Here is a 72,089-nt window from a genome sequence, read left to right on the forward strand (position 1 = left end):
ATGCTCCAGGTATTTCACCGTTTTGAGCACTGCGTGATCTAGTCCTGCCACTGACTGATCTATCACAAGCAGATCGTCTAGATAGGCTGTCCTGAGCCCTCAGGTTTGCTAACAGTGGGGCCAGAACTTTTGTAAACCCCCAGGGTGCAGTGGCCAAACCAAAAGGTAGAGCCACAAACTGAAAGTGGCGATGCTCCATCACGAATCTTAGGAACCTTTGGTGAGTGCGATAAATAGGCACATGTAAATAGGTGTCCTTGATGTCTATGGACACCAAATACTCCCCGCCTTGTAGGGTGGGTCTGACATCTCCATTTGGTTTTGGAACCACAAAGAGGTTTGAATAGAACCCTGCACCTCTCTCTCTTAGAGGGACTTCCTTGATTACCCCCTGAGACTGCAAGTGATCTAAACCTCGAAAGAAAGAATCTCTTTTTGTTAGATCTTTGGAGACCCCTAAACTTCTGAACCGATCAGGTGGGGTCTCTTGAAATTCCAGCTTGTACCCCAGGGATACAGCCGAACCCACCCATTTGTCCTGGATCTATGTCTGCCAAGCCGCTGAAAACTGCCGATGCCGTCCCCCCACTCGGCTGAGCAGGGGCGCCTCTTCATGAGGAAAATTTGCGACTTTTCTTGTTAGCTTTTTGTCCCCATTGCTTCCTGTTTTTCTGAGCCTGGCCCTGGTCTTTAGCCTTTGAGGCTGACTGAGACTGCTGTCGCCACTGCTTAGCGGCAGATGTTCGAGGAGCTGGGGAGAGAGAACGTTTAAAACAAGGACGCCTGTTTTTCTTCTTCTCCGGCAACAGAGTAGTCTTGCCACTTGATATCTTTTGGATATATTTTTCCAAATCCCCCCCAAAAAGGTGTTCACCATGGAAGGGAAAGATGGTCAACAGTTTTTTGCATGGGGCTTCTGCTGACCAGTGCTTCCGCCAAAGAATTCTGCGCATGTGCACCAGCTGGAGTGTAAGGCGAGATGCTTGTTGAATAGAATCCCGAATGGCATCTATTGTGAAACATAAGGCCCTGGGCATATTCTCCCAAAATTGTATCTGCTCTGGAGGCAGGTTTTTTTGCCCTTGTTTCACCTGATCCTTTAAGACCTGACACATACCCACTTCTGCCACGGCAGGTTGAGTTACTGCGCCTGCCAAAGAGAAAGGAAGACTTCAGTAAAGATTCCAACTTTTTCTCAGAAGGATCTTTAAATACCTGAGCATTGTCCACAGGACAGGTTACGCTTTTATTTACACAAGAAATAGCCGCATCTACTGAAGGCAGACTCCACTTCTTGGTAAATTTTCTCCTCCATTGGGTAGAGAACTTCATACTTCCTAGGAGGAGAAAAACGCCTATCTGGATGCTTCTAGTCTGCGTATATCAGATTCTCCAATATAGAATGAACCGGAAAGGAACATGCAGCCTGTGGGGATTTCAATGAACCCAGAGAGGAGACAGGTGAATCAGATAACTCTGAAGAAGGTAATTTAGACGCAGAGCGTACTGTTTCAGTATAATATTGCACCTGCATTTTTAGAACCTGGGAGGCAGAGGAAGGTTCTTCTGAAATCCCAGCACCTTCTGACTCCTCATCCTTATCTGATGGTGCTATGTCCTCCTCATCATTTTCAGACCTGTCTGAAGGGAGATCTGAAGTAACAGAAAGAGCTCTGCTTCGCTTTTTGTCCTTTTGTGAAGACTTTGCGATTAACAAAGCGATTATTCCTTCTAAACTGTTAAGGGCTACTGCCAAAGAGTCCTCAGTGAAATATGCAGGCCCAGGCACTACAGGAGAGGCTGTTGCTCCTGAAGGAGTCAATGGCTCATCCTGCACAGGTGCATCATATATTACTGGAGAGGAAAGTACCAAGCAGGCCCGGCTTGAGGCTCTCGTCTCAGCTGGCGATGCTTTCTTGTCTTTAACCTCTGTATTTTTTCTTTGGGAAGACATATTACCAAGCAACAAAACCAAGGTACTAACAGCATATACTCCTGTGCTAGTTAAGCCTTTTACATACAGTATGCAACTAAACACACAGTTTCATGCCCGATGGGTGTCCTCTCAAGGGGGTGCCAACTAACCAACCACATAGAGACCTTACGTGCCCATTTGCAAGTCGCTGTGTCCCAGATCAGGGGAGAGCTGTAGGTTTTGAGAGGCTTTTATGTGCTTCTGCCTACATAATGCTCGACTCTTTACTCCCTCTAGTGGCGGAAATAGAGAAGACATCCACTTACAAGGAAAACTTTTTTACGGTAAATTCTTAACACCTTTTTTCCTGCTTATCTGATCCACACCGCAGGTTTGCTGAAAATCAGACAAAACCAATTTTCACCCATCATGGCGGGTACTGTGTGCCAACCTTCAGGGATATGGGTGCCTACTTAAAGGATGCCTCTTCCCTGGGCTTTGTAAAAGACTCTGCCAGGACTTTTAGCGTTTGTAAAAAAACAAAAGTGCTGGACCCTAGAGCCCAGTCCTCCAAAGAGAGACATTACAGGTGACACCTCGCGTGGGAGGCTTGTATACCATCCAATTGTGGCGTAATAATTTAAGCGTCTTGGATGGAACCGAAGTATAGCTCTTTTTCCCCAGGGGCCTCTATGGCAGAGCTTCCTTGGCACTATCCTCATCGCGTCCGAACTTCTTAGACACGGGCGAAAGAACTGATGTACTTCCTGTATGGTAGGGGTTATATGGAGGGGAACATATTCTCATTGGTTTTGCCAGTGTCCAATCACCTCTGGTCACCATACAACCCACTATGTAATGACTAAGGCTCCACGTCCCATGGTGTACGATAAAGAAATATAGTTTGTATATTTAAATATCTATATTTTTTATTGATACGTATATTATGTTTATGATTTTGAGCATATAGGAAGTTTTACAGATTGTAGGTGGAGCGATACTATTTCAAAATCTAACAAAGGAGTTATAAACTTTCTCCAGCCTGCAGCAGGGCAGGCCTGGCCCTAGGGTAGCACTTTCAGGCATTGCTTGTCCATGACTGTCAATGAGTTTGTCGGCACCATTTTGAAATCCAACAACCTCAGAAGTGAAGAAAGACCTAATAGATCACTAAGTGTCTAAGATAAACAAATGGCCCGAGCTTGCAGAACATACAATATTCTTACAAAAAAAGGTACAGTACAACTGGAGAGGTAAAGAGTGACAAACACATTTGCCCATCTACACGAATCTCAGTACTGACTACCTGAGCTTTATCAAAGTAATAGTTTTAATTTTACCCTTTTTTTATGTTTTACTGTGCTGCTGATGTGTACAAACAAAGGTATTTAAAAAATGTTGACATGTACAGCAAGGTATGCACTATCAGCATACAATGCCGCTGTTGAGAATCACAGAAATTAGCCTTAGTGATTCTGTAACAGAATGTACTACCCTGTCCGGGAAACAGGTGACATAGGGCTCCTGTGCCCCTAAGGCTTGAATTTCTGACACTCTGCATCCTGATGTGATGGCGATCAAAAAGACCATTTTGCAGGTGATATCTTCTAATGTACACTCCTCCGTAGGAGCAAAAAGAGGACGTGCTAAGACCTCAAGGACAATTGTCAGAAACCTGAGCTTTCAGCGTACTGTGACCTAATCCTAGGTCCAGACCAGACTGTAGAAACAGAAGGACATTATGGACCCCAGGAATTAGTGGGTCAAAGTGGTTGGTCTCTGCCAGGTCCGCAAACTTTCTCCATATCCTATAGTAGGTGACATTCGTAGATACTTTCTTGCCTGCAGTAGCGTCTGAATAACTTCTCTAGAGCATCCTAGGTTGCCCAGCCTCTTCCGCTCAATTTCCAGGCCTTCAAGTCTAGAATCTACAGGTGTGGGTGAAGGAAGTTGCCCTGGGTTAATAGGTTACTCTTCTGTGGAAGAGGTAGTGGGTTGCACAGTGTCAGGTTGACTAGGAGCGGAAACCATGGTCTCTTCGGCCAGTGTGGAATAATTGCCAGAATAGTGGTTTTCTCCATCGTCAGACGCTGGAGGAACCTCAATATCAGGGGAATCGGAGGGAATGCATAGCCTAACTGGAAGTCCCATGGCAGGACCAGGGCGTATGCTCCAGCTGATGTTGGAGATGGGGATCTCGTAAAGAAGAGCGGCGTCTTTGCGTTGAGTGGGGAAGCAAAGAGGTCTATCTGGGGAGTACCCCACTGCTGGTCTAGTGACCATTCATTGTTGGTCATAAAACATCTTGAGAGGTAATCGGCCAGCTGATTCTCGGTGGCTGGGATATAGGATGGCCGAAGATCGCGCAGATTCCTCTCGGCCCAGGATATGATTGGGGTAACTTCATTGGATAGTGACCTGCTGTGGGTACCCCCTTGGTTCTGTACATAGGCCACTGCTGATCTGTTTAGGCATGTGCAAAAGGGAAAATTTTGTTTTGTTTCGTTTCATTTTAATTCGTTATTTAATTAATTTCGTTAAGTTTGGTTTGTTACATGTGTTAAATTCGTTTTCGGAAATCGTTCGTTTTCGACCGAATTTCGAAAAATCCGGTCGAATTCGAAAATTCTCTCTTCGAATATAATTTCGAAATTCGATCGGAATTCGAAAAAAAAAAAAAAAAATCGAATTCCAAATCGAAAACCCGTGGACGAAATTCGATCGGAATTCCAAAAAAAAAAAAAAAAATTTTTTTTTTTCGAATTCCAAATTGAAAACCCGCGGACGAAATTCGATCGGAATTCCAAAAAAAAAAAATTCGAATTCCGATCGAATTTCGTCCGTGGGTTTTCGATTCGGAATCGAAAACGTTCGTTCGGATTCGGTAAATTCATTAATATTGCAATTCGGGAATTCGTATGCATCCGAATGTCCGAATAATGAAAAATTCGTCCGAATTTCGATTCGGAACGAAACGAAATGCACATGCCTAGATCTGTTGTCCATTTGGAGCAGAACAGATTTGCCTCTGAGAAGAGGTGCCAGATGCATGATTGCCATCCAAGTGGCCCTCAGTTCCAGGATATTGGATATTATCCCTTCTGCATTGAATCGCCACCTCCCTTGTACTAATTTGTTTTGGACGTGTGCTCCCCAACCAAGCTGACTTGCATCTGATGTGAGAACGGTCCAAGAGGTGGGCCCAGGAAGACGGGACACTAGAAGGTTGTGAGGTCTTGTCCACCACCAGAGACTTGATTTCATTGTAGAAGTGACGATTATCGTCTGTTTGAGGTGATTCTTTCTCCATTGTGCTAGAAATCCCAATTGGAAGTCTCTCAGGTGCCATCTGGCCCACTTCACCATTGGAATGCATGATAAGAGGGATCCTATGAGGCTCAGACAATCCCCCGCTGGCATGGTGCTCCCTAGTACTCGCTTCACTTTCTGTATTAAAGCAGGGATTTTTTCTGGTGGAAGAGACACGGCCCTTCCTGGAGTGTTGAACAAGGCTCCTAGATATGTAATTTTCTGCGTAGGCGTCAACTAGCTCTTTGAAAAATTGATAAGCCAGCCAAACTGGACCACTGTGTTCAGGACTATTTGCACATGCTCTCCCAGGGTGTCTCTGTGTTGGGATAGGATCAGTATGTCGTCTAGATAGTATAGGACCCGTATCCCTTTCTCTCAGAGAGGTGCCAGGGTTGCCCCTAGGACCTTGGTAAAGGTTCTGGGCGCTGATGAGATCCCAAATGGGAGGCACTGAAACTGAAGGTGTAGATTGCCTATCCTGAACCGAAGGAAGGGCTGGAACTGATTGTGGATGGGGATGTGGAGGTAGGCGTCTTGGAGGTCTATTGAGGCCATCCAATCTCCTGGTTGAACTGACAGAATTACCGTATTTAGGGATTCCATTTTGAAGTGTTCTACTCGAATATATCTGTTCAACCTCTTTAGGTCCAGCACGGGTCTCCATCCTACCATCTTCTTGGGGGCTAAAAAGACTGGAGAATAGAAACCTGAGTGTTTCTCCGAGTCTGGTACAGGCAGGACCGCCCTTTGCTGCAGGAGTATCTGAATCCACTGATCTGTGCAATTTCCCACCCAATCCTGGGCGAAAGACTTGAGTCTTGCTCAGGGGCGGACTGACAACTCATGGGACCCTGGGCAATAGAAGATTATGGGGCCCCTGGGCTTACAGATGGCCACCATGCCAGGAGGCAGTGCAGAGATGGGGCAGCTAAAATCTCAGGATTTTCACATCAAAAGCATGTCGGTTTCGGACATATCAGGGACAGATGTAAAAAAAAACATAGATTTTTACATACTGTCCCTGGTTTTACTGAGCCTGGCATCCCTGATGGGGCCCCCTAGTGGCATGGGGCCCTCGGGCAGTGCCCGGGTGACCCAATGGTCAGTCCGCCCCTGGTCTTGCTCCAACTGGACTGGTCTGGGTGGTAAGGGAGTCAAAAAGACTTCTGGCTTTCAATCGCTGGTGTTTAAGTGTTTGGGTTTCCTAGCCTGAGAAAGGAAGCTTGTGAACCTTTCCAGCCTCTCCTATATTCCTTTCCAGGACGGTATGATCTGGAATCTCTTCCTCTTTGCTGGGTGGCTGGCCTAGGAGCAAATCATTTCCTCCTATTTCTATCCTGAGGAATTACTGTAGGCTGCTTTTCCCCCCTTTTCGCCAAACAGAGCCTTTCCATCAGCTGCCCATGACTTCAGCCACAATGCTCTTCTGGCTGTGATGGAATATAACATGGCTCTGGAGGAACACCTTAATACATCGATGGCTGGTTCTGCCATGAAATCCGAGGCTAGCTTCAGCTCATCTAGCGCTTTAATGATTTCCTCTTAGTTTAGGCCTCCTCTGAGGGCTGTTTCAATATTATCCGACCATATCCTAGTGGCCCTGAAATTGGACGATAAGGCCACTGCTGGTTTGCACAATCCCCCAGTCGCCTGGTATACCTTCTTGAGGTCCGAATCGATTCTGCGATCTAGGACATCTCTAAAGGAGACTGCGTACTCCAGAGGAAGAGTTGTGTTTTTGGCTAATCTCATGACTGAGGCATCTACGGACGGAATGGATTCAAAGAGTTTGGCATCGGTCTCCGCTAGTGGGTATAATTTAAGAAACCGATTGCGACTGGTCTCGTATTCACTTTCTGCCACTCTCCCGTAACTACCCCCTTAATCTCGTCCATTAAAGGGAAGTTCGAGACTTTCTCTGTTAAATGAGGAAAATATTTATTTGTTTTGGACGGGGGTTCAGGGTCTTCCTCCCACTGAAACGCATCTTTAACTGCGGTCACAAAAGGCTCCACCAAGCCAAAATCAAAGGCCGTCAGATCTTCTTCGGTCATGACTGATTCGTCTTCCGAAATATTTCCCGCCCCAGATTGGGGGGTAGGTGCTTCTGTCACCTTCTGCTCTGCTGGCAGTATTGAAAGATCTTGTGATGAGGCCAGCTCCCTGATGGAATCTTTAATTAGATCCTTTATTGAGCTTGTAGGGCTTTTCTTATCCATTGTGGCTTCCAAAAAACATCTACCACAGGCCAATTTCCCCGGTAAGGCCTGTTTGCTGCATACCCAACAGTCTTCCTTCCCTGGCTTAGATGAGGTATGTCGGGGAGAGCTCTGCCTTTGATGCGAGGCATGTGCTGAGGAGTAATGAGAATGGCCCGAGCTCCTTTGATCTCTTGAATCCCTGTCGCAAGAACTCCGGTGGGAGGATCGGCGGGATGAGTCCCGATGCGGGCTGAGGAGACAGAACCAAAAAATGGTGTTCCCATGTGCCTGATCAAAGTGCTCTTTTGAATGTTCTTAAGAAACTTACCTGCCAGTTGCAGACCTTACCTAGTGGTATGTTGAGGATCTTTATGGTGCAGCATGGCAATATCCAGGTCAGCTAAGGACAGATTTACACAAAGTAAATACCATTATAGAAAAGCAACGCAACCATACATTTTTTTTTTAAACTTGCTAAGTATATATGTATATATTTGAATTAATTTAATTTAATTGAATTGAATTTACCTTGGCCAGGGTCCATTGTGTGGCTGCAATACACCAGATATCGATTGGGGTAGAGAGCAAGCGTCAAATGCTGCTGTTCCCCTGACAGCCTGACTCCTAATGAGCCATTAGGCTATTTAAATAGGTAGGGTGTACCAAGGTGGCCGCCGCTATGCTACTGCGCATGCACCCAGCGTGCCAACGCGACTTTTAATAGAGAGTTAAGTGGTCCTGTGGGTCGGTCGGGGCGGAGCCAGGACCATTGGTATGCTGCCATGGAGGCACCAGGAAAAAGATTTAACTATATATTAAGGAATACAGCACTGCAATAATTTGCATGTTTTATACCTGCACTTTCTGTACTTGCTGAAAATGTTTGTAAACTGAAAAGTGGAAAAAAATGCAGCCACCTTATTTAGAGACTGATAGGCTGTAATATATAACATTTTCTGTGTTTGGATTTAAAGTGTTATTAACCGAATGTAAATATGCGGCCTCTCGGCATGTGGCCGAGGGGGCGCATATTTGCCTGAATTTCCCCAATACACCTGTGCCAAGAGCATGCGCACTGTGCGTTCCTGGCACAGTTACCATCGCCTAACCAAACGCTTTTTAAAACATGTGACCACCATGACAACCAATCACAACAGTCATGTGATTTTAAACCCCACCCTGCCTCCTGACGTTATAAACCTCTGAAAGGGACGGGAGGCTCCGGTGCCAAGAGGATACCCCCACAACAGTAAACTCAGACTGTATATGCAGTAAAGCATGCTTGTTATACTCACTGTGGAACCTAAGGGGTTAATCCTCTGCATTGTATAAAAATGCTGTTTGATCCTGTCTTCTCTGATCCTCCCCTTCTTCGCCAATCTATTTACTGATTGATAGCCTTGGGGGGCAAGCTGCAAATGCTTAGTTTAGTGTGTATTGCTGGAGAGTGTTTTTTTTTCCAGGAGACAGTGCATGTGACCAGCACAGAGCCAATTAGCACTGGCCAGGGGTCCTGCAGCCTCATAGGATCAATCAATCCTTTAAAAAAAATGTTCTCCCAGCGTCTTCAATCCAGTACAGTAAAATCACAGGTTCTCTTCTTTTTTCCTCTGGCATTGAGCAGATCCTGAATCCTAAGTCATCATGGTGTGACACTGCTCTCTGCAGCAGTCTTCTGCAGAGGGGTCGTGGACATGATATTGGGACAATGAAGTTGGGCACTAATGATGAAGATCTCTTATTTAAACCATTTTGTTCTGTTGAATATACCATTTGAATGCATTTTGTTATATCTATTTGATAAGTTAAAAGAAAATATTTGTTGATTCTTACAGCAATCTTGGAAGCTGATAATGTCATGTGCTATTTTCTTATCCGTTGATTTCAGCTTTCTCCGAGGAGGACTACAAAACCCTTCTCCTTTGTTATGGAGAAGAGGAGGGGTGTCAGGGCCGATCCTAGGCAGGGTGCACGGGGTGCTCCACACCCAGGCGCCGCAGAGGTGGGGGCGCCAAAGCTCCAAAGTGCTCCCCTCCCTCCTCCTTGTCTGTGTTCAGAGGCAGAGCGCATGTACTGGGTGCTGCGGTTCCCCATCCCGTTTGCGCTCTCCACTGGCAACTGACAAGAGCGCATACCTCTTGCTGTCCCCGGTATCCAGGCTGGGTACCACAGCGAAGCCTATTACCAGAACACGTTCCGGCACTAAGCTCCACTAATTAATTCTGTCCAGTGTGCATGGAGCAGTCTCCTGTCTGCCCGCCCCCTCTGCATGTGTTGGCTCTTCTCCCATAGGTGGTGTGATGAGAGGCTTCTGGGTTGGCCGGAGCTGCTGCCAATCATCCTGTGCGCTCCCAGAAATGCTCTCTAAATGCCACCCTCCAAGTAACCAAAGATGCCACGTATGCCCTGCCCCCTGTAATGTGCTTCTGCTCCCAGCGAGCCCGAGCTACAGGGATCTATTGGACAAGTACTGATCTATGGGGACACCTGATGTGGGGGGCTCTGATGGGGACACCTGCTGTGGGGAGCTCTGATGGGGGACACCTGCTGTGGGGGGCTCTGATGGGGGGCAACTGCTGGGGGGCACTGATGAGGGACACCTGCTCGGAGGCTCTGATGGGGGACACCTGCTGGGGGGGAATCTGATGGGGGACACCTGCTGTGGGGGGCTCTGATGGGAGACACTAATGAAGACTTCTTAGGGGAGCATCTCTGTGTTTGAGTCATAGCCATAGAAACATGTGTAAAGGGGAGGAGTTAGTAAGATGACCACGCCCATGTGGGTGCACCAGAAATATTTCTGCACTCTGGAGTCTGTGACCCTAGGATCGGTCCTGAGGGGTGTGTTTTGTTGTCCTTTCTGAGGGTAACAATGCTGCTTCTCTATAGATACCCCATATCTCAATGGTGGCGTGCAAACCCTGCCCAGCAGGGCGGTGACTTAATCACGCAGGGCAAGGTTTGCACGCCATCATTAAGATATTGACTCAAATTTATTTTATCCCTGTGGAATTTTTTAGAAATGTAAGTGCAATTTATATGTTAAGAGATCAATACATTTTAAGCAGTTTGCACTATTGGATTCTCTTTTTTGATCCTTCTGTGATCCATTCATTTGGGAAACTGTTTTAATGCTGAGCCTGTGGAGAAAGATTTGAGCTGATATGTATTAAGAAAGTGCTATTGACCCTAATATACTAGTGGGGTCCACTATATCAGATAGGAGGACACCCAAGAGATGTGGTGAAGGGCACTGTGGGTGTGGAGTGAAGTGGAAGAGATCATGTATAACCTGTGAGAAGAGTTTATAAATCGTGCACATATTGGCCCGGATTCACAAAGCACTTACGCCAATGTAAATCACTTTACGCCGACGTAGTGCAAATGTGCACCCGGCGTATCTGTGCGCCGTACCCACAAACTAAGATGTACCTAAAAACAGGCTTAATCCCGCCGACGTAACTTTCCTACGCCGGCGTAGGGTGGGCGCACATTTACGCTGGCCGCATGGTGGCGCTGCCATTGATTAGCCATTCAAATATGCTAATGAGGAAAATACGGCGATTCACGAACCTGCACGCACCGGACGCATGCTACGAGAGGTGCGCGTTAGTTGTACGTCCGGCATAAAGTTAAGCCCCATAAAGGAGGTGTAACCCAGCAGCAGACATGCAGGTCTGCACCAAGGAATACAAGCCGACGTATTTTACATAGTTTACGTTGGACGTGTGTCTGGATGGGCATAGATTACGTTCATGGCATAGGCAGTGATCCGGGGTGTCTTAGGTAGTTGTTCCGACGTGGTTATGAGCATGCGCACGGGGATGCGTCCACGACACGACGTATGCGCAGTTCGTTCAACGTACTTGTCTGGCTCTCAAACCATCATTTGCATGGGGTCACGCCTCATTTGCATGGCTTTGCATGGGGCAAGCCCCCTTCCACCTACGCCGGCCTGCGCCTTCGAAATCTACGCCATGCCGACACAGCTTTGGGAGCACTGGCTTCCTGAATTCCATGCTTGCCTCTCTGCGCTGCGTCGGCGTAGCATACATTGATATGCGCTACGGCGGCGTAATGTGCCCCCGCTCTCTGTGTATCCGGGCCATTGTATACAGATTGGATGGTGTATGGGTGTATGGGACTCTATATTTGGAATATATGTTGTTTGGACTTTTTTTTTACGAATTTGGAATTTGTACATATGTACCAATTTGAATGGGACTTTATATTTATATTTATGTGGATCCCATTTTCCCTGATTTATATTTGTATTAAGCTGTCAGCATATGATATTAATATTGATTTAAGAGGAAGGCCTCTTTTTATTTTTTGTGACCTGCAAAGTAAAGGCATATTGTGCTAGTATGCATCACATACTAGCACATTATGTGAAATTTACTTGCAAACAAAGCCCTCGTCATCCCCGTTTGGAGGCCGCATCCATCGTCGCCCATCGCCCGTCTTCCTTCTGGGTCTGCGGACTTCCTTCAGAGTGCATGCGTTAATGACATCATCGGTGCAGTACAAAGTAAGTATCTCCTAAACGGTGCATTTTTAGGAGATATTTACAGTACTTAAAGGTGTGTTTGCCTTTTTGCTGAATAGCAAACAATAGCAAACAATTTGGGGTGTTCGCAGCAAATTTAAAAGCCGCAGAATACCCTTTAAAAGTCTATGGGAGAAATCAAAAGTTTTAAAGGCTTATATGCATGGTATTGTCATAAAAAGTGTTTGGGGACCTGGGCCCTGCAACAATGCAAAAAAAAAGTTTTAAAAACTGGTGCCTCATCCCCACAACTCTTGCCCGGTGGTTGTGGGGTCTGTGGGCGGGGGGCTTATCAGAATCTGGAAGCCCCCTTTAACAAAGGGGACCCCAGATCCCACCTCCCTATGTTAAATGGCAACAGGTTACATTTTACCCCTACCATTTCACTAAAAAAGTGATTTTTTTAAAAAAAAAACTATAGCTGAAAAAAAAAGACTTTTTTTTCCTTTAGAAATGTCATTTTGGAGATTGGGGATTTGACATTGGTGATGGGAGGACAGAAGGTACATTGGGGGGAGAAGAAGGGCATTGGAGATATGTGGGAGGACAGGGAGAACATTGGGGGCACAGGAGGGGTATTGGGGATACGTGGGGTGACAGGAGGAACATCGGGGACAGGAGGAAAATTTGGGGGACAGGAAGGACATTGGGAATAAGTGGGAGGACAGGAGGAATATTGGGGGACATGAGGGACATTGGGCATAAGTTAGATGACAGGAGGAACATTGGGGGCACATGAGGGGCATTGGGGATAAGTGGGGTGACAGGAGGAACATTGGGGACAGGAGGAACATTTGAGGGACAGTAGGGACATTGGAAATAAGTGAGAGGGCAGGAGGAACATGGGGGGGACATGAGGGACAATGGGGATAAGTGGGGTGATCGGAGGAACATTGGGGGGACAGGAGGGTTATTGGGGATAAGTGGGGGGACAGGAGGAACATTGGGGAACAGGAGGGACATTGGGGGGACAGGAGGGCCATTGGGGGACAAGAGGGACATTGGGGGCTCAAGGAGGGACATTGGGGATAAATAGGGGGACAGGAGTGACATTGGGGGACAGGAGGGACATTATGGATAAGTGGGGTGACATGAGGAATATTGGTGGACAGGAAGGACATTGTGGGACAAGAGGGGAATTGGGGATAAGTGGGGTCACAGGAGGAACATTGGGGGGACAGAAAGGACATTGGGAATAAGTGGGAGAACATGAGGAACATTGGGGAGGACAGGAGGAACATTGGGGATAAGTGGGGTGACAGGAGGGACATTGGGGAGACAGGAGGGATTTTGGGGATAAGTGGGGAGGACAGGAGGAACATTGGGGGGACAGAAGGGACATTGGGGAGATAGGAGGGAAATTAGGGATAAGTGGTGTGACAGGAGGAACATTTTGGAGACAGGAGGGACATTGGGGGTTCAAGGAGGGACATTGGGGATAAGTGGGGGAACAGGAGGAACATTGGGGAGACAGAAGGGACATTGGGGGGCAGGAGGGTCATTAGGGAGATAGGAGGGACGTAGGGGATAAGTGGGAGACAGGAGTAACAATGGGGGGACAGGAGGGACAATAGGGGGGACAGGAGGGACATTGGGGATAATTTGGGGGATAGGAGGGGCATTGGGGATAAATGGGGGTACATGAGGGACATTGGGGATAAATGGGAGGACAGGAGGAACTTTGGGGGGACATGAGTGTAGTGATATAGATGTATAGTATGATGACTTATAAATTACGATGTTTCACAGCAACACACAGGCTCTCCAGAGAACGCAAATTTAATTAACTTCCAATAACATACAAAGTCCACAGACGATACAAATCCAACAGAGTATATAATTCCTAGACATGTGCCATATTTCTCATTGAAGACCAGACTAGCTGAATGCCAGCTTGAGTGTCTCAAATATTGGTCTCACACTGGAGGGAGGGGTTCTTCCAGGTCAATGGGAACTTACCCAAGTCTAATTACCATCAATAAATACTTCCTTATGTATGTAAGGAAGTTATCCTTTCAGGTTAACAGGCCATCTGACACACACCTAGGTAAATTAACACATCTAAGGCCCCTTTCACATTAGCGGACCGTTCGTCCGTTTATTACAAGTCCGTTTACGGACTTGTAATGCATCCCTATGGGATCGCGTCCGTTAGCGGATGGAGCATCCGCTAACGTCCGCAACCATCCGCGTCCGTCAGGATCCGGTTTTTCGGACGAAAGAAAACCTTATATTTCTTCCGTCCGGCGGAACAGATCGGGTGAACACGGACAGACGGTCCGTCTTCATCCAATTCCCCATAGGGGAGAGCGGAGGAAAGACAGGGCGGTCTCTGCACAGTGTGCGGGGACCGCCCTGTCCGCCGACAGCTCAGCTGGGATTACGGAGGATCCCCGCTGAGCCGACGGACACACACGGAGCGGACACAAAAACGGTCCACTCCGTGTGAAAGAGGCCTAAGGGTCTTCAGCTGTCCCTTTGATCTGTGTTTGGCCACTAACTCTTTTGGTCGGCAAACACATTTTGATGTGTAATACAGGTTACAGGTTTGAAATCTGGCCTGGTCAATTTTGGACCTACAATATAATAATACAATATACACATATATATTAATATTACAACATATTCCCCCACTTGAGTTGGTCCTAATTACTAGAACTGACTCATAATTCGAACAACAATGTACAACCAGTTTGAACCCGGGTCACGACACCATTGTAGTGATCTCATAATGTAGAATGTAGTGATATAATAAACGTGTTCCTCCAATAAATGTAGTGATATAGATGTATAGTATGATGACTTATAAATTATGTTGTTTCACAGCAACATAGGTTTTCCAGAGAACGCAAATTTAATTAACTTCCAATAACATACAAAGTCCAAAGTCCACAGATGATACAAAAGTCTAACAAAAGTATATAATTCAAATCTCTTCAGAGACCTATGTCTCCATACCCATACAGAGAGAATACCGGGAATACATTCTCTCTGTGACAAGACTGAACTTCCAAGATTATATTGCTTGTTCACTGAATAGCTGAGCAATTTGATTGGTCATCTTTGCTCTGAAAGACAAGAAATACATCCTGTCTTTTAGAGTGGCAGGTAAATGACTCCAGCCGGAGTAATTAGATTGCATGTGATCCGGGTAATTGTTTGATTGGTTTGATGTGTAAAAACTGACCCATCCTGTCTTTGCCTATTTGACAATAGACAAACCTCTTTTGATGTGTAACATGTAATTACAGGTCTGATGTGTAAACTAGACTTCGTCCTGTCTCTTTGAATTACAGGTTCGAAATCCGGCCTGATCAATTTTAGACCTATAACACAATAATATGACACTATATATTAATAATACAACAATGAGGGACATTGAGGGGACAGGAGGGATATTGGGGGACACAAAGCACATTGGGGATACGTGGGAGGGCAAGAGGAACATTGGGGGGACAGGAGGGACATTGGGGATACATGGGAGGACAGGAGGAACATTGGGGGCACAGGAGGAGCATTGGGGATAAGTGAGGTGACGGGAGGAACATTGGGGGGACAGGAGGAACATTTGGGGGACAGGAAGGACATTGGGGAAAAAGTGTGAGGACTGGAGGAACATTGGGGCAGGACATGAGAGACATTGGGGATTAGTGGGGTGACAGGAGGAACATTGGGGGGACAGGAGGGGCATTGGGGAAAAGTTGGGTGACAGGAGGAACATTGGGGGACAGGAGGGACATTGGGGATAAGTTGGGTGACAGGAGGAACATTTTGGAGATAGGAGGGAACATTGGGGATAAGTAGGGGGACAGGAGGGACAGTAGGGATAAGTTGGGTGACAGGAGGAATATTGGGGGACAGGAGGGACATTGGGGGGACATTGGGGATAAGTGGGGGGACAGGAGGAACATTTGAGGGACAGGAAGGACATTGGGAATAAGTGGCAGGACAGGAGGAACTTTGTGGGCAGGACAGGAGGAACATTGGGAGACTTAACCCAAGGGTACTTAGGGAACTCAGTGAAGTAATTGCCAGACAATTGTTCCTAATTTTTACTGACAGTCTACTGACTGGAATGGTATCAGCTGATTGGGGAAAAGCCAATGTAGCACCAATATTTAAAAAGGGGCCACAATACATTACTGGGATTTACAGACCAATTAGCCTAACATCAATAGTATGCAAGCTCTTGGGGGGGGGGGGTGATAAGGGACTATATACAAGATTTTAGTAATGAAAACAGTATCATTAGCAGTAATCAGCATTTATTCATGAAGAATCGTTATTGCCAAATCATTATATTAACCTTCTATGAGGAGGTCAGCTACCATCTAGATAAAGGAAGGCCCGTAGACATGGTGTATCTGGATTTGGCAAAAGCATTTGACACAGTTCCCCATAAACATTTACTGTATAAAATAAGGTCCGTTGGCATGGACCATAGGGTGAGTACATAGATTCAAAATTGGCTACAAGGGCGAGTTCAGAGGGTTGTGATAAATAGGGAATACTCAGAATGGTCAGGGGCGGGACGTGGGGTCCCTCAAGGATCTGTGCTGGGACTAATCCTGTTTAATTTGTTCATAAATGACCTGGAGTATGGGGTAAACAGTTCAATCTCTGTATTTGCAGATGATTTTAAGCTAAGCAGGGCAATAACTTCTCTGCAGGATGTGGAAACCTTGCAAGAAGATCTGAACAAATTAATGGGGTGGGAGACTACATAAGGGTTTAATGTAGAAAAATTAAAACAAATGCATTTGGGTGGCAAAAATATGAATGCAATTTACTCACTTGGGGGTAAACCTCTGGGGGAATCTAGGATGGAAAAGGACCTGAGGGTCCTAGTAGATGATAGGCTCAGCAATGGCAAGCTGCTGCTAACAAACCAAACTGAATATTGGCATGCATTAAAAAGGGGATTGACTCCAGGGATAAAGCGATAATTCTCCCACTCTACAAGACTTTGTCCAGTTCTGCGCCCCAGTCCTCAGGAAGGATGTGCTGGAAATAGAGAGAGTACAAAGAAGGGCAACAAAGCTAATAAAGGTTCTGGGGAAAATTGGTTATGAAGAAAGGTTAAGAGCACTGAACTTTTTCTCTCTGGAGAAGAGACGATTGAAAGGGGATATGATTTCAATTTACAAATACCATACTGATGACCCCACAATAGGGATAAAACTTTTTCGCGGAAGGGGGTTTAATAAGACACGTGGCCATTCACTAAAATTAGAAGAAAAGAGTTTTAACCTCAAACTGGGTAGAGGGTTCTTTACTGTAATGCCGCGTACACAAGATTGGAATTTCCAACAACAAATGTTCGATGGGAGCTTGTTGTCGGAAATTCTGAACGTGTATAGGCTCCATCGGACATTTGCTGTCGGAATTTCCGACAACAAAAATTTGAGAGCTGGTTCTCAAATTTTACGACAACAAGATTTGTTGTCCGAAATTCCGATCGTGTGTAAACAATTCCGACGCACACATTTTTTCTCGGCTCGTCGTACGTCACGGTGTTTTTGACGTTTGGAATTTCCAACAACATTTGTGTGACCGTGTGTATGCAAGACAAGTTTGAGCCAACATCCGTTGGAAAAAAATCCAGGGTTTTGTTTTCGGAATGTCCAATCGTCTGTACGTGCCATAAGAGTTGCAAGGATGTGGAATTCCCTTCCACAGGTGGTGGTTTCAGCGGAGGGCATCAATAATTTAAAAAAACTATTATATAAGCACCTGAACGACTGCAACATATAGGGATATACAATGTAATACTGACATATAATCACACACATAAGTTGGACTTGATGGACTTTTTTCAACCTCAACTACTATGTAACTATGTATCTATGGTCGCCATGACCGATTGTAGGTTTCCAGACAATTTTTGCTCCGTCCGGCAATAATGGATATCCCAGATACGGGTTCTAACAGACGTTCACTCGCCTTCCCTCCCTCGCGATGAGGAATCTGATCCAGCCTGTGTAGTCACTGTGAGCGGATAAGAGTCACCGCACACAGCCGTGTTTCTTCTGCCCCTCAATTTGGGATAACATGAACAGAGACTCTCAATTAGCAGGGTGAATCAGGGAAAAATAATGTAAAAACTTCTTTAATTATTGCTTAAAAATATCATCAGTACAAGTTATCAATTGCAAAAATAGCTGCATACAGCAAAAATAGCTGCATACAGCAAAAAGTCAATAAACGTTGGTCTAGGGGTCAGCGGTCAGCAGACACTCATAATTTTGGTTCATCACATGGAATTTGTCAATATTCTTTATTGTAGTTATATTGTTTGCACAGTGTCACTTTATTTAGCAAGTGCTGTTAATCACGTACTGTATATGTTGTTCATGTATTCACTATTTATTAGTTGTTACAGCAGCTGCATTCAATACACTAATTTATCTTAGCTACTAAGGTGCAGGGATTATATGCTCTTTAGCACATACAATTTTGTAGATAAACATTGCCCAGCTGCTTTTTTTTTTTTTTTGATAGCTTCAATTGCTGGGACTTTGTTTCCACTTCAACTGTCAACAGGGGAACTCCACTGTCAACTGAGTCATCGGTTGTTAAGGACATGGAGGCTTTTTTATTTTACATTTCAGCTGTCGGTGGGGGAATCCCGCTGACAGCTGAAAGAACCGAGTCGAAAGTATCAGTTTCGAGTATCGGAGCATTTACACATGTACCCATACTCGTGCAAAGGCTTAGTATCGGCACCAATACCAATACCAGTATCAGTATCGGTGCAACCATAGTTTAAGAGTCGGTTCACACTGGGGCGACTTGGGATCCAACTTGAGGTCGCCTCAAGTCGTCCCAAGTCGCGCTGTAGAGAAAAACAATGTAAGTGAATGGGAGCGGTGTTAAGACACACTACTCAAGTCGCTCCGACTTCAGAAGAGGTTCCTGTACTACTTCAATCCGACTTGTAGGCGATTTGTACCCATTGATTTCAATGGAAGTCGCCTCCAAGTCTGATCAGTAGCAATAGGAGGAAGGAGATGGACAGCCGCACTCCGAAATAACTTTTCAAAAAAGCTGTCTTTTATTTTTCAAGCAGGAACATGCATAATCACCACAACCATAAACCAGGACAGCCGACTAGTTTCGCACTCTTGCTAGTGCTTAATCATGAGCCATGATTAAGCACTACCAAGAGTGCGAAACTAGTCGGCTGTCCTGGTTTATGGTTGTGGTGATTATGCATGTTCCTGCTTGAAAAATAAAAGACAACTTTTTTGAAAAGTTATTTCGGAGTGCGGCTGTCCATCTCCTTCCTCCTATTGCTACTGCTACGTGCATTGCCAGCACCTTGGTAATCCGACCGTCCCTGATTGTCTATAGGGCTCACCTGGAGCAGTGAAAATCTTCTTCTGTCCATTTGGATTTTGCATCCAAGTCTGATCACTGTCTTAACTGTCGCGACTTTCCAGGAAGATAACATACATTTCTCAGGCAAACCTCTCCCTCCTCCTCCCTCCCTCTCCCTCCCCTAGAGCTGATTGTTGTTTGATTGGCCACTGGAAAGTCTCCTGTCCTGGAGACGACTTCAAGTAAATCGCCCCAGATCGCCCTGTGGTTCATGCTCAAGTCGTGTTGGAGTTGCCTCTGAAAGTCGCGCTGGAAGTCGTGTCTCTCCAGTGTGAACCGACTCTTAATGAAATATCCAAAAATTACTTTAATGAAACTGTAGCAAATTTTGGAAATATAACGTAACACAATTTAATTATTTGGACTATTGGGTGTATTTTGAATACACACCAGATCTTCCTTCTAGGGATAGTGGCATTTGTGACTTTAAGTCATTCCTGAACTTGCAAGTATATCATGGAATATTAGTCCACTAATAAGAGTAATTAAGTTTCTCAAAACCTTTCTTTTTTTTTGGATAGTGTTGAATGATTAGAACCCTTTTTAAGCTTTGATTGCATGCTGCCATTGCTGGTTAGATTTTCCTTCTTATGGACATGTGACATGTGGGTTTTGTTGGCTTCAAGCAGGTTTTACATTCGCATTCTCAAGTCTATGGTAATATGAATCCCACTTAAAAGAGGTTGAGGTTGTGTAGGCTCCATCAGACATTTGCTGCAAGAATTTCCGACAACAAAAATTTGAGAGCTGGTTCTCAAATTTTCCGACAACAAGTTTTGTTGTCGGGAATTCCGATCGTGTGTACACAATTCGGACGCACAAAATTGCATGCTCAGAATCAAGTGGAAGAGCCGCACTGCCTGTTGGACTTAATTTTTCTCGGCTCGTCCTACGTCTTGTACGTCACCGCGTTCTTGACGTCTGGAATTTCCAACAACATTTGTGTGACCGTGTGTATACAAGACAAGTTTGAGCCAAAAAAATCCACTGTTTTGTTGTTGGAATGTCTGATCATCTGTGCGCGGCATAAGAGTGGCAAGGATGTGGAATTCCCTTTCACAGGTGGTGGTTTCAGCGGAGGACATCAATAATTTCAAAAATTATTATGTAAGCACCTGAACGACTGCAACATATAGGGATATACAATGTAATACTGACATATAATCACACACATAGGTTGGACTTAATGGACTTTTTTGGTCCATGGTCAATGGTGGTGATTGTCAGTCACCGGCTTACTGCTCTGCCCCTTTAGCGCTCATTGGATCACTGAGCTGTGCAGGGGGCAGAAGCAGCTGGCTCAGGCTCTCAGCGGCTCACTTGGGCTAAGACAACTGCCAATCCAGGCTCCTGGGTGGATCGTGACCATAAGGTCAGGAACTTTTCAGAACCTGAACCGCCTCTGTAACATCAGCCGACGACAGGCTTTAGAACTAGCTGCACTCCTGTGATCCATAGAATACCTCTTCATTAATTGAAGCCTTGCTATTTTAGGCTTTGCCACTACTGTAGATCACAACCACCAGAACTGGGGTCGGGGACCAAGAACATTGTCATAAAATATTATTTCCAGGTTCCATCATTATCGTATGATTATCTTTATATATTTTCAAGACAGGCAATGTGGAATGTGTCCATCTATAGGTATTTCTAAAACTCTAGCATTATCTGGACGATAATTTATTTTCGCAAAGACCAGCTCTCAATAAAGTCAATCTGATAACATTAAGTTGTCATGAGGTGTCTTAGTGATATAATTATGTTATTTAGGAGAAATATGATTGATTTATAGTTAGAGATGCACTTATATTAGTCACTAGAATTACATTTGCCTCAACTTCGTTTTGCAACATTTGCATAAATGTATTAAAATAATGTCTTGCTGAAAATGATTTGCAAATGGATCAGACAAATTAAATGAATGATGAATCAAGGTTATTTAAAACACTGGGACTCTATGCTCTTGTCTGCATACAGTGCATGATATTAAAAATGGTCTATGATTTATTTTATCTATATTGTTTAATACATAATTACCCTATTGTCTTAATTCTTTTACTTTTGGGAAATAAAATTACAGATCTAAGCTTCTGCAGCAAGACAGTAATAATGACCTAAAGTACAGTCTTTACAGAGTGCATACAGTATATACTGTAAATGTGTGTGTGTGTGTGTGTGTGTATGTATACAGTATATATATATATATATATATATATATATATATATATATATATATATAGGAATTAAGTGTAAAAAAGGAATAGAAGTGAACTCAGATTTCTCAGGTAAGAGATTATATTTGTAAAGTTGCTGGCTAGTTTCTAAAACGAATGCTTGAGATTTAGAAGGGGAGAGGTCATTTTTGCTCCTGAACGTCAGACACTACACACTCAGAATGTGTGTAAACCAAGGAGAGTGTTCAGCTCTGTGGGTGGCCCTGCCAGTCCCACTCCATTCAACAAAAATTGCCTCTTCAATTGATGTTTGTCAACGGAGCCTGCTGAAAAATTTGCAGCTGATCAACGATTACATCCAGTCATATCCAGCCGTTATTCAGGTATTTGGATAGCCTATGGGGCTGGCTGTCAAAAAAGCAATGCTAGTCACCGGCTCTCTGCTCTGCCCCTCCAATGCTCACTGTGGAAAGGGCAGGAGGGGCTGGTTTAAGTGCTTAGGGGGCATGCTGTGGGGCTGAGCTAGCTGCTGGTCCAGGCATCTGGATGGATCCTGACTACACTGTCAGGATCTTTCCCAAGCATGGACTTGCCAGTTGCCAAGTGACATCAGCCGACAACAAATGGGTCACAGGTGTGCAAAATGAACTTTCTTTTGCGTCCCTGGGGCAAGAAAAATCTTTCCAATGAGATAAAGATGCAAGGGACTTCTCTCGTCCACCAACAATGGCTACAGCAGTGGAAGCTGGTGGATGACGTAACGGCTCTGTGTAATTCAGCCACATTGCAGGCATATACAAAGAGGAGCTGGACCTATGCGATCAAATTACTTCTTAAAAACGTTTTTTAAAAATGTATGTTTATCACTTGAATGTGTAAAGAAAAATTGAAGCAGTGAGGAAAAACTGATACAAAAAGCAATATGCTATTACAACCGGAGGATATTCAAAAACATTTCTGGCAGTGAGAAACTTTAACCGCAATATAATTTTGCTATCTCGCAGACCACCTCAAGAAAAGAATATTCCAGTAGCATTAACTAGTTATGATCTGCTATACCAAGTGACATAATTGTGTTATATAGTAGAAATATTATTGATTTATAGAGTTATTGATGTAGTTCAAATTGTCCCTCTATATTACATTTGTCATATTCCTTTTGCAGCATTTACATAAATGCATTACCAGAAGGCTTAAAGTAAAGTGATTTACAAATGGACCATACAGAATAGATTCATTATTAATCAAGGTTATTTAAAAGGCATTAGTAGACCTTCTATATCACTATGATGGACAGAGCTACCTGAGCATAATACCGTCTGTACCAAATAATTTACAGTTGATAGTAGTCATCGTAATCGTTTTTGCCTGCTCTTTTTACAGCACTCATGTATTTATTTTATGGTTAAAAAAAGAAGTTTAGTACAATACAGTGGATTTAGCTCTGAGTGTCACAATGATTATTGCTTTTGCTATTTATATTCTTTTACTTTGAAAACAAGCACAATAGGAAAAGGCATGCCTGTATAATAAAAAGTAAAAAAAAAAACACAGTGATCTCAATGGTAATATCTGTACAGGAGTAAAAATGAAACATATACATAAAAAGGTAACAACAATACAACATAGTATTAATACCATCTATTGTGGTTCGAAAGCACAAACTAGGTTTGAACTCTTATGGCTTTGTTTTAGAAAAAGAAAGTAGGACAGGTGATAGATAATAGGTAAAGAGTCAGCTGGTTTTGAAAGTTCTTTCACTGCTTCTTCTACCTAAGATTAAATGATTTGCACAAATTCTCAAGGACCTAGAGCAGATTAAAAAAACATTGCCAGAGTTTACAATATTTATAAAAATAACAACTCATGAACTTGATACCTTTTTGGGTTAGAATAGTCTCCAACCGTTCAGCCTGCATGCAGCCGGTGTGGTATTCACATCTTCAAGTCCAAAGCACTGTTGCACTGGCCTGGGGCAAGCACGGATCCAGGAAGAGACTGTCCCCATAAAGTTCATTGTCAATTCACAGCATATTACCAGTTTTATTGTTATCAAAATGCAGTTGCATACAAAAAGCCTTTAGTTCAGTGGTTCTTAACCTACCTAGTGCCGTGACCCCTTGATAAAATTTCCCAAGTTGTGGGAACCCCTAACGGTACAATTATTTTTGTACCGTGGGTTGTCAGCACCCAAGGCAAGATAAGTAATTTGCGCCCCTAACCCACGAACATTTAGCGCTCCCTGAGTCTCTTCTACACATACAGTATTAAAACCCCTTATGGTACATTTTGTGATGTACTACTCTTTCTTTTTGTTCTCCTTTCTTTCCCTTTATCTCTCTCTATATTAATGTCTTGTTTTTCCCCCATCCCTCTCTCTAGCCATCTTTCTTGTTCTCTTATTCTTTCTCTCCCTTTTTCTTTGTTTCTCCCCCTCTTTTCCTCTCCTTTTCATGCATTCTCGATTTTATTCCTTCTCTTACTCCTTGGTGGGGGAAATGGGGTGAGTGGCAGTGCAGGGAAAGGGGGGTGGGATCAGTGGCATTGCTGGGGGAAGTTCTGATCAGCCAACTTAGGTGCTCTTGATAAAGGTCATCTGCTGATCTGAGAACTGTAATGGGGACTTTTAATGGCAACTATAATCACAGTTAGTGTTACTCACTGTGTCTCCGACTTCACTGTGTCTCCGACTTTGTGGTGTCTCACAGCAGTGACACCTATGCCGAAATCAGGAGATGGGGTCTCCTCCAGCCCCTCCCACTTCACATTCCTCAACAGTCAGATGACCTCTAGTCTCTGCCCCCACCCATGCCGTGAACTGAATGGGCAGCTGCTAAGAGGCTAAGTGGGTGGCCGCATGCTCCATGAACAGCCCAGCTGGGTGGCCACAGACTCTAGCGACCACCAAAAGGCTGGGAGAGCAGTGCGGGCTTCGGGAACAGCCCAGGATTTGGTGACCCCTGGCAAATCGTCATTGGACCCCCAAGTTGAGAACCACTGCTTTAGTTGATTGCAATAATCCTATCAGTAAGCGTTGTGAAATCGGGGCTTTCACTCACATAATCTGTTATTTTTATTAGGTTTACACTAGATCAAGGAATGATACCGCTCTAAAAGCTACTGACCCCTTGGATTGCTTCCGCCCTACTGAAACCGACAGGTGCTGGCTCTGCACAGGTGCATGGAATGGGAAAAAATCCTGGACTGCCGTACTCTGTTAAATGACGTCTTTATTGGATAAAATCAGATGAAAACATAATTCAAAATGGTGCAGTCAAGATGAAAAAGTGGACAACATGACAAAAAATGGCTAACATGTTTCACATCGTAAGATGCTTACTCATAGCTATGAGTAAGCATCTTACGATGTGAAACATGTTAGCCATTTTTTGTCCTGTTGTCCACTTTTTCATCTTGACTGTACCATTTTGGATTATGTTTTGACCTGATTTTATCCAATAAACACGTCGTTTAACAGAGTGCGGCAGTCCAGGATTCTTTACACTAGATCAGTTATTGGCATTGTTCTTTGTATTGTCCCATTGAAAGGTGGACTGTTTTTCAGAGCATTTGACAGAAGGTGAGGAGGTGAAATGTTGCATGGCCATCTACTTTAACCCTCAAGTTGACAAACCTCAGTGGTTGTGGCATGACCCAATTAGTTGGATTGGTCACATTCAGTGGCAGAACTGCTTGCTGAATGCAGCATGGCATTTAACCTTTGCCACCCTCAAGGAGGGAGGGGTGATTGGTTAGCCGGCTAGAGAACTGCAGAGAGATGGAGAGAGCAGGGAGCACACAGCGGAGAGGACAGAGCACACACCAGAAGGACCATCACAGTGTGATTCCGGGAGGAGGCTTCAGGGGTCGGTCCTAGGATAATGAGAGGCTGCAGTGCCGGTGTCCCCGGGATGTGACATTCTCCTCTGCTGCATCATCATCCACATCATGTGTGCACTGCTGAACCGTTTTTGACTGCATTGTCTATCTATCTTGGAACCCTTGCTCTTGGCATCCATCCATTCCTTAGGGATATTGGGTTTAGGCGCAGTTATATTTCCACCTTGGGTCCCAGCGGTTGATTGTGGATCATCCTGATTGCTTAATTTTGTCCATTTTAGAATCCTGGCTCCTGGCGTCTATCGATCCCATAGGGATATTGGGATAAGGTGCATGCTGACCTCTGACCTCCATTCTGGGGTCTTAATAGCTGGTAAGCTGCTGGTGAGTGAGGTGTGCACTGTCTGGGTGTGCACTGTCTTCTTCATTCACTTTTGGAGCACTGGATTTTGTTAACACTTAAATGTTTATATGAACTTTCTTTTGCACTGAAGCACTTTATTTCCTTGAACTGTTTGTGGATTTTTTCATTATTTGCACATATGTTTTAAATCACATATTTTTTCTTTTTCACTTGATTGTAGGTTTTTACAATGATCTTATGCACTTTAGAGTGAAGGTGCAACACAATATTTGTTTTTATGATTTGTATATTACATACGTGGATACGTGTACATACGTGTAAGTGCAGCTATCACGGATATACAGTATCTCACAAAAGTGAGTACACCCCTCACATTTTTTTTATATTTTATTATATCTTTTCATGTGACAACACTGAAGAAATTACACTTTGCTACAATGTAAAGTAGTGAGTGTACAGCTTGTATAACAGTGTAAATTTGCTGTCCCCTCAAAATAACTCAACATGCAGCCATTAATGTCTATACCGCTGGCAACAAAAGTGAGTACACCCCTAAGTGAAAATGTCCAAATTGGGCCCAAAGTGTCAATATTTTGTGTAGTCACCATTATTTTCCAGCACTGGCTTAACCCTTTTGGCCATTTTGTTCACCAGAGATTCACAGGTTGCTACTGGAGTCCTGTAATGCTTCTTACACACATGAAATGACATTTTTCGTCCGTAGTTCGATGAAGCTGACTTTCATCAGTCTTGCCTACACATAATCGGACTAAATGCGGTGACGTAAAACCCTACGACGAGCCGAGAAAAATTAAGTTCAATGCTTCCAAGCATGCGTCGACTGGATTCTGAGCATGCATTGATTTTTCTCCGATGGAGTTCCACACAGACGATCAGAATTTCCTATCGTTTTTCTTTAATTGGAAAAATGTAAAACACGTTCTATTTTTTTACATCAATGGAAAAAAGTCAGATGGGTTCCAGACACGATCGATCGTTTTTTCCGATGAAAAAAGTCCATCGGCATAACACTCCTTAATGACGACATCACAAAGCTAGTGACTGCTAGAGAACTTGCGCAGTGGTCGTCTTGGAAGTGTGTTTGGGGGCGTTATCATGTTGGAATACTGCCCTGCGGCCCAGTCTCCAAAGGGAGGAGATCATGCTCTGCTTTAGTATGTCACGGTATTCATGGTTCCCTCAATGAACTGTAGCTCCTTAGTGCCGGCAGCACTCATGCAGCTCCAGACCATGACACTCCCACCACCATGCATGACTGTAGGCAAGACACACTTGTCTTTGTATGCCTCACCTGGTTGCCGCCACACATGCTTGACACCATCTGAACCAAATAAGTTTATCTTGGTCTCATCAAACCACAGGACATGGTTTCAGTAATCCATGTCCTTAGTCTACTTGTCTTCAGCAAAATGTTTGCAAGCTTTCTTGTGCATCATCTTTAGAAGAGGCTTCCTTCTGGGACGATAGCTATGTAGACCAATTTGATGCAGTGTGCGGCGTATGGTGTGAGCACTGACTGACTGACCCCCCACACCTGCAACCTCTGCAGAAATGCTGGCAGCACTCATATGTCTATTTCCCAAAGACAACCTCTGGATTTGACGCTGAGCACGTGCACTCAATTTCTTTGGTCGACCATGGCGAGGCCTGTTCTGAGGGGAACCTGTCCTGTTAAACCGATGTATGGTCTTGGCCACTGTGATACAGCTCAGTTTCAGTGTCTTGGCAATGTTCTTATAGTCTATGCCATATTTATATAGAGCAAAAATTTTATTTTTTTATTTTTTTGCCATGAGGTGCCATGTTGAACTTCCAGTAACCAGTATGAGAAAGTGAGAGTGATAACATCAAACTTAACACACCTGCTCCCCATTCAGACCTGAGACCTTGTAACACTAACGAGTCACATGACACTGGGGAGGGAAATGGCTAGTTGGGCCCAATTTGGACATTTTCACTTAGGGGTGTACTCACTTTTGTTGGCAGTTGTATAGACATTAATGGCTAAAGCCTCGTACACACGCTCGGTTTTCTCAGCAAGAACCAGCAAGAAAACTGAAGGCAGAGCTTTCTTGCCGAGTAAACCGAGCGTGTGTACGAGGCTTTGAGGTTTCTCATCTGGAAATCTGCCCAGAATCTCAACGAGAAAAATAGAGATCCTGCTCTCTATTTTCTCGTTGAGATTCTTGTCGGCCTGTTTCCCGACGAGAAACCCGAGCGTCTGTATACTTACCTGTCGCTGTGGAAACCCGAGCATGCTCGAAATGTTTTCAACGCATGTGCAGTAGCTTCCTAGGCATAGGTAGGGAGCAGCAAGATGGCGGTGACGGCATCGAATGTGACGAGCGCATGCTCGTCATACGCGAATAACGTCACTGCGTTTATGCCTTTCAAGAGAACCGCAGTTCTTTTGAAAGGAGAGTCTGTACACTCGGGCTGCAAGAGATTCAAAGTTTTTTTCCAACGTTTTTTTCCTGACGAGATTCTGGCCCGTGTGTACGAGGCTTCAGAGTTGAGTTATTTTGAGGGGACAGCAAATGTACACCATTTTACAAGCTGTACACTCACTAATTTACATTGTAGCAAAGTGTGATTTCTTCAGTGTCATCACATGAAAAGGTATAATAAAATATTTACAAAAATGTGAGGGGCGTACTCACTTTGGTGAAATACTGTATATACTGTCTTGTTAGACTGTGACACAATTAATTGTATGGTGACACTTTTACGCAACTTGTGTCCAATTTTTTAATTAAAGTGTATTGCCAGTGACCTGTTGAAGCAGGTGGAAAGAGGCTAATGCCGTGTACACACGACCGGTATTCATGTAATGGAAAAAAAATATGTTTTTCTCGACGTGATTCCTCTCAAGCCTGCCTTGCATACACACGTTCGTGAAAAAAAATGCTCGAGCAAAGCGCGGTGACGTATAACACATACGACGGCACTATGAAGGGGAAGTTCCATTCGAATGCCGCCACCCTTTGGGCTGCTTTTGCTGATTTTGTGTTATTGCGTGTCAGTAAAAGTTTGGTGAGAGACATTTCGCGTGTTTCAGTCTTCGTGCTTTTCAGTCTGTTACAGCGTGACGAATGTGCTATCTCCATTGCAAACGCTAGTTTTCCCCGAACGAGCGCTCCCGTCTCATAAATTGCTTCTGAACACGTGTGTTTTTTCCCCCTCGTTAAAGCGTACACACGACCGTTTTTCACAACGTGAAAAAGAACGACATGAAAAACGACGAGAAAAAATAGAGTAGGTTCTAAATTTTTAACGGGCATTTTTCTCGTCTAGATAAATGCTCTGGAGCATACACACGTTCGTTTTTCACGACCAATGTAAAAAATTGCATTTTTCTCGTCATGTGTACGCGGCATATGGCTGGATTCACACCTATGCATTTTTAGTGCTTTTTGCATTTTGCAGATTTGCACTACAGTCCATTTAACATGGTTTCCTATGGAACACGTTCTGTAGTGCAAATCTGAAAAAATGCAAAAAGCACTAAAAATGCATAGGTGTGAGGCCTGTACACACATCCGAGGAACTCGACGGGCAAAACTCATTGTTTTGCTCGTCGAGTTCTGTGTGGAGCCGCCGAGGATCTCGGTGAGACAACTTTCCTCATTGAACAATGAGGAAATAGAGAACATGTTCTCTATTTGGCTCGACGAGGAACTCGTCGGCTTCCTCGGCCGAAAGTGTACACACGGCCGGGTTTCTCAGCAGAATTCAGCTCCGATCAAGTTTCTGGCTGAATTCTGCCGAGAAACTCGGTCGTGTGTACGGGGGCCTGAATCCAGCCTAAGAGATCCAAGAAAAGAGAACAACGTGATAATAATAAAGTATAATAAAGAGGGTTGTGACACTTTTCCTGCATAGGGGCCCTCATAAACTTGTCTGTTCCTGAAAACAATATAAAATATAAATATATATAAGCTATTCAGCAGGTAAAAATAAAATGTGCAATTAAGATGTTGATTCTAAAATATAAATGCAAAAACCTATTAAGCTGTTGTGGTGTGAAGTGAAATGAAACCTTATGAACTCTCAGTTTCCAAGTTCTACTGTTCTTTTAGATTAAAATGAAATATAAGTTACAGCACACTGGAACTTAATGAAGAAAACAAAGAGATGGAACATAATAATGACTCTATTTTCGCCACAAACATTCGCCTGTCACTTGAAAAAGTTCACAACTAAACAATTTAAATACAGTAGCCGACTTATTAAATATTTCATTCTTTGAAAGCAATTATGAATACAAAGCAGATGGTCCAGCACTGTAGATTTCCCTTTTCATATTGCTTAAGCACTAGAGATCAATAAGTCTAATATAAACAGATGATTTCCATAGCAGGGTTTATAATTAGCTGGCACCGAATGTGTTCAAACTCTAAAATAATTAGCAGAAGCATGTGGCACACCATTAAAACCTTGTGGCTTGTCCGCATTTACATCTATAATTATTAAAGTTAATTATGATACTTGTGGTGAGATTCCAAGATGTTCGACAACTTACTTTACTGTACTTAATTTCAAGAATGCTTACTTTAAATTTCACTGTATTCTGTACACATTAAAAGATAATGTGTTGCGGTGCATAGAGTTATGCTAATGTGCCTTTTTATGTTATCCTATAATGCATACCACTAAAATTATAACAAGTATATTGTATGTGTAGACAGCTATGCAAATACTGTAGGTAAATTTTTACCTGACAATCCTGTTATTAAATAATAGTAGCCAATAATCTAACTATCTATCTATCTATCTATCTATCTATCTATCTATCTATCTATCTATCTATCTATCTATCTATCTATCTATCTATCTATCTATCTATCTATCTATCTTTTAAATTTGCACTACAGGCAAACTGATACATACATAATTGAAATACCTATATGGATTAACGTATATACTCGAGTATAAGCCAAGTTTTTCCAGCACATTTTTCTGTGCTGAAAATGCCCCCCTTTGGCTTATACTCGAGTCACCTTTTTGTGCCTGATCTCCCGGACTTTGGGGACCCGGTACTGGCTATAGGTCCCCTGGACCCCAGGTTGGTACACATGTAGCCCCACTCTTCCTCTACAAGTGTGCAAAGTTTGTTGTCCGGGGGACCCACGGCTGGGGAGCACCGATTTTTCAAACTTGGGCATCCCTTCCATAGACTCCCATGTTAAACGGTAATTTCTCTAGTGATTTGGAGACCTGGTACCGGCCAGTCAGAAGTCCCCTGGACCCAAAACTTGGCACACATGTAGCCCAATTTCTCCACTATACGTGTGCAAAGTGTGTTGTCTGGGGGACCAATGGATGGGGAGCACCGATTTTTCAAACCGAGCACCCCTTCCATAGACCCCCATGTTAAGCGTCAGTCTAGTCTTGGACACAGTGAGGCATGGGCATAGTGAGGCAATGGCACAGTGAGGCATAGACACAGTGAGGCATGGGCACAGTGAGGCATGGACACAGTGAGGCATGGACACAGTTTGTCATGCACATGGACACAGTGAGGTACAGTGAGGCATGCAGATGGACACCCTAGGCTTATACTTGAGTCAATAAGTTTTCCCATTTTTTTTGTGGTAAAATTAGGTGCCTCGGCTTAAATTCGGGTCGGCTTAAACTCGAGTATATACGGTATGTTTTTTATGTTATGTTATGTTTATTATATTATCACTATATATAGTAAAGAAGTAGCAAGAGAATTCAGAGACCATCTCTCTGCTTTCTTCTCCTGTTAGCATGTTCCCTTTCAGCACATGTGAATTCACAACACTTAATTTGCCCCAGCTATACCCGTATCTCTCCCAGTCAATGTTTAGCTGTAGAAAGCATTAAAAGAGTCTAAAATTCAAGTCAAATTCAGTTAACTATACTAGTTGCATTGAAAATGCATTTAACATTTTTATTTTAATAAATACACAACTGCAGTTACTGGTGTTTGTAATATCTGCCTGGAGTTGAGCTTTACAATTGTACTAAAACTAGGACCCTGGATTCACTATAGCTGGTCTCCCCCAGTACACAGAACATCTGCTAAATACCTTTTCTCATCAGCAGTTAGAGCAGTCTAGTGACTTTTATCAGTGTCTGTTTAAAGCTTGTAGGAGGCGTTTTCATTCTCCCCTAATTGTCCTATGAGGCTGAAAGACCCCTGACCCTCTGCCTGGATAGTGCTGGTTGGCCCGGTGCAGATCACATGCACCCTCCCAAGAAAAATTTTTTTTCCAGCAATATAAACCAGACTGAGCATGTGCAGAGTGACTACAAAGCTCTGTTTTATCATAACATGGATTGGGGACAGTGAAAGAAGGGGAGGATCAGAGAAGGCAGGATCAAACAGCTTTTTTTTACACAATGCGGAGGAATAACACCTTAGATTTCACAGTGAGTATACCAACCATGCATTATGCATATACATACTGATTTTAATGTTGTGGGTTTAGTAACACTTTAAATCAAAACTGCAACAAGACATTGCATTTTATAAGCAGTTCATAACAGCAGACTAATTCCAGATAAAGAAGTCTTTATTTGGTTGCCTCAAGATTGCAGGTCGTCTGATGACAACACTATATCAGGATGTATGCAACTGTAATTTTTTTGTAATTGCAGACCAGCCCTTGGCTACCAAGTCAATGTTGGGAAGGGGGAACTGAGCTGCTGAGATAATGACTTGGAGGACATCAGCCTATAGCTACAGAGGCTGGTGGGGGACTTATTTTACAGATCATTTACTGCTTAATAAAAATAGGCCACAGACTCTGGCTCCGTTACTGGCCGGAGCCACGTCACTTGTGAGTGAAGAAAAGGCATGGAGGTCCGTTTCTTCACAGCGCATGACATCATCTGCACACTGCAAGGTCAATATCTCCTAAACAGCGCATGATCAGAAGATATTTTCACTACCTATAGTTAAGCCTTATTCTAGGCCAGTGGCGGATGGTGCTCAAAATTTTTGGGGGCGCAAACAAACTGAAAAATTCTGATAAAAAAAACCCCATCAATTGCAGCCTCACTGTGCCATCAAACGCAGCCACTGTGCCATCAAACGCAGCCACTGTGCCATTAAACGCAGCCACTGTGCCATCAAATGCTGCCACTGTGCCATCAAATACTTCCATTGTGCCCATCAAATGCTGCCACTATTCTCATCAAACGCTGCCACTGTGCCATCAAATGCTCCAATTGTGCCATATGCTCCTCCATGCTCCTCAATGTCTTCTCCCCTCCTCTCCTCCCATCCTCTGCTATGATTGGACGCCTGATAGGCGCCTGTCATTTCAGCCAATCAGGTGATGGGTAACAGATCTGAGCACCTGATTGGAGGGCGGTTCAGTGTTAGGAAAGCGAATATTCATTTGCTTTTCTAACACAGCTACGTGAACTGCGAGCGCTAAGCATGTTAGAACCTCTCAGATTTTTATTGCTCTGTGTGTTTTTTGTTATCAAACAGGAAGTGACAAAATCTTCCAAAAGAAAACACAGATGTAATAACAAGCTGAAAGACAATCTCACTCAGTATAAAGGTTTTTTATTATTGTCTGTTATGCAGCTGGGAGCAGGAATTTTGAGGTCCCTTACACAGGCATGGGGGGGTGCTGCGAATTGAGAAGCGGGGGGTGCCGCGAATTGAGAAGCGGGGGGTGCCAAGAATTGAGAAGGCGGGTGCAGCGAATTGAGAAGCAGGGGGTGCCGCAAATTGAGAAGCGGAGGGGGTTGCCACGAACTAAGAAGCGGGGGGGCGTGAATTGAGAACCACCGGGGAGGCGCAAATTGAGCAGAGGGGGGGCTGCCGCCACAAATTGAGGTGGGAGGGGGGCTTGGTGAGCTGACGAAAAAAAAAAAAAAAGAAAGTGGGGCCCCTTACGGGTGTACTGCCTGTACCCACCTGATGGCGGCCCTGGCTGGGAGTATTGGTACTCAGTTATGCCCCTTTTACACTGGGGTGGGAGGCACTGTGGCGGTATAGTGGCGCTATACCGTCGGAATTGTCGCTGAAATCGGCCGATAGCGGTGCGGTATTAACCCCCGCTAGTGGCCGATAAAGGGTTAATACCTCTGCAGAGGCGCATTGTGGGCGGTATTACCGTGGTTTCCCATTGTTTTAAATGGGAAGGAGCGGTATACATACCGCTCCTCTCACCACTCCAAAGATGCTGCTTGCAGGAGATTTTTTTCTCTCGGGCTTTCACATTGAGAAGGCTGGGGCAGGAGTTTTTCAGGTGGTATAGCAGCGCTATTTTTAGCGCTGTAACGCCTGAAAAACTCCTCAGTGTGAAAGGGGCCTTACCTGTAAGATGATCGTTAGTTACCAGAAAGTGAGGAGAAATGTTCCCAGAAGGGACTAGGTTCCCAGAAGTAAATAATAACATGGCTTCGGTTACACAGTGAGGGAGATTTACAGAAAACTGGTGCATTCTGAATTTGGTGCAGCTGTGCATGACAGCCAATTAGCTTCTAACTTCAGCTTGTTTAATCATGTTTTTGCAAGTTACAGTCACTTCTAATAAGCTTCAATAATAATAATAATGTATATGCACCTACAATATGATTCTAGCCAATAATTCTATCCATATGGGGCAATAGTGTACCCAGTCTTCCAGCCCTCTCATATATGAATCTGTCATCTACAATATTAGTATACCTATACTCTGAATTTAAATATATAAACATAACAGATTCACTTAACCGCTTGCCAACCAGATGCCATCATTATACTGTGGCAGGTTGGCTCAGCTGCGCGAAATGTTGTAGGTGTACATCGGACGCTTTAGGAGCAATAGCAGGCGTGCGTGTGGTTGGCGGTCGCAATGTTCGCCTGCCACCCGCTCTAACAGGGGAGTAGAGAGAGATTGTCTGTTCCTAGTGATCAGGAACAGTCATCTCTTTCTCTACTCCCAGTCAGTACACTCCCCCCACAGTTAGAAATACCTCCCTAGGGAACACCTAACCCCTTGATCACCCCCTAGTATTAACCCCTTCCCTGTCATTTATACAGTAATCAGTGGCTATTTTTAGCACCATATCGCTGTGTAAATGTCCCTGGTCCCAAAAAAGTGTCAAAAGTGTCCGATCTGTCGGCCGCAATGTCGCAGTCCCGCTAAAAATCGCTGTTCAACGCCATTACTAGTAAAAAAATGATTACCCCTATATTGTAGACACTATGGGCCAGATTCAGAAAACACTTACGCTGGCGTATCTACAGATACACAGCGTAAGTGTAGAGATGAGCCGTCGTATCTATGCGCCTTATTCACAATAAGTACTAAGTACTGAGTACTAAGATTTGTAGGTAAAGTTGATCCAGGGTAAATCCGATTGCCTCTCGGGGGATCAGGAAGGAATTTTTTCCCCTGCTGTAGCAAATTGGATCATGCTCCGCTGGGGTTTTTTGCCTTCCTCTGGATCAACTGTGGGTATGAAGTTGGGTGTATAGGATTTTACTGTGTTTTTTTTATTTTGTTTTTTGTGGTTGAACTGGATGGACTTGTGTCTTTTTTCAACCTGACTAACTATGTAACAATACTAGATATGCCTGAAATATGGCTTCTTCCGACCGACGTAAGTCTTAGTACGCCGTTGTATCTTTGGTGCATATTTACGCTGGCCGCAAGGGGTGCTTCCGTCGATTTACGCGTTGAATATGCAAATGACCTAGATACGCCGATTCACGAACGTACTTGCGCCCATCGTATTAAGCTACGCCGTTTACGTAAGGCTTACGTCCGGCGTAAGTTTACCCCTCATAAAGCAGGGGTAAGTCATGTTAAGGTATGGACGTCGGAACAGCCGTCGATTTTTACGTCGTTTACGTAAGTCGTACGTGAATGGGGCTGGGCGTAGGTTACGTTCACGTCACAGGCATTGAGCCGGCGTATGTTAGGGAGTAAATTTGACGTGATACTGAGCATGCGCGCGCATGCGCCGTTCGTTCGGCGCCTTATTTACGCGGGGTCACGATTTATTTAAATACATCACGCCCACCTTCCACCTACTTTGAATTAGGCGGGCTTACGCCGGCCTATTTACATAACGCCGGCGCAACGTTGTCGGTGAGTGCTTTGTGAATAGTGGTCTTCCCTCTCTATGTTACGTTGGCGTAGCGCATCTGATATGCACTAAAGATACGCCGATGTATCTGAATCTGGCCCTATAACTTTTGTGCAAACCAATCAATATACGCTTATTGCGTATTTTTTTAGCCCAAAATATATAGAAGAATACATTATCATCACATTGGCCAACTGATAATTTTTTTTTTTGGTATATTTATTATAGCAAAAAGTTAAAAATATTGGTTATTTTTCAAAATTGTTGGTCTTTTTTTGTTTATAGCGCAGAGGTGATCAAATACCACTAAAATAAAGTTCTATTTGTGGGTAAAAAAGGACTTCAATTTTGTTTGTGTACAGCCTTGAATGGCAGCGCAATCGTCAATTAAAGCGACACAGTGCCGTATCGCAAAAAATGGCCTGGTCATTAAGGGGGTAAATTCTTCTGGGGCTGAAGTGGTTAAAAAAGTGTATGCATAACTATTGTGGTTGTGGGTAAGGGGCGCTAAATAGTGAGTAGACTCACTATTTAGATTGCAATGAAATACAACTTAACTACTTGCATAAAAACTAGTGATAGTAATCTAGTGTAACAGTCGGATGACTAAATGATAACCATTTATACAGTTGAACCAATAAAATAGAAATAACAAAATATTATAATAGACAGTCAAATTACGTTTTAGACGAAACGTACGTCTAGGCGGTACCTGGGCACGCACAAGCCATGCACTTCCGGTCTCACTGGTCAACAAGCTGCTAGCGGTGGAACGCACGCCAGCTTCCCAGGACACGACCATCTCTCTCCAAAACTTCCTACAAGCCTACAGCCTCAGTGCCGGGATACGGGCACCAGCAAACGTAAGGGGCCACTCGGCACTGTGTTTTTATTTTGATGTTTTAAAATAAACGTTTTACACTATGGCGGCCTTTTTTCTTCTTTTTGGCATCCGTTCCGCAATCTGTTGCTGACACCGGAACCTATATGACATCCAGCCGACCCATATTAACACTAAGCTACTATTGACCTTATTTTAATTAACTGGGTCAACATCGTTTGGTAAGGAGCCATCTATCTTTATCTCTGGTGACTTATTGGTAAAGGTGGATCACTTCTCTATTGCACTTTGAATTTGGAAGACATATGAGCACGTTGCACTATACCCATCATTTGGGACTGCATCATCTGCAATTATTTGCACATGGACTCCTTTCAGTCATTTGACTGTCTATTATAATATTTTGTTATTTCTATTTTATTGGTTCAACTGTATATATGGTTATCATTTAGTCATCCGAATGTTACACTAGATTACTATCACTAGTTTTTATGCAAGTAGTTAAGTTGTATTTCACTGCAATTTTTTCTTGTGCAATTTTCTATAGAGTCTATTCACTATTTAGCGCCCCTTACCCACAACCACATACTATGAAGATTCAGTTCTCTGTATTTTTTTTAGGGAGCAGCTTCACTTATTAATTCACTACAGGAATTAAGCATTTAGTTTAAAATATTTTGGCGCAAGATTTCCTTTTTCTTCACATATGCATAACTATTCTCAAATACAGTATCTGACTGTCCCTTTAGAGCAGGGACCTCCAAACTTTCTAAACAAAGGGCCAGCTTACCGTCTTTCAGACTTTAGGTGGGCCGGACTGTGCAAACTGAGAGTAGAGAAGGTCCTGAGGTCCTGAGGTCAGTGAAGAAAAAAAAAATGTCCCATCATTTGTTTCAGTGGAAGCAATTATGCCTCATCATTGGTGTCAATGGGGAAAATTGTGCCCCATTGTTGATGTCATTGGGCCCCATTGTTTGTCCCATTGAGAGGAATAGGGCCCCATTTTTGGTGTCATTGGGAAAAATTGTGTCCCAGTATTGGTATTAGTGGGAGGAATTACGCCCCTTCATTGGTGTCAATGGGAGAAATTGTTGCCCCATTATTGGTCCCATTAAGAGGAATAGTGCCCCATCATTGGGTGTCATTGGGCCCCATTGTTGGCATCATTGGGGAAAATTGTGCCCTAGCATTGGTATTAGTGGGAGGAATTGTGTCCCTTCATTGATGTCAGTGGGGAGCAATTATGGCCCCAAGGGCCGGATAAAAGCAAGCAAAGGGCCACATCTGTCCCCTGTGCCGCAGTTTGGAGACCACTGCTTTAAAGGATGTGTGTAATGTTGGGTCAGCCCTTTGAAGATTTGAGAGTAGACAAGTATATAAATATCTATAATAAATAAATAAATACATAAATAAATAAATCTGCATTGCCAATAACCACCACTCAGACTATATACAGGACTATAGGCATCTGATCACAAATTAATGGGCAATACTATAGGCGGAAAAATTAGTTTTGTTTCATATAGATACGTTATGTTACTAATTTAGTTGATTTGTTTTGGAATGTGTTTAATTTTGTTTTGTTTCATTTAACCACTTGCTTACTGGGCACATATACCCCCCTCCTGCCCAGGCGAAATTTTCAGCTTCCGGCACTGCGTCACTTTAACTGACAATTGCGCGGTCGTGCGACGTGGCTTCCAAACAAAATTGACGTCCTTTTTTCCCAACAAATAGAGCTTTCTTTTGATGGTATTTGATCACCTCTGCGGTTTTTATTTTTTGCGCTATAAACAAAAAAAGAGCGACAATTTTGAAAAAAAAACACAATGGGCCAGATTCACGTAGCCCGGGCGCAACGTAACTTAAACGATTTAAGTTACACCGCCGTAAATTTTCCAAGTTAGTGCCCGATCCACAAAGCACTTACCTGGAAATTTGCGGTGGTGTATCCTAAATCCGTCCGGCGCAAGGCGGGCCAATTCAAATGGGGCGAGTCCAATTTAAATTAGGCGCGCTCCCGCGCCGGACGTACTGCGCATGCTCCCGACGCAAATTTCCCGACGTGCTTTGCGCGAAGTTACGATGCGCCGAGGTTTTGTGAATCGCGACGGGTAAAAAAGAGTTGCGGCGGGAAAAAAAAGAGTTGCGCCGGGAAAAAAAAAATGTGAAAACAAATTTGAAAGCGATGCGGGAAAGACGGGTATACTTTTACATGGTGTACTAATTTTACACTTTGTAAAAGCAGCCCTATCTTTGCGACGGCAAACTAACACTTGCGGCAACTTTCCGACGGGAAAAAGTTTTGTGGATCGCCGTAAGTGCTAATTTGCATATCCGACACTGGTTTACGACGAGAACTCCCCCCAGCGGCGGCCGCGGTATTGCATCCTAAGATCCGACAGTGTAAAACAATTACACCTGTCGGATCTTAGGGATATCTATGCGTAACTGATTCTATGAATCAGCCGCATAGATAGAAACAGGGATACGACGGCGTATCAGCAGATACGCCTGCGTATCACTTTTGTGAATCTGGCCCAATATTTTTAACTTTTTTGCTATAATCAATATCCCATTTTTTTTCTCAGTTTAGGCCGATACGTACTCTTCTACATATTTTGTATAAAAAAAATCGCAATAAGCGACTGGTTTGCGCAAAAGTTATAGGGCCAGATTCACATAGAATTGCGGCAGCGTAACGTATCGCATTTACGTTACACCGCCGCAAGTTTTACGGGCAAGTGCTTGATTCACAAAGCACTTGCCTGTAAACTTGCGGCGGCGTAGCGTAAATCCGTCCGGCGCAAGCCCGCCTAATTCAAATGGGGCGTGTATCATTTAAATTAGGCGCGTTCCCGCACCGAACGTACTGCGCATGCTCCGTTTTGAAATTTACCGCCGCGCTTTGCGTGAAATGACGTCGCACGACGTAATTTTTTGAACGGCGACGTGAGTTACGTCCTTTCCTATTCACGGATGACTAGCGCCTCGTACAGACGACCGGATCTATCCGCTGGGATTGATCCGCAGATCAGTTCCAGCGGACAAATCCGGTCGTCTGTACGGCCTAGCGGATATTTTTCCGCGGAGATTCGTCCAGCCGATCGATTTCAAGCGGATATAAATTTCTTAGCATGCTAAGAAATCTATCCGCTTGAATCGTGTCCAGCAGATTGATCCGGTCGTCTGTACAGACTCACCGGATCAATCCGTCCGCTCCCATCCCTCGCATGCGTCGTAATGATTCGACGCATGCGTGGAAGTAGTTACCTTCCAGCGTCGCGCACATCGCCGCGTCATCGTCTCGGCATTGTGTACAGCCATCAGATCCAAATCCGCCAGAGGATTTTTCCGCTGGAAATGGTCCGGCGGACCGTTTCCAGCGGATATCCTCTGGTGTGTACGGGGCCTTACGCAAAAAAAAAAAAATTGAAATTCGACGCGGGAACGACGGCCATACTTTAACATGGCAAGTCTAAATTTAAGCCAAGAAATGGCAGCTGTAACTTTACACCGGGAAAAGCCGACTAGCGACGACGTAAGAGAATGCGACGACCGCGCGTAACTTCGTGGATCGCGGTAAACAGCTAATTAGCATACCCGTCGCGGAAAACGACGCAAACTCCACCCAGCGGGCGCCAAACTATTACACCTATGATCCGAAGGCGTACTAAGCCGTACGCCTGTCGGATCGAAGCCAGAAGCCGTCATATCTTGGTTTGAGGATTCAAACTAAAGATACGACGCGGCAAATTTGAAAATACACCGGCGTATCAGTAGATACGCCGGCGTATTTCAGCTGTGAATCTGGCCCATTGTGCCTACAAAAGAGGGGACAGAATTATTATTTGTTTTACTAGTATTTTTATTGGGACTGTGACATTATGGCGGACACATCGGACACTTTTGATACATTTTTGGGACCATTCACATTTATATAGCGATCAGTGCTATAAATATGCACTGATTACTGTATAGATGTGACTGGCAGGGAAGGGGTTAAGGAAAAATGTGAATCTGCGCTACAGAATATTTAAAAATAAGGTAAATAATATAATAATATAATAAGTGTGAGGGGCTGCCCCTGCTGAAAAATCCCCACAGAATGGAGAAAAAAAGTGTGAAATATGAGAAGCAGGTGGTGGCGCCAACCTTAAGTGTAGATTAAATATCAAAAATTAATGAATGTTGTATGGGTGGTATAATAAAGCCAGAACCAAAAACAAAAAACAACAAATTGTTGCGTGGTGATCCAAATAACAAACTGATCAAAAAACTATTCAAGAAACAAAAAGCTCAAAAAGTGTTCAAGTGCTGAAAAATCATTCCATCTCTGCTTCATGCAAAATTGAGTGAATCAATAAATATAAATATAAATATAAATATAAAAATAAAAATATAAATATAGTGCAGTGTACTTTCAACAAACAGTTTCCATACTGTCAGTAAAAGAGTCTTTATGCAAAAAATCCATGCAAAAATAAATAAATAAATAAAATATTAAAAGTGCTGTGTGCTTCTTCCATGTGAGAGCAATAAATCTTCTGTGCAAAAAAACGTGCTCGCTCCCTATGGTCCCGCACTCACCAGATACTTGAACCCCTACAGGGGTAACAGGCGTTCACAGTATAAATACTGACAAATCCCTGGATCTTCCCAGAATCTAAAATTCCACCGCTCAGAAGAGGAGGAGACAAATGGATTGCCCAATAGTGTGATATCGTTTTTAAAAGGAACAATTTTTATTCACATTATACAGGGTACTCACAATTTGGTAGAAAGGTTAATACACATAACATAAAAACGTGCTGTAGCTTAGAGTAGCGTCTGCTCTACCGGTTTCGTCGATCTGACGTCATCTGGAGCGCGCCTCTAAGCCCCAGCACTACCTTATTTATATGGGACGTTTATGTCTGAAACGTCCGCCATGTTGTAGTTTTTGAGGACAGAAGTCCAACCACTAGAGGCCCTATAGTTTAAAAAACCGCATCCGCCATGTTGTAGATTGTGGCAGACAGAAGTCCACCTAATAGAGATCTTATAGGATTTTCTGGTGTTAGACTGGGCTTGCAAATGCATCCGCCATGTTGTGGTTTTGTGAAGACCGGAGTCCTGAGCTGAAATTACTCTATGTATTTAGGAAAAGGACATCGAGCGTGTCTCCCTATTATGTAAATAAAACAAAACAAAAAACACATGTTGTGGTTTTTTGGAGACTGGAGTCCTGTTTAAAAATGGAATGAAACGAATCTCCCTTGTTATATTAATGAAAATACTATGCGTTGGTAAACAGAATGGTATTGTGGTGCAAATATTTAAATCGTAAAAGCAAGTGTCTTTCAGACATAAAGTGCTACAATAAAGATTACATGATTATATAGGTCATTGCTATTAGAGCTTGAAAGTTGCATATAATACCTTAAATAATATAAGTTAAAAACATATGTAAATATTAATATAAAAATATATAAATATATATATATAAAAAAAGGAAGAATAGGATATCTTTAATAGTATATATGTATATTGGAAGTGGAGAGGCTATAAAATGTATTGAAGATATAAATGGAGATATAAGTGAAAATGGTAAGTATTGTAATGTGTCAGCTCACATTTCCAATGACATTAAAATAATTGTTAAAAATTGGTTAAAAAGCAGTTCAAATCTACGTCAATGTTCATACCTGCCGGCTGGAGGGTATCTAATGTATAGATCCATCGGGTTTCATTTTGGGATACTTTTTTAGTTTTATCCTCACCCCTCCAGTGTTCTTTTATTTTATCTATCCCATAAAATGTCATACACCCAGGGTCTTTGTTGTGATAATCCCTGAAGTGTCTGGACACACTGTGTTTGTGGAAACCCTTTTTTATGTTGGCAATATGCTCTCTTATTCTAATATGTAATTCTCTTGTCGTTCTGCCCACATATTGCTTGTGGCAGGGGCATTCTAAAACATACGTTACATGTGTACTGTTACAAGTAATGAGTTCTCTTATTTTGTGTAAGGAACCATTTGTTGTTGAGGAGAACTCTGTTTTTTTCTTGTTAGTTTTTTTACTAACAATCATAAGCGGCATTGACTCGCTTTTTTCAAGACTTGGGGCATATATCGATGGGTATTTACAACCGCTAGTCAAAGAAGGACCATCGTACCTCAAAGATAGCAGGCAGCTTATAATAGAACTCAATGACATGGTAATAGAACCTACTGACCTTTTAGTTACCATAGATGTGAACTCTTTGTACACTAATATAGTACAAGAAGATGGTATTAAAGGAGTAAAATGGGCTCTGCATAGAGATTCCAAACTGAAGCAGGAACAAATAAACTATATTTTGGAGGGTTTAACTCTAGCTATGAGCCACAATTATTTTTGGAATAAGGGACAATATTACGTCCAAACAAAAGGGGTGGCCATGGGGGCTAAGTACGCCCCCAGTGTAGCCAATATCTTTTTGAATCACTGGGAGGCGGAACAAATACAAGGAATAACGAGACCACCATTGAAATTCTATAGAAGATATATAGATGATATTTTAATTGTATGGGGAGGCACAGAAATGGAATTACAGATGTTTTTTGACGAAATCAACAACAACATCTATGGCATTACGTTCTCGGGGACCTGGAATACAGAATCTATAGACTATCTAGATCTACAATTATTTAAAATGGACAATAGAATTCACACTAGAACTTTTTTCAAAAAAACCGACAGGAACAGTTATATCCCTGTAAACAGTTGTCATCATAAACAATGGATTCAAAATATCCCCAAGGGACAACTCATGAGACTGTTTAGAAACTGTAGTAACAGTGCTGACTTTGAAATACAGGCCACACAAATTATTAACAAATTTGTTGAAAAAGGCTATAAAAGAAAAGAGCTAGAAATTTTGAAAACGAAAGTCATGAGAATGAACAGAAGTAACATCATAACAGGCACATACAACAAGAAAAAGAAGAAATTTATGGATACAGCGTTCCTAACAGGTTATAACATACAGCACAAGGACATTGAAAGAATTTTTAAACAACACTGGCCTATTCTACAATCAGATAAAAGTCTAAAAAATCTGTTACCAAACAAACCGAGTTTTATATACCGAAGAGCCCCTAACCTCAGAAATAGACTAGTCCACAACGCAATAGACCCTCCCAAACAAATTCAAATTTTTAAAAACTTGAAAGGTTTCCACAAATGTGGAAAATGTTTACCATGTCGTGTTAGTAAAAAAACTAACAAGAAAAAAACAGAGTTCTCCTCAACAACAAATGGTTCCTTACACAAAATAAGAGAACTCATTACTTGTAACAGTACACATGTAACGTATGTTTTAGAATGCCCCTGCCACAAGCAATATGTGGGCAGAACGACAAGAGAATTACATATTAGAATAAGAGAGCATATTGCCAACATAAAAAAGGGTTTCCACAAACACAGTGTGTCCAGACACTTCAGGGATTATCACAACAAAGACCCTGGGTGTATGACATTTTATGGGATAGATAAAATAAAAGAACACTGGAGGGGTGAGGATAAAACTAAAAAAGTATCCCAAAATGAAACCCGATGGATCTATACATTAGATACCCTCCAGCCGGCAGGTATGAACATTGACGTAGATTTGAACTGCTTTTTAACCAATTTTTAACAATTATTTTAATGTCATTGGAAATGTGAGCTGACACATTACAATACTTACCATTTTCACTTATATCTCCATTTATATCTTCAATACATTTTATAGCCTCTCCACTTCCAATATACATATATACTATTAAAGATATCCTATTCTTCCTTTTTTTATATATATATATTTATATATTTTTATATTAATATTTACATATGTTTTTAACTTATATTATTTAAGGTATTATATGCAACTTTCAAGCTCTAATAGCAATGACCTATATAATCATGTAATCTTTATTGTAGCACTTTATGTCTGAAAGACACTTGCTTTTACGATTTAAATATTTGCACCACAATACCATTCTGTTTACCAACGCATAGTATTTTCATTAATATAACAAGGGAGATTCGTTTCATTCCATTTTTAAACAGGACTCCAGTCTCCAAAAAACCACAACATGTGTTTTTTGTTTTGTTTTATTTACATAATAGGGAGACACGCTCGATGTCCTTTTCCTAAATACATAGAGTAATTTCAGCTCAGGACTCCGGTCTTCACAAAACCACAACATGGCGGATGCATTTGCAAATGGAAAAAAATGGAAAAAAACAAGATGCGCTACATGTAGTACAATGTGAACAAATGTCCAAAAAATGATGAAATGAATCATCCGTGAATGATAGTGAAATATAAATAAACAACAAATAATCAGAAAAAAGTCCTTAGTGGGAACAAAAAAATCCTTTCACCAGTGATTATGAAAAGCAATGTCCATATTGGTAAGTGACAATCCAAAAAAGAAAAGACCTCCACCAAACGAGTATTCAATCTGCTTACCAGATTCCCGGTGGTCTCTTAATTAAAAGAAGACCCCAGGTAGCATGAAGATATAAAACTCTGCAGGATCGGAGCTTGAGGGACAATCAGGCAGACGATCTTGGTTGCACTCCAGTGTTAGGGGATACGGTGACCATACCACATAGAAAACATAGGAGGCCACAATAGTGTAAATCCGTAAAGAAATACTTTATTAAAAGTTGGTAACAAAAACACACTTACAATTTAGCAGTGTTTGACAGGCATATCAAGTGACGCTCCGGCCGGAAGCAGACCAAACAGCCCATCAAATGGTGTGGAAATATGCAAACAGCGGGGGGTGATACCGGTGTAAATGCACGCTCCGCCCGACCTGGTTTCGCGACAAATCGCTTCCTCTGGGGCACGGGCAACACACCGAATCACCCCCCTTAAATAACAAAAGGACGCCAATATGGGAGGAGCCAGCGTCTCCTGCCGCGCCTGCGCATGACTGGATGGTCCAAGCCTCGTTCTGGGACGAACCAGTGCTAATGCGCATGCGCCGGCGGGACATATGACAACAAACACTTTAGTAGGCGCCATCTGGTTCCCACAATGCATAATTACGGCGTAATTATAAAAACAAAAACTCCCGCAGCATGACAACAGACTACTGCGGGAAAACTTAAAAAAAGGCTGAAATAAGGCGCGGGGATCGCTTCCGCGTCACGTGGTCATACACTACCACGTGATTCGTCAGCGGCGTAATGACGTGACTGAGCGGAGGAGCCCCGCGTCCTAAATACAAATTAAAAACAGGCAGTCTGTAGATGGAATGCCAGCCAAGCCTCGTTTTGGTAAAAACCAAGAGAGCCGATCAGCTGGTCATATCCGGACCAATCGAGCAGCTCCGTTGGCAAGGGCCGGGCGAACAATCCGGAGACAGACTACAGCAAGAGAATCAGTGGTTATAGCACAACCTAACCACTGTTCTCATCTGCTGCAACCGACATGAGTATATTTGTTAAAAGAAAAATTTAAAATAAATTAAATGTAATATAAATAGAACGACAAAAGTCGGCATGGCTGCATACTATAAAATATTGACAATGGCCCCTGAAAATATAAATAAAAATAAATATAAAAGTAAAAACCTGGAAGAGGAGGTATGTAAAAAACTATATCCCAATATGAGTGTTAAGCTAGGAGATAAATCTAAATCGCAAAGTATAGATGACTAGTGCATTGTGCTTTCACTCAATAAGAGCCCTAGTGAAAAACACATACAGGTACATAAAACAACACAATAGGAAGAGCCAAAACATCCAGGGTACAGACCCTAATCACCTAGTTCAAGGTATGATGGGGACATTACTCAAAGCAACCAAATAATCTACCTAATACATGATATGGCAATAACATCAGATTAGAAGGGAAAAAGGCACATGATGACATAATGTACGCTGGGTGAATAGATCTAAGAGTTGTTTATAAAGGCGTTAATATCTGTATCGATATTCAGCCCAAATGGCGTGTAAGTTTTGACTCTATATATCCAAGCCATTTCTTGCTTAGATATTTCACGAACAAGGTTGCTGCCTCTCCAATGCGGGCGGTATTTGTCAATCCCGACAAACAACGTGTTTGAGGGATCCCTATTGTGTTTTAAATCGTAATGTCTGGAAACGGAGTGTTTGTCAAATCCTGCCCTAATTTTAGCGATATGCTCGTTTAGCCTAACTGACAAAGCTCTTTTAGTGCGGCCAATGTACTGCAAGCCGCATGGACACTGGATAAGGTATATCACTCCCTTAGTTGAACAGGTTATGAACGGTTCAACCTCAAAAGTTTTGTTGGTTGCTGTGGATTGAAAGGAGCAAATCTTTCTATTTTGGCAACTATTTAGAGAGCAAACTTGGCATCGTTTGCACCTAAAATATCCCGTAAGGTTCTCAAGAAATGTCCTAGTAGCTCTAGGGGGATCCTGTACACTGGGAGCGATACGGCTCCCAATATTAGAAGCTCCCCTAAACACCACATTAGGTCTAACCGGAAGCAATGGCGCTAAAATCTGGTCAGTTGTCAAAATGTGCCAATGCTTCTGGATGAGTTTCTTGACGCTGAAGTGTTGAGCGGAAAATGTGGTGATGAAAGGCAGAGAAAAACCCTCAATTGGAGGCCTTTTGATCTTATCTGCCAATAATGTAGGCCTCTCGGTGTTTCTAGCTCTCTCCATTGCCTGTGAGAGGGTAGACCTGTCATACCCCTTCTCCTCAAACCTCTTAGAGAGGATTAAGGCCTGCTCTTCAAACTTCAGGGTGTTGGAACAATTGCGTTTGAGACGCATAAACTGGCCCAAAGGGACAGATTTAAGCCATGCTGGCAAATGGCAACTGTCCAAAGGTATATATGCGTTGCGGTCAGTTGGTTTGAAGAAGGTAGATGTCACAAATCTATCATCTTCGATAGTGATCTGAAGATCCAGAAAATGGATAGACTGTTGGCTGGATTCATAATTAAATTTAATGCCCCTGGTGTTTTGATTTAAGTGGGTCATAAATTCAAGAAGATCAGATTCACTACCATCCCATAGGAGGAGGACGTCATCGATATACCTCGACCAGAGTATTATCTCCGGTCGGCGTTGGTGATCGATGACGTCCTCCTCCCACTTGGCCATAAAGAGATTGGCCAAGCTGGGGGCATATTTAGCCCCCATAGCCACACCCCTATCCTGTCTGTAAAAGATGTTATCAAACAGGAAATAGTTGTGGGTGGCCGCATATTTTAATAGAGTCATAATGAACTCTATCTGCATCTGTACGAGACCAGATTGTCTTGTCAGATACAATAATACGGCCTCAAGTCCCAAGTGATGTGGGATTATGGTGTAAAGGGAGGTCACATCAGCTGTGACCATCCAAATACCTGGCTTAGGAGAGATACTGGCTAGTGTGTTAATCACCTGTTTCGTATCTCTGATATACGAGGGGATTTTCTGCACAAGTGGTTGCAGGAAAAAATCGATGTACTTGCCCACCCGGGATGTGACGGAATCAATACCACTCACAATGGGCCTTCCCGGGGGGCAAGTCTGACTTTTGTGGATTTTAGGTAAGTAGTAAATGACAGGGGTCCTGGGGGCGCTCGGTACCAGAAAAAAGGCTTCTTTACTGTTTAGAATGCCACCCTGGAGTCCCTGTTTAACCAACCCTTCGAGTTCTTTCTTATAACTGACCACTGGGTCCCTACTAAGGGGAGTATATGTGTCCTCATCATCGACCAAACGATGCATCTCTTTCAAGTAGTCGCTCTGATCAAGGATGACAATACCTCCACCCTTGTCAGCCGGTCTGATTACTAGCGACTTATTGAGACATAGGGATTCAAGGCCGTTAGTCAAGTCTCTGTTCAAGTTGGATTTGCGTATCTTAAGCTTATCCAAGTCGTTCAGGACGACATCCCTGAATACCCTAATACTCGGGGCCAGGGCGCCTGGTGGATTAAATAATGAGGCATTAGCCAAAGATGAGTGTTGAAACTCGTTGGTGATCTGCTGATTAGAGAGAGGGTTGGAGAGAAAATATCTCTTTATACTTAGGCGTCTAGTAAATTTGTGTACGTCCATATACGTTTGGAACTTACTAAGATTCCTGGGTGGGGCATATTTCAGTCCCTTATCCAGAAGCTTAGTCTCTGAATTTGTCAATGATTGTTGGCTAAGATTGAAAATGCCTATTCCTAGGTTCTCTTTCGTTTTGGACGACTGGGCCCTCCTACCCCCTCGGGTGCCTCTCTTCGTCCTATGTTGCCTCCCTGATTGGGAGGGGCCCTGCGAAAATCCCAATTCTGATTAAATGAGCTAATAGGAGGGTTGACAGGATAATTGGGAACCTGGTGAGTCCCAGACATATCTGGATAACTAGGAGGGTAGGGGAATGGGTTCCCCATTGGATTAGGAAAACCAAAACCATCTCTACCGGGTGTATAACCATTCATGTTGTCAAAATTGGATAAGGGCCGAAAGCGGTTCTGTGTTGGTACATTAAACCCATAACCACCTTGACCATAATCCTGTTGATACCCATAGCTAGAACCAGGAAAGCCCATGTTAGGAGGCGGTATTCTCTGATTAGTTGGAATTCTCGTCCACGTCCGTGGGGATGAGGGTTGGTCAAAATGTACCACACCGCGTCCTAAATTGTTCCCATTATAGGACCCTTTAGGGCCTTGTCCCCTCTGATTGGGTACCTTAGGGGGACCTTTGGTTTTCCGGGTGTTGGTGGAAACTTGGGTTGGGACCCCCTGACTAGAAGAGTGTGAAATAACACGAGGTACTAAGGAGGTGTTTAACAAAGGAGGGATCGCACCACTTGAAGCTTGTGGCGTGGTGTCCATAGTCAAATCACCCTCATTAATAAGGGAGAGTTTTTTCTGCCATAAAAATACAAGTCCTGATTTGTAGTCATCACTATCCCTCATGAACTTCTTTTTCTTTTTGGCTTTTTGTTCTTTCTCCTCCTTGTCCAGTGTTTTAAGAAGGTTGGTAGACATTGTGTTATACTCGGCTCCGTCTTTAAACGGTGTGAGGGCTTCTTTGACGAGTTTAATGTCTTCATCCAACCTAGCCAGCTTATCAACCCTTCTTTTCAGAAGAAATCGCAAGAAGGCTATACCTGACTCATTAAAATAATTATACCACCCGACAAGGTCAGTGTCACCCTGGTGGGGCGACACTTCCCATCTAAGACTTCGTGGTACCATAGACCCCTTGATGTAAGTCTCTAGGAAAGCGACATCCCATTGGGTGTGTATTTCAGCTACCAATAAGTTCTTAAGTCGCAAAAACAAACCCCCTACATCAGTACCTGGGGTAGTGGGGGTGGAGTCAAAAACCCCTTCCAAATTAACTACTCGTTTGGAACGAAAGTCAAAAATATCCATAATGAAATAGAAAAAGAAAAAAGCTGCGGTTGTGAAAGCCCAGTCTAACACCAGAAAATCCTATAAGATCTCTATTAGGTGGACTTCTGTCTGCCACAATCTACAACATGGCGGATGCGGTTTTTTAAACTATAGGGCCTCTAGTGGTTGGACTTCTGTCCTCAAAAACTACAACATGGCGGACGTTTCAGACATAAACATCCCATATAAATAAGGTAGTGCTGGGGCTTAGAGGCGCGCTCCAGATGACGTCAGATCGACGAAACCGGTAGAGCAGACGCTACTCTAAGCTACAGCACGTTTTTATGTTATGTGTATTAACCTTTCTACCAAATTGTGAGTACCCTGTATAATGTGAATAAAAATTGTTCCTTTTAAAAACGATATCACACTATTGGGCAATCCATTTGTCTCCTCCTCTTCTGAGCGGTGGAATTTTAGATTCTGGGAAGATCCAGGGATTTGTCAGTATTTATACTGTGAACGCCTGTTACCCCTGTAGGGGTTCAAGTATCTGGTGAGTGCGGGACCATAGGGAGCGAGCACGTTTTTTTGCACAGAAGATTTATTGCTCTCACATGGAAGAAGCACACAGCACTTTTAATATTTTATTTATTTATTTATTTTTGCATGGATTTTTTGCATAAAGACTCTTTTACTGACAGTATGGAAACTGTTTGTTGAAAGTACACTGCACTATATTTATATTTTTATTTTTATATTTATATTTATATTTATATTTATTGATTCACTCAATTTTGCATGAAGCAGAGATGGAATGATTTTTCAGCACTTGAACACTTTTTGAGCTTTTTGTTTCTTGAATAGTTTTTTGATCAGTTTGTTATTTGGATCACCACGCAACAATTTGTTGTTTTTTGTTTTTGGTTCTGGCTTTATTATACCACCCATACAACATTCATTAATTTTTGATATTTAATCTACACTTAAGGTTGGCGCCACCACCTGCTTCTCATATTTCACACTTTTTTTCTCCATTCTGTGGGGATTTTTCAGCAGGGGCAGCCCCTCACACTTATTATATTATTATATTATTTACCTTATTTTTAAATATTCTGTAGCGCAGATTCACATTTTTCCTTTTCCATTCATCTTGCATCATCATGCAAGTAGAAACTGCAGCAACGGATATTTTTAAATACATACACAATAGAAGTATTAATTTGGGTGAAGTTTTCAATCAAGAACAGGTAGTAAGCAGACAGGACACTGATGGACTCTTTAAACAACTAAGACACTGCCTAGAGAAACAACTCAGGGTGTGGTGGGACATAGCCACCCTGGGAAAATACATAGCAGAAAAGATCACACCTAGGAGACTAAGGTGGGATATCTCACCTAATGATGCCATCAATGATAAAGAATTAATGAGTGACTGGTACAAATTTTTTAACCAGAAGGAGAATGATTTACTACACAAGATTTTAGAAAGAAGACAAATTAAATTAAAAATGATTGAATCAGAAATTCTCCATGTGAGGGACCAACTGATCCCTTTCGCAGAGTCACAAGAATACAAAGATAAAGAAAACCTGTTACAAGAAATTATCAAAAAATATGATATAGAAATTCAACAAAAGAAACAAAAGAAATTTAAGAGAGATGTTTTGGATTATAAAAACCAACAAGTATATAAATGGCAAACAGATGAAATCTATCATAATAATTCTATAGAAGAAGAATCGAGAGAAAATTCCCCAGAAATGGAAACTAATATTTGGCAACCCACTACAAATGTGGAAGCGAGACCAAATAGAACCGTACGTACCACTAATATGACAGCACCACAGAGGAGGGAAGAAATAAGTCCCATACGTCAGACGTATAGAGAGAGACCACAAAATGAAGAAAGGAGACCTCAAGCACCATACACACCAAGGATTCCAAGACATAGAAACAGGTTCTCCCCATTAAGGAATCACCCACAAGAAACTCCATATAGAGGAGGACAAAATAGAGTTTTTTTTTCCCAGGAGATACAGAGGCAGACCACCCGTCGTGAGAGAAGACAACCGACCTTACAGGTCACAAGGATGGAGACAACCTTTCAGGTACCCACAGAGGAGAGGCCCATACGGAGAACAACAAGGATGGGGCCAGAGACCATACAGACACCCGAGAGGGGAATATTGGGACCAAGAAGAGAACGAGTGGGAAGAGAGGAGAGACCAGACTTACAGACCACAAGGATGGGACCGAGGATACACAAACGAGGCAAACGAGGGGGGCACAAGAAAAAGAAGGAGAGAATATTAGGAGGAGGCATTTTTAATTTAAGTAATGAAATTTTTACGGAAGATGAGATGAGAGTTTTAGATTTAGGATTGAAATATGCACCGGATAAAGAATTGGATAAGTTTGAAGCATATATAGATCTACAAAAATTTGTACGCAAACTGAACATAAAAAAATTCTTTGCAAATAAAACACCAAAACAAATGGATAATATAACACAATATCAGCATTCCAATTTGAGAAATAATTCAACTTTCAATCCCAAGAGTCAACAAAATGAAAGTCTGACAGTTTTTAGAAAAATGGTTGAAGAGGATATAAGAATTTTAAAAGTTAACAAATCAAAACGTAACAAAATATGGAAAATTATTAAGGAGCTTGAAAAGAAGAAAGATATTATTATTCGTCCCGCGGATAAAGGGGGAGGATTGGTCATACTTAAGAAAAAAGATTATGAAGAAGAAATGAGCAAATTATTAACCATCCCTAACACGTATAAGAGATTGAAGACAAATCCCAAAAAAGAATACAATAAGAAATTGATTGCTTTCGTAGAAAAAGGCAAAAAAATTGGCATCCTTACTAAGAAAGAGGCAAAATATCTAACTCCAAAAACAGCAAAAACACCTATTATTTATTATGTTCCAAAAGTACACAAAGATGAAGTCCATCCTCCAGGGAGGCCAATCATAAGCGGCATTGACTCGCTTTTTTCAAGACTTGGGGCATATATCGATGGGTATTTACAACCGCTAGTCAAAGAAGGACCATCGTACCTCAAAGATAGCAGGCAGCTTATAATAGAACTCAATGACATGGTAATAGAACCTACTGACCTTTTAGTTACCATAGATGTGAACTCTTTGTACACTAATATAGTACAAGAAGATGGTATTAAAGGAGTAAAATGGGCTCTGCATAGAGATTCCAAACTGAAGCAGGAACAAATAAACTATATTTTGGAGGGTTTAACTCTAGCTATGAGCCACAATTATTTTTGGAATAAGGGACAATATTACGTCCAAACAAAAGGGGTGGCCATGGGGGCTAAGTACGCCCCCAGTGTAGCCAATATCTTTTTGAATCACTGGGAGGCGGAACAAATACAAGGAATAACGAGACCACCATTGAAATTCTATAGAAGATATATAGATGATATTTTAATTGTATGGGGAGGCACAGAAATGGAATTACAGATGTTTTTTGACGAAATCAACAACAACATCTATGGCATTACGTTCTCGGGGACCTGGAATACAGAATCTATAGACTATCTAGATCTACAATTATTTAAAATGGACAATAGAATTCACACTAGAACTTTTTTCAAAAAAACCGACAGGAACAGTTATATCCCTGTAAACAGTTGTCATCATAAACAATGGATTCAAAATATCCCCAAGGGACAACTCATGAGACTGTTTAGAAACTGTAGTAACAGTGCTGACTTTGAAATACAGGCCACACAAATTATTAACAAATTTGTTGAAAAAGGCTATAAAAGAAAAGAGCTAGAAATTTTGAAAACGAAAGTCATGAGAATGAACAGAAGTAACATCATAACAGGCACATACAACAAGAAAAAGAAGAAATTTATGGATACAGCGTTCCTAACAGGTTATAACATACAGCACAAGGACATTGAAAGAATTTTTAAACAACACTGGCCTATTCTACAATCAGATAAAAGTCTAAAAAATCTGTTACCAAACAAACCGAGTTTTATATACCGAAGAGCCCCTAACCTCAGAAATAGACTAGTCCACAACGCAATAGACCCTCCCAAACAAATTCAAATTTTTAAAAACTTGAAAGGTTTCCACAAATGTGGAAAATGTTTACCATGTCGTGTTAGTAAAAAAACTAACAAGAAAAAAACAGAGTTCTCCTCAACAACAAATGGTTCCTTACACAAAATAAGAGAACTCATTACTTGTAACAGTACACATGTAACGTATGTTTTAGAATGCCCCTGCCACAAGCAATATGTGGGCAGAACGACAAGAGAATTACATATTAGAATAAGAGAGCATATTGCCAACATAAAAAAGGGTTTCCACAAACACAGTGTGTCCAGACACTTCAGGGATTATCACAACAAAGACCCTGGGTGTATGACATTTTATGGGATAGATAAAATAAAAGAACACTGGAGGGGTGAGGATAAAACTAAAAAAGTATCCCAAAATGAAACCCGATGGATCTATACATTAGATACCCTCCAGCCGGCAGGTATGAACATTGACGTAGATTTGAACTGCTTTTTAACCAATTTTTAACAATTATTTTAATGTCATTGGAAATGTGAGCTGACACATTACAATACTTACCATTTTCACTTATATCTCCATTTATATCTTCAATACATTTTATAGCCTCTCCACTTCCAATATACATATATACTATTAAAGATATCCTATTCTTCCTTTTTTTATATATATATATTTATATATTTTTATATTAATATTTACATATGTTTTTAACTTATATTATTTAAGGTATTATATGCAACTTTCAAGCTCTAATAGCAATGACCTATATAATCATGTAATCTTTATTGTAGCACTTTATGTCTGAAAGACACTTGCTTTTACGATTTAAATATTTGCACCACAATACCATTCTGTTTACCAACGCATAGTATTTTCATTAATATAACAAGGGAGATTCGTTTCATTCCATTTTTAAACAGGACTCCAGTCTCCAAAAAACCACAACATGTGTTTTTTGTTTTGTTTTATTTACATAATAGGGAGACACGCTCGATGTCCTTTTCCTAAATACATAGAGTAATTTCAGCTCAGGACTCCGGTCTTCACAAAACCACAACATGGCGGATGCATTTGCAAGCCCAGTCTAACACCAGAAAATCCTATAAGATCTCTATTAGGTGGACTTCTGTCTGCCACAATCTACAACATGGCGGATGCGGTTTTTTAAACTATAGGGCCTCTAGTGGTTGGACTTCTGTCCTCAAAAACTACAACATGGCGGACGTTTCAGACATAAACGTCCCATATAAATAAGGTAGTGCTGGGGCTTAGAGGCGCGCTCCAGATGACGTCAGATCGACGAAACCGGTAGAGCAGACGCTACTCTAAGCTACAGCACGTTTTTATGTTATGTGTATTAACCTTTCTACCAAATTGTGAGTACCCTGTATAATGTGAATAAAAATTGTTCCTTTTAAAAACGATATCACACTATTGGGCAATCCATTTGTCTCCTCCTCTTCTGAGCGGTGGAATTTTAGATTCTGGGAAGATCCAGGGATTTGTCAGTATTTATACTGTGAACGCCTGTTACCCCTGTAGGGGTTCAAGTATCTGGTGAGTGCGGGACTATAGGGAGCGAGCACGTTTTTTTGCACAGAAGATTTATTGCTCTCACATGGAAGAAGCACACAGCACTTTTAATATTTTATTTATTTATTTATTTTTGCATGGATTTTTTGCATAAAGACTCTTTTACTGACAGTATGGAAACTGTTTGTTGAAAGTACACTGCACTATATTTATATTTTTATTTTTATATTTATATTTATATTTATATTTATTGATTCACTCAATTTTGCATGAAGCAGAGATGGAATGATTTTTCAGCACTTGAACACTTTTTGAGCTTTTTGTTTCTTGAATAGTTTTTTGATCAGTTTGTTATTTGGATCACCACGCAACAATTTGTTGTTTTTTGTTTTTGGTTCTGGCTTTATTATACCACCCATACAACATTCATTAATTTTTGATATTTAATCTACACTTAAGGTTGGCGCCACCACCTGCTTCTCATATTTCACAGGGAAGGGGTTAACACTAGGGGGCGAGGAAGGGGTTAAATGTGTACCCTACATAGTGTTTCTAACTGTGGGGGAAGGGGACTGACTGGGGGAGGTGACCGATCTGTGTCCCTATGTACAAGGGACACAGCATCAGTCTCCTCTCTCCCTGACAGGATGTGGATCTGTGTGTTTACACACACAGATCCACATCCTTGTCTGTGTAACCACCGATCGCGGGTGCCTGGCGGACATCGCGGCCACCAGGCACGCGCATCGGCATCTCAGTGATGCGGTGGGCGTGCATGCGCGCTGCCGGCGCCCCCCGCGCCCCCCTGTCTAAAGACGTCCTCCCGGCAATTGAGAGCCACCTTGTGGCCGTCTTTTGAGAATAGGCAGGATGCCAAGTGGTTAATTTAGTTTTGTTTATTCATTTTCTAACGAATTCCAAATTTTTTGAACAATTTAAATTCGGATCAGTCGAAAAATGATCAACCGATTCGAATTCTGTGTGAAGAATTTCACTATTAAATTCTGATGCTAAGATCCTGGCAAGAAATTTGGGTTGGGTAAAGGTTTTGTAAAGTGTATCAAATTATTATACACAGCCCCACGAGCATGTATACAGACAAATAAAGGAATATCAAAGGATTTTTTTTTTTTGATTAGAGGTACTAGGCAGGGGTGCCCACTGTCACTGTTGCTATGCACATTGGCTATAGAACCGTTGGCAATAGCAATTAGACAGACAATTGCTATTAGGGGCTTTGAGAGAGGAGGATGAGTCGATAAAATGTTATTATATGCAGATGATATGTTATTATTTTTGTGAGACACAGATCAATCCCTAACATATGTGATAAAGTTGATTGAAAATTTTGGTAGATTCTCGGGGTTTGCTATAAATTGGGAAAAATCAGTACTACTCCCCGTTGATGAGTTAACAGTGGCTTTACCACAAATAGAGCATAAAATACAGGATGCTACATCCATTAAATATTTAGGGATAAGAGTCTCTTCAAATACAAAGGAATATATTAATTATAACCTAGCCCCCGTATTAGATAAGTTTAGGATGAAGAGTAAAGTATGGTCTAAACTAACGTTGTAGGGCGAACAAATTTAATAAAAATGGTGTCGGCCCTACAGTTACTCTATTGTCTTACACAATTCACCGATCTGGATACCACTTAAATGGTTTAAAAAAAATAAATAAATAGACTCCCTGTTTCGAACCTTGCTGTGGAAGGCGCAAAATGCTATAATTAATCTTAATATATTACAACTTCCCAAAGATAAGGGTGGCCTTGCTGTTCCAAACGCTAGAATTTATTTTTAGCAGCACATCTACAACAGGTTGCAGGATGGGAAGTAATAGATTTGACAATCAAGTATATCTTTATAATATCATTTGATAGCTCAAATAGAATCAGGTAGCCTGGTTGATGGGCAATGCCCAACTCTGATGCCGCGTACACACGATAATTTTTCAGCATGAAAGAAAACTTTGTTTTTCAGCATGTCTAAAAAAACGACGTTTTCCCAACTTCATCATTAAAACGACGTTGCCTACACACCATCGTTTTTAAACAAATGATCTAGAAAAGCGTGGCGACGTACAACACGTACGATGGCACTTTAAAGGGGAAGTTCCATTCGCCTTTGGGCTTCTTTAGCTGATTCCCTGTTAGTAAAAGACGATGTGCACTTTTTTGTCTGTTACAGCGTGATGAATGTGCTTACTTCATTATGAGCTGTAGTTTTACCAGAACGAGCGCCCCCGTCTCATAACTTGCTTCTGAGGATGCCCGGGTTTTTTTTTTTTTGTCGTTTTAGCCCACACACAATCATTTTTTACAACCCGAAAAACTACATCATTTAAAATGACGTTAAAAAATGCAGCATGTTCGAATATTTTTTTTGTCGTTTTTCAGAACCTGAAACATGATGTGAAGCCCACACACAATCATTCTAAATGACGTTTTTGAAAAACAACGTTTTTTTCATGCTGAAAAATGAAAAATTACTTATACATAAGGTCTGGCAGAAAATAAAACGTATTATGCAATATAATTACATATCAGTATACTCCCCCTTGTGGGGTAATACAAATTATAAGGAACTAGACAAATTAAAAGGATTTGGGGTGTGGAGAGAAAAGGGGATAAAATATATTGCACAGCTTTATACTGACAATTTATTAAAAACATTTCAAGATCTACAGAAAACATACATACTGCCGTCTCACACTGATTCACCCCTCCAAATCCATACCAGACCCTTATCCAAGCATGCAGCCTGAAAAGCCAGGAAAGGGAGGGGGACGAGCAAGTGCCCCCCTCCTGGATCAAACCAGGCCACATGCCCTCAACAAGGGGGGTGCTTTGGGTTGTGGGGGGCTCTGCCCCCCCAGCCCAAAGGACCTTGTCCCCATGTTGATGGTGGCAAGGACCTCTTCCCCCCAACCCTGGGAGGTGGTTGTGGGGATCTGCCAGTCTCCCCAAAGGGCCTGGTATGAATTGGGGGACCTCACACAGTTTTTTTCTGAATTTTCTATTGTCTGCATTCTTTTGTTTATATTTCAGCTCACAACAGAGAAGCCCGCTGATATCTGAGTCAACAGTTGTTAAGGACGGGGTGGCCGGCTTCCCGACCCGCTCCTTACCAACCAGCTATTCTTCACACAGAAATTGAATCGGTCAATCGTGATTAACTGCTTCAGCCCGGAAGGATTCAACCCCTTAATGACCAGGTCTTTTTTTGCGATACGGCACTGTGTTACTTTAACTGACAATTGCGCAGGCGTGCAACGTTGTACCCAAACAAAATTGATGTTCTTTTTCCCCCCATAAATAGAGATTTATTTTGGTGGTATTTGATCACCTCAATGGTTTGTTTGCAGTTCATGTTCGATACTGGATGAAAATATTATTATTATGATTATTATTATTTTACAGGATTTACAGTATATAGTGCCAACAGTTCGCCCAGCGCTTAACAAAATGATGTTAGACATTACAGTTACATAACAATTTGGTACATGAGGAATCAGAGGGCCCTGCTCATTAGAGCTTACAATCTAAAAAGGGAGGGTCATTTGATACAAAAGGTAATAGCTGTGGGGGATGAGCTGATGGAGGAAGTAAAACAGTGTATTAGTTAGAAGCAGGATTAAGGTACAGTCAGACAGATTGGGACAGGGAGTTCCAAAGGATGAGAGAAGCTCTGGAGAAATCCTGGAGGCGAGTATGGGAGGAGGTGACAAGGGAGCTAGCAAGTAGTGATGGACGAACATCTGATGGGACGGTTCGCGAACGCAAACCGCGAACTTTCGCAAATGTCCGCCAACCACAAGTTTGCGGCGGGTCCCATTGACTTTAATGGCAGGCGAATATTAAAAGCCTTCAGGTCATATTTGCAGCCACAAAATACTTACTAGCTGTGCACAAATAGTGCCACAACATGGACACTGACCTACCAGAAGTATTAAGTGAAAAAACGGATAGATAAGTAAGTGCCGGCCATTACAAGCCCCAAAAATTAGCCGACAGGCGTTCACTTGACAGCAAACAACTTTGTATTCTATGGCTGGAGGTACATTAAGCTATTCACCGGATACAGAAGTAAGTGTCGGGCATTACAGGCCCTAAAAATTAGCCCACAGGCGTTCACCTGACAGCTAACAACCTTGTATTCTGTGGCTGGTGGTACATTAGGCATTCACCGGATACAGAAGTAAGTGCCGCCCATTACGGGCCCCAAAAGTTAGCCCACGGCCACAGGCATTCACCTGACAGCAAACAACCTTGTATTCTGTGGCTGGTGGTACATTAGGCATTGTAACAGCACTGGTGAACGGAGTGAACTGCAACTGCGGTTAGCAAGGAATTCAATGCGATTCTCTATGCGACAACTCAGTATTAGGCCCCAGGCGTGACTCCTCGCAACAGGAGTTTGGGGGATCTATACATCATCGCTGTGCCACATAAAGAAAGGCGTTAAGCTACTAAGCATGGACGCATTACAACATGCGACCAAGGCTTAGCGTTTAAAATTAGTTCAAGGTCAATATCCCAATACACCACTACATGCAGGTGATTATCAGTAAGGGACCCCAGGCGTCACTCCTAGCAACAGGAGTTTGGGGGTTCTCTACATCATATCAACCTTAGCATGTTGAGATGTATTTAGGCCACTAGGGGAGATGCTATGAAATAGCATCAACCCCTAGCATAGAAAAGTTAGAGCAAACATGTTCAACAATTAGGATAAGGACTATAAGTATTTTATACTTCTGTCAAGCACGTAGTACATTTTTTTTTAGTAACAAGTATTAATTGCATACGAGAGATAGTTTAGCTCAGGTACTTTGAGGATACACGTATAATACACAAGTTGTACTGGCAACTACTAGAAAGGTATGAGAGGCAATATAGCTCAGGTACTTTGAGAGTACATATAGTATTAGTACTAACAAGTATTAATTACATATGAGAGGCAATATAGCTCAAGTACTTTGAGAGTACATATAGCATTTGTAGTAACAAACACTAATTACATATGGGAGGCAATATAGCTCAGGTACTTTGAGAGTACATATAAAGTACAAAATAAAAAATAAAAATTAAAGAGTGTTCTTGCAGGAAAAATAAAACAGCAGCCGTGGTAGTGCATAGTAGTAAGCAATAGGCCCAGTATAATTCCACAGCAAGAAAAAAGGAATCACAACAGGTGGGAGACTGGGCAGAAATAGGAAGGATGGCAGTTATATGGCTGTCCAAAGAGCACTACAGCAAGGTATAGTAGCAAAGTCAATGCAAGCAAAGGAGTACTGGTAACATACTCACAAAGACCTCAGTCTCCACCACCCGGGGGAGCCGGCTTTCCAGACAGGAAATCGCATCCTCGGGGACACTCTCCCATCATGTTCCACACGGAGCCGAGCAGGAAAAAGCATAGCATATTTGTAGTTATGGATCCTCAGCCTGCGCTTGGCCTTCATGAAGTTCCGACGCCGGCGCTGGACCTCCGCCAAAAAATCTGGGAATACAGCAACCTTGACGTTCCCAAAATCAATGTTGCCCTTCATCCTGGCCATTCTGAGGGCAGCATCCCGATCCTTAAAATTAAGCATTTTCGCTATGAATGTGCGAGGAGGGGCACCCTGGGGTGGTGGTTTGGCCGGCATGCGATGGGCCCTCTCTACCGCCAGCAAGGGGGAGAAGGCCTCCCTTCCATAGGATGTGACAAGCAGATGCTCCAGAAATGTGGTGGGATCTCTTCCCTTGGCCCCCTCTGGCAAACCGATCAGATGCAGATTACACCTCCGGAGCCTGTTCTCCATTTCGTCCTGTTTGGAGAACAGTTGCTGGATCTGTTGCTGCATGTGATCAGCCCCCGACTGTAATGGTGGCAATGCATCCTCCACAGTGCTTAGGCGAGTCTCCGCCATCTTCATCTGATCAAGGAGGCTGTTCATGTCCTGTCTGAGGAGGGAGATATCTACCTTGACCTCCTCTATTTGTGTAGCCACCGTGGTACGGCAGAGTGTGATGGCTTCAAGCAGCATTGCGGTGTCTCCAGCCGGCCTCGCCCCCCCTCCTGGGCCGCACCGCCATCTTCCACCTGGTCCCCCGGGTCGTGGCGGTATTGCGACAGCTTCGCCGCAGCTGATTTCTGCACCTTTGACGGCGACATGATGCTCTGAGTCTGGGGAGTCCAAGCGGGTGAGTATGTCAGGCAATAGTCGATTGTGAAAGGCAGGATGCCACAGATTGCAGGACTAACGGCCAGAGCTCCTCAGAAAGCGTACTACGCCATGTACCATCTGGCCACGCCCCGACAACAAAGGTAATTTTTAATGTTCTTTCCTCAAGGCCAGTGGTCTTTGCAGTAATTGTGCTCAATGCACCTCAATAAAAATAAGTATAGAAATTCTATTTTTTTATTTAATCATGACACACTTATGTAAAAAAGAGATGTGCTACACAATAAACAAAGATTAGCCTGCTTTTTACATCATGATTTTGCTACCTTAAGTTGGGGTGACTTTTCTACTAATGTATGTTTTATGTAGGGCACACATTCACTGGTTAGAGAACATAAAAGCTCTGAAAGTCGTTGAGCAGATACAGAAGTACCACTTTAATAATGGAAAGGGTACCTTAGAAAACAATGAAAGCATTATCAACTGCAATGTTCAACGTCAACTGAATGACACGGCCAGGTGATTAAACTGTCAAGGCAAAAAATAAGTCTTTGTTTAGCACTTGTATGTAGTCCTTCATATACTTTTTTTTTTTTTTTTTATCATAACACTTAAGATTGATACGTTTACTGCAGTATCACAGAGCTCTTGATCTATGAATGGTATCCTCCAGTTACCAAGGACTGTCATAAAAGAGTTACACTATTCTGTAGACCTACAATGTTAACAGAATCATTCAATGTTTGATAAACCTATCAGATAATTCTAATTAATTTTGCTCAGCCCCTAATTTTTTGAGACATATGATGGCGAGTACTAGTGGACATGCTGACACTGCAGATTTAGCTAATTAGTTTACTTAGGTTAGTAAGTGTAGTGTGTTAATTTACATATGTACCTAAATCACTGTTTAACAACATCAACACACAATTGCAGCTTAAAACATAATAGGATCACTTACTGGCTATTAGACAGACTAGCTATTGGGGAGTATATTAAAAAATGCTTCTGCAAAGTACAGTAAGGCTGGTTCACATTAGTGCAGTGCAATTTTGATCCAAGTGTCAGTGCGATTTTGTAGTGCAGCTGCAGTGCAACTTGGTGCCTTTTTTATATATTTTTCAATGTGTGTTTCACTAGCGTGACTCATCCCTGCTGTTAGCCAGCAAATGCAAGATCTGACATAAAATTTTAAATAAAATGGGGCGTGGGTCCTACTCTTCGAGCCTTGTATGGATTTTGAAGGGGACTCCATGCCAAAGCTCAACAAAAAAATTATGCATGAGGCCCCCCCAAAATCCATACCAGGCCCTTTGGCCTGATATAGATTTCAAGGGGAACCCCATACCAAAAATATGATGTGGGGGTCCCCCCAAAATCCATACCAGACCCTTATTCAAGCATAAAGCCAGCAGGCCAGGAAGGGGGGCAGTTTGCTAAGGGGGGATTTCTCTCCAAATGAGGGACCTTTGAGAGCTATTAACTAGTTCCTGAGTTATTTGTAGGCCACTTACACACAGGCCACCTCATAGGGTGAGTGGAAGAGCAGTAGACAGATACTTCCTGAAGACTGTTTTGAGTAACCACTATCTCTGTTTGTTTGTTGCTTCATCAGCACTTTCATTCAAACCAAGGCAGGTTAGTGGCTGCAATTTGACTTAAAACTGAACTTTACCCATAACAGTTTGATAACAATTAATGTTATTTAACAAAAGAACAAACATTCCACATTAATTACCTCCAGCATTGCTCCTATTTTTTCTTGCTGGAGGCTGTCATTTGGTTGAAAACCAGAGCAGTCACTTCTTTATTGGAAATCCCCCCCCCCTCCATTGGTCTCAAAAATGATTTGTTACTTTCTTCAATTACAATATGTACATTTCCAGCCTTTAGTGTGTGTATTGTCTCAGTTAGAGACAAAGGCTGGCAGAAGCTTTATGCCACGTACACACGATCAGTCCATCCGATGAGAACGGACCGATGGACCGTTTTCATCGGTTAACCGATGAAGCTGACTGATGGTCCGTCACACCTACACACCATCGGTTAAAATAACGATCGTGTCAGAACGCGGTGACGTGAAACACAACGACGTGCTGTAAAAAATGAAGTTCAATGCTTCCAAGCATGCGTCGACTTGATTCTGAGCATGCGTGGATTTTTAACCGATGGTTGTGCCTACTAACGATCGTTTTTTTCCCATCGGTTAGGAATCCATTGGTTAAATTTAAAGCAAGTTGGCTTTTTTTTAACCGATGGTTAAATAACCTATGGGGCCCACACACGATCGGTTTTGACTGATGAAAACGGTCCATCAGACCGGTGTCCTCTGTTTAACCTATCGTGTGTACGAGGCCTTACGGTGCTAAAGTTCACAGGCTGCAGATGAGGCAGAAAAGAGGGAATATCAGGGAAAAAAGATAATACACTATTCTTTTAAGTTTAACTCTTTTCTGTCTTTCAGGCAGCAGAGTTTGTCCTGTCATCTCTCCTGCTTTTCTTTTCTCATGTCAGGAATGTGGTACCAGCAGTTAGGCTAGGACACATTGTTTGGCTAATATGCGTGCGCGCAGGTATAAGCATAGAAGACAGATTGCTCATTTGCCTGCACATATGAGCACGCGCGCATGCACACATGCGCGAGCACGTGTGCACAAATTTGCACCCACTGCTGACAATTGGCCTATTTTTTTGTTATTTCAATAGGTTTTTATTCAAATTTCTGCATAGAAACAATGTGATCTCTGGATAGTGATTGTTGTCTTACCAAATAAATCTAGCTATTTAAAGATGACATAATGATACATTATTTGCCAAATTGAAGTATATGCAAATATTTGTAGACTTATGCCGCGTACACACCATTGCTTTCTGCGATGGAAAAAAACGTCATTTTCAAAAACGTCAATTTAATTGACCGTGTGTGGGCAAAAACGTCGTTTTATGTCTTCTAAAAAACGACAAAAAAAAATTGAAGCATGCTTCAATTTTATGTGTCGTTTTTGGCCGACGTCGTTTTCTGTGTTCTAAACATTGACCGTGTGTACGTAAAAACGTCGATTTAAGCCCGCGCATGCTCAGAAGCAAGTTAGGAGACGGCAGCGCTCATTCATGTAAAACGACTGTTCAGAATGGAATCAGCACATTCGTTAAGGTGTTTTTCAGCTTATAGACAAGAAAATAAAGCGCTTCTTTAACCCCTGCTTTTAACTGCTACCCAGAAATGGACGTTTGTTGTGGCTGATCTTGTTGCATAGTTATGACAAGCTTTTAATTAGTTTCTTTCTTGTTTGATAATGTTTATGTTTGTGTTCTGTTATTTAGTTGTATCTTCCATCTTAAACATTTTAAATATATATATTGGTCCACCTTTTTTTTTTTTTTTTTTATTTTTGTCACCAATTTGATTAGTAATCTCTATTTTGTTTTTATTTAGGAGTGTGTGAAGTGTCTGCAACAACCTAATTTTTTAGTTAACTCACCCACAAGCATGTTTTTTTACCTTGTTAATGTTTGCATTATTTATTTTGTAATGGGTCTGCCCACTCAATACTGATCTCTCAAATCTACAATAAAGAAACATGTTGAAATTTGGCTGAAAAATTAATTTTTATTTTAGTCTTCATAAAAATTTCAAAAATAAAAAGTGGCAACCCAAAAACACAACATAATAAAAACAAAGATGCCAAGGTAGGCAGCACTTTAGAGCATGCTTGTTTTTTTCTGAAAACAAGGGTCCCCGAAGCCACAAATACAGCCTGTGAGTCCACATTAAAATTCCATCAGGGGCACCGTATTATTTCTTCGCCCTTTTCTTCCCAGCAGCCTTCCCTGCAGTCTTCCCTGCAGCCTTCCCGGTAGCCCGAGTCCTTGGGGGCTGGGTTCCTGGAGGAGATGAGGTGGCAGGAGCCAGAGCAGCCTCATGAGGTGCAGGAGCAGGAGCAGGAGCAGGTGCAGGAGCAGGAGCAGGAGCAGGAGCAGGAGTAGGAGGAGCAGCAAGGACAGGAGGAGCAATCCGCACAATGTGGGTGTCGTCATCGAGCTGCCCCAGGGATGCCATGGTTATGGCTTGGAAGATGAGGAGTTCGCAGCGCACACGCTGGCTCTGCTCCAGATTGTACATCTTGGCTGCAATGAGCGCTGCGAACCCCTCAACTTCACTGGGTGGCTCTCGGATGGCTGCAGTAGCTTGGCGAAGCAGGCCCTGGGTCTCCTCCTCCATTTGTCGCATACTCCTGAGCCGTTTATTGGGATTGCGGAATGGAGGGATCCGGGAGATGGTATCCCGCCGGCGTGCCTCCTGGGTCCCACTGGGGCCTGCCACCTCCTGGCTCCCAGTGGGCTCTGCCACCTCCTGCCTTGCAGTTGGCCCTGGCTCCTCCTGGCTCCCTGTGGGCCCTGTCTCTTCCTGGCTCCCTGTGGGCCCTGGCTCTTCCTGGCTCCCTGTGGGCCCTGGCTCTTCCTGGCTTGGGTCTGCCTGTGTATCAAAAAAAGGAACATATGTTATTTGTGTTTGTCATTAATCACACACATTTTTACAATCATGAGTGATGCAAATTGAATGTCAATATATATTACACACAGGGTCGCCATCCTTAATTATGTGGCCCCTTAAACACCTTCAGACATGGTCCCCCTGGAATTATGTGGGTTGTTGCATGCCTAATTTAGTAAATAAGTGGCCTTTTCCCCAAAAATTAATTTATTCAATTTAGTGTCAACTAGATAGTACTCAAAAAGGGTGTCTTCCATCTGGGACCCCTTGCAGGTGTATTGCGTTACTCCCCCCTACTGGCCTATCTGAAAATGCCACCCACTCCTTCATAAACATTATTAATTTGCCCATTTTGACCCCATCATGTTTTCCCACTACTGACTATTGATCCTATCCCTAAACTTACGAGATTCACATAGAATTTAGAACAATAGTAACATACATTTACCATTATTACTATACTTGTCATATACTAACTAAATTCAAACAAAAAACACATACCATTCTCCATGGCTCACAATTGGGGTCCTCCAGGAACTCTTCCTCTTCCTCCGAGCTTGCCTGCTCTTGTCTGCAGGGAACACTGGAGGATTGGCTGCTGGGAAGCTGGGAGCTACCTCTTGGGGGAAGGGTAGACATGGATGTCCTGGTCTCAATGTGGTCGTCCAGGAACTGCAGCTGACTATAGTACCACAGGGTTGGTTTGTATATGGAGTCAGCTGCAGCCCCAGACCTCATTGAGGCCAGGACTTGGACCCGTTGGGCCCTGTAGGTGCCCCTGATGGAATTGATGTTACTTTTCACAGTGGCTGTTGTGGCGTTGGGGACCCTTGTTTTCACAAAAACAAGCATGCTCTGTCTAGCTTTCTCCCTGGCATCTTTGTTTTTATTTATTGTGCTTTTGGTTTGCCACAGAACTGGATGTTCCTTCCATTTTTGGATGAATTCTGTCAGGAAGTCCGCATCCTTGAAGGCATCCATTCTTTCTGCACATGAAACAGAAGCCAAAACATAATGTAATTAAAGGCACTAGCTTACTTCCCCTAACTAGCCCACAAACTCATTCCCTATTCACTATAATAAAGTCGGAATAAAAAACTTACGTCTCGTCGTTAGGAAAGATCGGGATTTACGCCTTCTTCCACAGACTATGCACGCCGTTTACAAACACGTCCCATCCCTTTTACACTACGCACGCGTGACGCTCCGCACGACACCCCGCCCCTGACGTTCGGTATCGTCCTTTCCACGCCCCTTCTCTGTCGTTTGGTGAGTGAGAAAAGATGGACAACATGGAGGTGTATTCTAGCTCTAGCCAGGAGGCAGGCCAGGCCCAACCACGCCGCAGATTCCGCTGCAGAGCCTCCAACATGAGCTTTAATGAAATGGTGGAGATGGTCACCATATTGAGGAGGGAGGACTATGATGCCAAGCATGGCCCCTACATGCATCCCAATAAAGTAAAAGCCCAAATTATGGAGAAGGTCATCCGTAGGCTCCAGCGGAAGTTTGGGAAAACCAGGAGCAGAGAGCACCTGCGCAAAAGGTGGTCGGATTTAAAAAAAAGGGAACCCCACCAACTTTACAGAATTAATAGGGTGATTCGAAGAAGAAGTAAGTTTTTTCCATGTGTATTTAATTATTTTGGTGTGTTCTTTGTGCCATTTTTTTTTTTGGGCCAGGTTGACCATAAAATAGATATTATGAATGTGGACGCATGATGCAGTCGTCGTAGTCGTCGTTCATTCGGTGACTTTCAATAATCCAAGACCATATTAATGAGAAATGGCATCATGCCTAGTTTGCATGTGCAAAGGGGAGTTGAAGCACTGTATCTGAACAAAAATCGTAAATTTATGAATTGTGGGCGAATGAACGACGACTCCTATGACCAATTAGTCGACACAAATATGAAAGTTGTGACATTTTTGGGGCTTAAAAAAAAGGTGTATTCAATTCTGGAATAGATGGAAATGTGTTTCAGCTTATTTTAGAAGAAACGTAAATACCTTGAGATTCACAAAAAGGAGCGTTTGCTACTCCTTTTTTTATTGAACATGTGTACTCAGTAGCACAATTGTTTGTCACAATCACAACCTATGTTGGGTCACACACAGGGGTGAGCAGATCCAGGGGAGACTTGTTTAGCTTACATATCTAAAATTAGAAATTGGGTTAACTGATTTGACATTACTTTGTGAATGGATTAAATATTGGTCTATTTTATTGATAATTGTTTAAAAATCAACAATAGTGACCTTTTGTTTATCATTTCTTATTTTTTGGGTGTCATTTCATGCCGCTCGTAATGGTTGAACCTCATGTTTTCCCTTTCTTCAATCTTGTAGGGCACAATGAAGCAGAAAGGCAGGAGGCACAAGCCAATCAAGCCACACCCCCGAGGGATGTAGAGGAAGAGGAACCTGCCTCAACATCCGGTAAAGTAACATCTACCACATTTTCTGTGAATATAGATATAGGCATACAATCTTTTAACACATGTTTTGGTTCCACATTTCAGGAGGAAATCGGGCTGGTCAGGGACTGGACACGTATAGTGCCCAGCTCCTCATCGGCGAGGTTCTCACCTGCAGGGCCCAAGTCGAGGACATACGTCTGGCCTGCCGTGAAATACGCCACAAAGCAAAGACGCTGGAACGGCAGCTTAAAAATTTTATTAATGTTTTGGGGAGGGTTTAATTTTTGGTGTATTTTCTTTTTTCCTTGAATTTGAAAAAAAAAAAAAAAACAAAAAAAAAAAATTATATTTTGTACTAATCAAAAAAGACCAAAAAAACAAAAAAATTATATTATATTTTGTACTAATCAAAAAAGACCAAAAAAACAAAAAAATTATATTATATTTTGTACTAATCAAAAAAGACCAAAAAAACAAAAAAAATGATTTGTTGTACTAATCAAAAAAAAAAAAGTAAAAAATAAATAACATTTTGGACTCCAAACAATTTGTGTGTAGTTATTGGTATCAATGCAGACTCATTCAATTACTCAGGCATATTTGTAGAGTTATTAAGATTTAACACTCATGTGAATTTATGACATCCCAAACACATGGCTGGATGAGAACCTAGGAAAAAGAAACATTACCCCCCAAAACTTACAAATAACTAAAATCAAACAAATAAACACTGTTTCATCAAACAAAAAGTAAATTTAATTATTTAATCAAGATCAGGCATTGCAATGGCCCCCCTCCCCATAAAATAGTCCACATAGGATTGACGCACTGCACGTGCGGTTTGGGGGGCCAAGCCTCTATGGCTAGCCTGATGTCCCGGCTCCGGAGCCACAAGATCAGCCTCATCAGGCAATACCGTCAGGTAAGTTTGAGAATTTTGTTTCAAAAAATTGTGCAAAATGCAACAAGATAGGATGATGTAATTCCACTTGTATTCCGCCAGGTTTATTGCTGTTAAAAACAATCTGAATCGGCTGGCCATGATTCCAAAGGCATTCTCTACCACACGTCTTGCTCTGGCCAGCCGATAATTAAAAACCCTCCTCTCATGGGTGAGGGTGCGTACGGGAAATGGCCTCATGAGGTGGGGACCCAAACCAAAAGCCTCATCTGCTACAAACACGAAGGGCAGACCCTCTTCGTTCTCCTCCGCAGGTGGCAATCCTAGGTCCTCCAACCGAAGCCGTTGGGCGAACTCCGTCTCCGCAAACACACCGCCGTCCGACATCCGGCCATTTTTCCCAACATCCACGTACAAGAACTCGTAATTTGCAGAGACCACCGCCATCAAAACAACGCTGTGGAACCCCTTGTAATTGAAGAAATGGGATCCACTATGGGGTGGGGGCACAATGCGGATGTGCTTGCCATCAATGGCTCCTCCGCAGTTCGGAAAGTTCCAACGCTGGGAGAAGTCCGCTGCCACAGTCTGCCATTCCTGTGGCGTGGTGGGGAACTAGATAGAAAGAAAAAATAAAAAACATTATAACAAAGATTTTGAACAGAATATAGCTAAAATTACAAGGGATCCCACCAACAATTCCACAAAAAAGGTTAGTATTAAAAAATAACATGTGAACAATTAAGCATATTAATCACCCCCCTCTGATGTTGAAAAAATATATTTAGGGGGAGTGGGGCTCAAGATGAGTTTCTCACATGAGAAACAACCCCCCAAAAAATATCTAACTAAGAAAAATAATTATTAGTATGTAGTTCAAAAATCTAGGGGGGGGGGGGGGTTTGGACAATGGAGGCCACAAATAAACGGGGATATAGGGACACAAAATGCAGCACTACAATGGAGGCCACAAATAAACGGGGATATAGGGACACACAAAATGCAGCACTACAATGGAGGCCACAAATAAACGGGGATATAGGGACTATGCTAGGTGGGTTTGGCCACAACATAGAATGATGGACAGGTTGGCTAAATTAAATAAACATGTAGGGCTTTACTAATTGTGTAGAACAGCATACATAGAGACAAAGTGAGCATTCTGAGCATATTAGAACATTTTTTTTTTTTTTTTTTTTTGGGACATAGTTTGACCATTGAAAGAACACCACTTACCTTAACATAGTCCTCCTGAAGAACCTGAATGATGGCCGAACAGGTCTCAGGGATTATGAGGCCCAGAGCCTGGGGGGAGATGCCCGTCGAGAACTTCAAGTCCTGCAGACTTCTCCCTGTTGCAAGGTAGCGCAACGTAGCAACTAGCCTCTGCTCAGCAGTGATGGCTTCCCGCATAACGGTGTCCTGCCTGGTGATATATGGCGACACCAAAGCCAAAAGCTGCTGAAATACGGGGTCAGACATCCTAAGAAAATTCCTGAAATCATCAGGGTTATTTTCTCGGATCTCCCGCAGCAGAGGCATATGAGAGAACTGGTCCCTGCATAGCAACCAGTTCTTGGTCCACAACCTCCTCCTCACCCTGTTCATGGACCGTCGCTGGGATGCAGCACACATCCTAACAACAAGCACAGCACGATCTCGGCGACGAGTTCGTACCCGCAACATGGCTAGAAAACGGTCGTCAAATCAGATCAGACTAAAAATTACGCCCTGAAGTAAAGAATGGCCTTTGAAGAACGACCTGCTAAACAGCACCGTGCACACAAAACGTAATGCCTAAACAAATACGTCCTTAGTACAAGCACTGTATCACAGATCCGACAACAAATAGACAAACTGTACGACAGAAAACGAAATTTAAAGCACAGTCACTGAAAATCACGAATCGTATCTCACCAAACTTTTACTAACACGCAGCAACACGATATCAGCAAAAGAGGCCGTCTTCCGCATGGAAACGACCCTTTATAGTGACGTCGTGCGTGATTGACGGAACTGCGCTGTGCTAGAGCGTTGTGAAAAAGCGATGGTGTGTATGCTACGTCGTTGTTCAAATTGAAGTTTGAAAAATGACGTTTTTTTAAAGCACATAAAGCGTCGCATTTTTCCATCGCAGAAAGCGATGGTGTGTACGCGGCATTAGGTGTCAGTCATCCACATAATTACCTACTTTACTGTAGCATGAGAGACATTGGACATGGAGCACTGTACACCACATAACTGTTACTGTAATGAAGCGCATTCAGTCCAATTAATTGTCTCACACATTGATGTACAGTTTATCATCAAGTAAATGCATGGTGTGCCACAGGAGTAACAGCACAGCAATAACTGTAGACAACAATTTTGCATAGATGGTCTTAATTGTTTAGACCACTGTCAACGTGCCTGTGCTTCCTACACTAATTTATGACAGGCTATATACAGCTATAAAACAGCACTTGGCTTGTGAACAGGCTATCAAAA

Source organism: Rana temporaria, chromosome 4 (genome assembly GCF_905171775.1).
Source record: "Rana temporaria chromosome 4, aRanTem1.1, whole genome shotgun sequence".
Classification (NCBI taxonomy): Eukaryota; Metazoa; Chordata; class Amphibia; order Anura; family Ranidae; genus Rana; species Rana temporaria.